The 72,089-nt window shown below is 44.2% G+C and overlaps 4 protein-coding genes and 1 pseudogene across 4 annotated transcripts; 1 reads left to right on the forward strand and 4 right to left on the reverse strand.

The window, feature by feature from the left end:
* Window positions 1-7,932: 7,932 nt before the first annotated feature.
* LOC137356282 (histone H2B 7-like) lies at window positions 7,933-11,615 on the reverse strand (annotated as a pseudogene).
* A 33,428-nt stretch (window positions 11,616-45,043) lies between these two features.
* Window positions 45,044-45,662, reverse strand: LOC137356217 (histone H2B 5-like). Its single transcript, XM_068022069.1, has one exon. The coding sequence runs from the start codon at window positions 45,660-45,662 to the stop codon at window positions 45,282-45,284; it is 381 nt and encodes a 126-aa protein (XP_067878170.1). The 3' UTR covers window positions 45,044-45,281.
* An 18,682-nt stretch (window positions 45,663-64,344) lies between these two features.
* LOC137356283 (histone H1-like) lies at window positions 64,345-65,016 on the forward strand. The gene has a single exon (XM_068022153.1). The coding sequence runs from the start codon at window positions 64,345-64,347 to the stop codon at window positions 65,014-65,016; it is 672 nt and encodes a 223-aa protein (XP_067878254.1).
* A 2,739-nt stretch (window positions 65,017-67,755) lies between these two features.
* On the reverse strand, window positions 67,756-68,196 carry LOC137356362 (histone H2A-like). The gene has a single exon (XM_068022249.1). The coding sequence runs from the start codon at window positions 68,194-68,196 to the stop codon at window positions 67,756-67,758; it is 441 nt and encodes a 146-aa protein (XP_067878350.1).
* Window positions 68,197-68,609: 413 nt separating this feature from the next.
* Window positions 68,610-69,040, reverse strand: LOC137356152 (histone H2B 7-like). Its single transcript, XM_068021967.1, has one exon. The coding sequence runs from the start codon at window positions 69,038-69,040 to the stop codon at window positions 68,660-68,662; it is 381 nt and encodes a 126-aa protein (XP_067878068.1). The 3' UTR covers window positions 68,610-68,659.
* Between the last annotated feature and the right edge of the window lie 3,049 nt (window positions 69,041-72,089).

The following is a 72,089-nucleotide window of genomic DNA, read 5'->3' on the forward strand; positions in this document are numbered from 1 at the left end:
GATCTCATAACCAACAGATCAGATCTAAGCTCTGCAATCCTGTCACATCCAGCCATGAATGGTGGTGGACAAGTAAAAGACTAACTGAAGGAGCAGGCTCCACAATTATCCCCATCTTCAATGATGAGGGAGCCCAACACATCAGTGCGAAAGAAAAGGTTGAAGCCTTTGCAACTATCTTCGCTCGAGGTGCCGAGTTGATGATTCATCTCGGACTCCTCCTGAACGCACCAGCATCACAGATGCCAGACTTCAGCCAATTCGATTCACTCCGTGTGACATCAAGTAACGACTAAAGGCACTGGATACTGCAAAGACTCTGGGCTCCGACAATGTTCTGGCAATAGTTCTGAAGACCTATTCTCCAGAACTTGATCTGCCCCTAGCCAAGTTGTTCCAGTACAGCTACAACATTGGCATGTACCTGACAATGTGGAATTTTCCCCAAGTATGTCTTTGACACCAAAAGCAGGTCATGTCCAAGCTGGACAATCAGCCTACTCTCAATCATCATAAAAGTGATGGAAGATGTCATCAACAGTGCCATCAAACGGCACTTGCTTTGTAATAACCTGCTCAGTGACGCTCAGTTGGGATTGCGCCAGTGCCACTCAGCTCCTGATCACATTACAGCCTTAGTTCAAACATGGACAAAAGAGCTGAATTCAAGAAGTGAAGAGAAAGTGACTGCCCTTGACATCAAGGCAGCATTTGACCGAGTATGGCATCAAAGAACCCTTGCAAAACTGGGGTCAATGGGAATCAGTGGGAAAACTCTCTGCTGGTTGGAGTCATACCTAGTGTAAAGGAAGATGGTTGTGGTTGTTCGAGGTCAATCATCTCAGCTCCAGGACATCACTGCAGGAGTTCCTCAGGGTAATGTCCTCGGCCCAACCATCTTCAGCTGATTCATCAATGACCTTCCTTCAATCATAACGTCAGAAGTGGGGATGTTCACTGATGATTCTCCAATGTTCAGCATGATTCGTGACTCCTCAACTGCTGAAGCAATCCGTGTCGAAAAGATGAAGCACTTGAGGAATATAAAGACAGTAGGAAGGAACTTAAGCAAGGAGTTAGGAGGGCTAAAAGGGGTCATGAAAAATCATTGGCAAGCAATGGGCGCAGTGGTTAGCACCGCAGCCTCACAGCTCCAGCGACCCGGGTTCAATTCTGGGTACTGCCTGTGTGGAGTTTGCAAGTTCTCCCTGTGTCTGGGTGGGTTTCCTCCCACATGCCAAAGACTTGCAGGTTGATCGGTAAATTGGCCATTATAAATTGTCCCTAGTATAGGTAGGTGGTAGGGAAATATAGGGACAGGTGGGGATGTGGTAGAAGTATGGAATTAGTGTAGGATTAGTATAAATGTGTGGTTGATGGTCGGCACAGACTTATGATTATTGTGAAACTGGACGTCTCTCCTTCTTGAGAATGGGATGTCTAGGACACCTAGAAAAAATATGGATGGAATGTAGGGACAGACAGGGCATAATTTGTATTTTCACCGTCAGGAATCATGTTTGTGTGTGATCAATATAATAACATCAAAGCCGACATTGGTTTGAACACATTCAAAGCTGTGATTTGCTCTTGCCGTCGAACCTGATAAACAGACAACATTCGCAGCGCCAGTCTCCGAGTGTTTAACACTTACTGAGTCTAGAAAATGCAAATACCCGCCGCGAATCCGCAGCACAGGCCGAGCGGAGGGGAAATCCTGTCCTGGGAACGCTAAATTGAGCGAACAGTTCGGCCTGAGATTGTGTGGATGTGAATATTGTGGAAGAGAGTGTATTAAAGGGGCGGGCGCGTTAGTCTAATGCCACTGTGTTTGTGGGTCTGGTCTCATCGCCGGATTTCCGAGTCCCTCTTGCGTAAAAAAACAAGATTTTCCAGTTAAAGAAGCACTTTGCTCCCCTTCTAATTCTCAATGTGGGAATTCAGTGTTGTTTGTTTGTTGATTTCAAGATTTTAATCGAAAAGTATGGAACATGTCAGCGATCGGCTGAGAGAGAGTCATCAGTGCAGCAATGAAACGGGTTTCAGTCGAAAATGGAGTCTTTACTTCAAGTGAAACCTTTGTGACAGCAAACATTCTGATGTCAGAGACAGGAAGGATCTAGCCTGGGACTCTGGAATACCCGAATTTCAGTGGAATTGGAGAGTTTAGGACCAGAGAGAAACACAGAGAGGCAGCAGGAGCCGGGAGCTGACAGCAGGTTGTCTCCGCCCCGTCCGCTCGCTGCCTTTAAGTTGCTCAGTGCCGCCACCACCAGCTTCATTTCTCACCCAGTTCTGACTGACAGAGAGACTTTGTGCAGAGTCCTGGACATGACCGATACTGCAGCCGCCGAAACGGCTCCTCCAGCCGCCGCCGCTCAAATCAAGACTCCCAAGAAGAAGAAGGCGGCTCCCCGGAAGGGGTCAGGCGGTCCCAAGTTGGGCGAGCTGATCCTCAAGACTGTGGCGGAATGCAGTGTCCGCAGTGGGATGTCACTGCAGGCAATAAAGAAGGCTCTGCGTGTTAAAGGTGTCGATGTGGAGAAGGGCAAGTTCCAAATCAAGCAAAGTATCAAGCGGCTTGTGGCGAAAGACTTCCTGGTGCAGACGAAGGGCACGGGGGCCTCCGGCACCTTCAAAATCGCGAAACAGGAAAAGAAGGGAAATGTGGTGAAGAAGATTAAGACAGGAGCAGCCAAGAGATCTCTAGTGAAGAAAACAGCTGCCAAGAAACTGATAACAAAGAAAACAGCCAAGAAATCCCCAGGGAAGAAAATAGTCGCCAAGAAAGTGAGCAGCAAGAAGACAGCAGCCAAGAAAGTGAGCAGCAAGAAGACGGCAACGCCAAAGAAGGCGGTGAAGAAAGCAACGCTTCCAAAAAAATCTCCAGCGAAGAATGCCAATAAAGCCAAGAGGGCCACGGGCGGAAAGCCGCCCAAGAAAGTCCAATCATCAAGGGGCGGGAAGAAGCCGAAAGCAGCAAAGGCTCAGAAAGCAGCCCCTGGAAAGAAGTGAAACAGCACGGGAAACTTGTAGACATCTGAACCCAAAGGCTCTTTTCAGAGCCACCCACGTCTCTCAGGAAAGAGCTGATCCCCCGATCAAATGATCCTTGTCCCGCAGTCGTGTGCACATTTCACCTAGAAATGATTTGAAGTAAATCCAAGTTCCCTGGTGACTCTCAACCCAGCCCTTCCTCACTCTCTGCAACAAATCAGGGATGTCCGGGCCTCACTGTACCCGCGTATATGTTCGGTGAAGTCTCAGTTCATGCTCGTTTCAGGGTGACAGCCTGTAACACAGTAACACGGGCGAGATACCCCGCGTCACATCTGAAACTCCAATACATGATTTTGTATAATTCAGCTGGGGTTCGGTTTCAGTAAACTGCTCAATCCGTCTGGGAGGAGAGGTGTGCGGAAACAGGTTGACTTGTGATCGGAAGCACTGCACTTAGGCGGTTGTATTACGAACTTTTAATTGTAACAGATCCTTATTTAAAGCGCTAATTTCTGTTATCAGTGACTATCAATGCCGAATCTCCATGTTTTATGCTGAGCTCTAATGTCGAGAACTGTTTTTTTTTGAATTGGCGGTTCGAGCAAGTGGGAGGCGGAGCGAGAGGATCAAAGACATTTCTCTGCTCTGTCTGTCACTCAGTTTCCTCCAGACCCGCCTCTGGCTCTCTGTCTCTTTCTCAGTCAGGTCCGGGCAGGCTGTATAAAACAAAAGGCTCTTATAAGAGCCACCCAAAACCTCATATAGAGATAAGTGACCTTGAAACTGCAGCGGGGATGTCTTGGGATGTGAAATTGTTGTAGCTCATCCAATGTTATGTGGACTTTATCAGATCAGTATTGCATTCTCTTATAGTCACTTTACGTCTCGCACATTTTTTCACTGTCTTCTTCTGTTCCATGTTTAATAACCGCGTCATGAATTAAAAGATTGCATTTGATAATGTCCATTGCCGACCTGAACTGCCGGTAAAGATGTAGAAAAGGATTTACTCCCGTTAGAGTAAGAAATGGCCGGAGCTTTATTCCCGCCAGAGACCGAACAGGGAATGAATCCCAATTCAAACCGTGTTGGAAGACACAGAGGGGGATCTAGGGCGGAAAAAAATCACGCTAAAAGCAATGAGATTTTATAATCGGTCCCGCCAAATTAGGTTTTCTTTCATCTTTGCGTCGTTTACTAATTTGAAAATGGCGGGCTTTTTGAAATTAATTCAATTTCAGTTGCAGTTCAACCGGATGTTGCCGGGACTGGAAAAAATGCAGCTCTGAGGAAAGATTGAATGGCCCGTGGTTGTTCTCTGTGGCACAGAGAATGCTGAGGAGAGATCTGATTGAATTGGATAACATTTTGAGAAGCCTGGATAGAGTGTCGGTGAAGGGCCAATTTACCTTAATACAGAGGTCACTGACTGGGGGTCAAAGACTTAAAGCGTTTGGTAGAATGATTAGAGGGAAGATGAGGACAAGGTTTTTTTCCCTCTCATCTACAGGATGGTGGGGGTCTGGAACTCAATGTCTGAAAGGGTAGTTGAGGCAGAAACCTTCAAATCATTTAAAAGAAGTCTGGATATGCACCTCAAGTGCATATTCTACAGGATTACAGACCAAATGCTGGCAGGTGGGATTAGAATGGGTGGAGAGCTTTCCGGCTGGCACAGACACGATGGTCCAAGTGGCTTCTTTCTGTGCCGTAAACTTTCCATGATTTTCAGAAAAGAGAAGGCTGAGGGGGGACATGATTGAGGGATCCAAAATTATGAAGGTCATTGATAGGTTAGACAGGAGGTAACTTTTTGTTTTTCCTTAGCGGAGGGATCAATAAGTAGGGGGAATAGATGGAAGGTAAGGGGCAGGAGGTTTAATGGAGATCTGAGGGGGAAAAAAACACTCATCATGTGGTTGGAATCTGGAACACACTGCCTGAATAGGTGGTAGAGGCAGGAACCCTCACAACATTTAAGAGGTATTTAGAAGAGCACTTGAAACGCCATCGCATACAAGAATACGGGCCAAGTGCTGGAAAATGGGATTAAAATAGTTAGATGCTTGAAGAAATACTTGCAGGTTTATAGGTAAATTGCCCCTAGTGTAGGTAGATGGTCGGAGAATGGTGGGGATGCCGGAGGGAATATGGGATTAATGTCGGATTAGGAGAAATGGGTGTTTGTTGGTCGGCCCAGACTCGGTGGGCCGAAGGGCCAATTTCTGTGCTGTGTAACTCCATGATTCTATATTTAGTTATCGCTTCATGAATTAAACGGTTGCATTTGATAATGTCCATTGACGACCTGAACTGCCGGTGAAGATGATGGATTTATTCCCGTTAGAGTAAGCAATGACCGGAGCTTTATTCCCGCCTGAGACCGAACAAGGAATGAACCCCAATTCAAACCGTATTGGAAGAAACGGAGGCGGAATCGAGGGCCGAAAAATGAACTCCGAGCAATGAGATTTTATAATTGTTCCCGCCGAATTCGGTTTTATTTAATCTTTGAGTAGTTTGCTAATTTGAAATTGGCGGGCTTTTTCAAATTGATGAAATTTCAGTTGCAGTTCAACCAATCAGGGAGCAGCAATTCCCACCGCCCTTTTTCCATCGTTTCAAATTGGATGATGGACGGGGCTTCATCCAATCACAACATTAGGGCGGTCCTTCGACTGTCTTAAATAGGCAGTCCCTGAGCAGCTTCAGCATTAAAGCCGACATTGTGTAAGGACACCGTAGATCATGGCGAGAACCAAGCAGACAGCGCGCAAATCGACCGGAGGGAAAGCTCCCCGCAAGCAGTTGGCTACCAAAGCGGCCCGCAAGAGCGCTCCAGCCACGGGCGGAGTGAAGAAGCCTCACCGTTACAGACCCGGCACTGTGGCTCTGAGGGAGATCCGCCGCTACCAGAAATCCACCGAGCTGCTCATCCGCAAACTGCCCTTCCAGCGCCTGGTGCGGGAGATCGCACAGGACTTCAAGACAGACCTGCGCTTCCAGAGCTCTGCCGTCATGGCCCTGCAGGAGGCCAGCGAGGCTTACCTGGTGGGGCTCTTTGAGGACACCAACCTGTGCGCCATCCACGCCAAGCGAGTCACCATCATGCCCAAAGACATCCAGCTGGCACGCCGCATCCGCGGGGAGCGAGCCTAAACTGACCCTGCCCGGAACTGAGTTCGGCATCAAATACCACAACGGCTCTTTTAAGAGCCACCAAATCGACCAAAGAAAGAGTTGTGATCTCTTGTTCATTCCAGCACATAAACGTCTCAGAAGGATTTGACCACTTATTTACTCAAAGCCCGGAGACACAATTTCTTTTGTCTGCATCCGGTAGCTGGAGATTTCATGACGTGTCAGTTGTAAGATCTACAGTAGCGATACCAATGTGCACAGCGCATTTTAATAAACCGGCGATCGTTTTAGAACTGAACAAATGTTTGTGGTACATAAAGGGTAGAATGGTAAAAGTGCCTTTCCAATAGGGTCTGAGGGAATTAGAATGCATTTCATCTGATGAGCAACTAAATGCCAAAATCCAGTACACTTCATTCCAACACAAAACAACGATAACAGTGTAATATTACAGTCTTTCAGACAGTAACCAGCCCTTTCACAGATAAAGTGGGTGGCTCTGAAAAGAGCCTTTGGGTTCACAGATTCAAGTCAGGTCGCTTCACTTGCCCTTCGTGCTCGGAGCGCTGGTTTTCTTGGGCAGCAGCACGGCCTGGATATTAGGCAGCACCCCGCCCTGAGCGATGGTCACCCCTCCCAACAGCTTGTTGAGCTCCTCGTCGTTGCGGACGGCCAGTTGCAGGTGTCTGGGGATGATGCGGCTCTTCTTGTTGTCCCGGGCCGCGTTGCCGGCCAGCTCGAGGATTTCAGCTGTCAGATATTCGAGCACAGCAGCCAGATAGACCGGGGCTCCGGCACCCACCCGCTCAGCATAGTTCCCCTTTCTGAGGTGGCGGTGAACACGGCCGACCGGGAACTGTAATCCAGCCCGGGAGGAGCGAGACTTGGGTTTGGCCCGAGATTTACCACCGGTCTTCCCTCTTCCAGACATTGCCACAATCTCACAAACACTTTCACGAAGAATGCTGAGATCCGCCCACATTCCTCCTCCTTGTACCTTCTGGAGGAATGGTGTTGGGGACACTGCTGATTGGTCAGTCAGCACTCGGTGTCATTGTGCTGTACATGTAACCAATCAGAGAGCTGCTCAATTCACCAATCACAAGATGACAGTGAGTTGAGAGCGGAAAATAAGAGCGCGAAATGGTCAGGCTCCCAACGATATTTCACATTTGAAAAGCCCGCCAATATATTTGTAAAACAAGGTGCGGCTTCAATATAGAATATCACATTTATAGGTTATATTGTTTTACAGAAAACATTGCAAAAACGTGTTCATTTTTTAATTCCACATTTTGTCCCAGATTCGCTTTTGTAATCCGCCATGTATTCTGCTTTATTCTTTTTCATGATACAGTCTAACCAGCGGCTGAAAGACTCATTCACAGCATTTTGTAACCGGACACATTTCAGGTTAATCTTCGTAATTATACTGTATCACTGATTCTAGATTGATCCCTTTTCGTGGGAGACAAAAGCGGAGTATAGATTTTCAGTGTCACGGGTTAGAGACTGAGGGTGCCTAAACCAACGGGGTTTCTTAACAATGTACTTATTCATAAAGATAGCCAAACTTCAACACGGCAACCAAGTAACTGAGAACATCTTTAAATCATGCGTTAAATCAGCTTTCATTTTCGAAATATAGCAAAGGGGCCAAAATGAATCTGCATTAACCTGACCGGATTTAAACAGAGAATACAACCGCCATCAAAAATTTGCAGAGTATTCGTATTAACATAAAAAGAAATCGATAATTATGATGTTGTAGCTATTTCAGAGAAATTGTGGGTGGCTCTTAAAAGAGCCTTTTTTGTATATTGTGTTTTTCAGTCCATGGTGGCGATTTACTTGGAGCTGGTGTACTTGGTGACCGCCTTTGTACCTTCCGACACGGCGTGTTTGGCCAGCTCCCCGGGCAGCAGCAGGCGCACGGCGGTCTGGATCTCCCGGGAGCTGATGGTGCTGCGTTTGTTGTAATGGGCCAGGCGGGAAGCCTCACCCGCGATTCGCTAGAAAATATCATTCACAAACGAATTCATGATACTCATGGCTTTGGAGGAGATGCCGGTGTCAGGGTGAACCTGCTTCATCACTTTGTACACGTAGATGGAGTAACTTTCTCTCCTGGATCTTCTACGTTTCTTGCTGCCCTTCGTTGGCGCCTTCTTCTGAGTTTTCTTGGCGCCCTTCTTGGAAGGTGCTGCAGTTTTCTTCTCGTCAACCATGATCACGATCAACTTCAGACGCAGAATAACCGAAATTTCGCTCGGAGCTTGAATTTTATAGACATCCCCAGAACCCTATGCAAATGAAGGATGGGAGATGACCATGTTCATGATTGGCTGGTTTACAATGATGTCACTGCCTGATGTTGAGTGGCGCAGCGGTTCGCACCGCAGCCTCACAGCTCCAGCGAACGGGGTTCAATTCTGGGTGCTGCCTGTGTGGAGTTTGCAAGTTCTCCTTGTGTCTGCGTGGGTTTGCTCCGGGTGCTCCGGTTTCCTCCCACATGCCAAAGACTTGCTGGTTTCTAGGTTAATTGCCCATGATAAAATTGCCCCTAGTATAGGTAGGTGGTCGGGAAATATAGGGACAGGTAGGAATATGGAATTCGTGTCGAGTTAGTATAAATGGGTGGTTGATGGTCGGCACAGACTCGGTGGGCCTGTTTCAGTGCTGCATCTCTAAAACTAAAACTAAAAGCTAAATCTGTCTGATTGGATATCTAAATTAATCAATCACACTTCATGCCTATCACAGCCACAAACTGACGCAGCAGTCAGATCGTCCAACCCCCTTTGCCCGAACTTCACCATGACTTTCTGAGTCCCTCTGTCTCTTCAAACATTTCCATTTTGCTGGTATGAACACATCTATTTTTTCACTCTGTACATATAATTTCTCGACACTTCCATTCCTTATCAGGATGTACCGCCCTGCTGCACTTCCCTCCATCACCAGGACGGAACCGTCCAGTATAGTTGGGGTCAGACATGGGCAAATGCAAGCATTGAAGTGCAAGTCTTTAAATCTATGTTGCGTGCCAAATAAGTTTGGTCAGCTGCAGCCACAAGTCACCACATGAAAGATTTATATAGTGGCAATTACATAATTCTGGCTGAAACTAGGTGAGGCATGGGAACTTATTATTACTGGCTACAAATATTCAGCAAGACAGGTCTGAAAAAATATGGAGGGTTGTGGAGTGGAAAGAGTTGATCAAATAGAATATGATAACACTGGCAGCGATGATGTTTTTGAGTTGTTAACAAAAGAATCTATTTGGTCATATATACGGAATATGGCAGGAGGAAATGCATGGACATTCTGGGTCGTGTCATGTTTGTCTTTCCCTGCAGGACATGTGAGTGTGGGTTTCATTCTGTGCCTGTCAGTATGTGATATTTAACTGTGGCTTTTACTCCGTATTGGTCAATGATTTTGTGATTTAATTCAGTAATTTCAATCTTCAATAGGTGATTCTGTTTTTTCTTTCCCTGGAACATTCAGTTTCTAAGTGGGTGATTATGGGTTTTGTTCTGTACCTATGAGCTTCTGCTGAGTGAGTGTGGGTTTTGCTATGTATCTGTTAATCTCTGCTTTTGGAGTCTGGGCATTTCTCTTTATCTGTCAATTTCTGAATTGTGAATTTGGATTTTAATCTGCACCTGTCAGTTTCTGGTATGAAAGGTTGTTTGGTTTTGTCTCTGTACCTGTTAGTAAGTGACATTTTTGTGTAGCTTTACACAGCACATGTTAATTGATGACACATCAGCGTTGTTTTCACTCTACATGTCAGTCTCTGGTTTGGAGGCCTCACCTGTGTTCTGTACCCATCAGACGTCTTCATATAAGGATGGGTTTTAACCTGTTCCTTTCAATCTGTTGTATGTAAGTACTGTTTATTATTTGTATCTGTAAGTTTCTGATGAATGAATGTGGTCTGTATCACGTCCCTATCAGTGGTTCATTAAGAGATATTTTACACTGTACCTGCCCGTTCTGATATGTGAGTGTGGGTTGTGATCTACGGCTGGCCGTTTCTGGTATGCGACATGAGCATTGTTTTTACTCTGTGCATGTTAGCCTCAAGTGTCAGAAGCTGGGTTTAATAGTACAGCTCACTCTCTGCTGTATGATTATGGATTTTCATCTGGACAAGTTAATTTCTGGCACGGGCATGTGAATTTTATTCTCTATGCCAATTTATGGTATGTGATTATGTGTTCTTTCTGTTCTGTCAGTTTCTGCTGAACTGTATGGTGGATTTGCTTTCAATCTGCCAAGTTCTGCGATGTGAATGTTGGTTTTACTTTGTATTTGTCATCGAGAGATAGAGTCATAGAGTTACACAGCACAGAAACAGGCCCTTGGACACATTGATGGCCGGCACAGGCACAATCAGTGATCTATTCTAATCCCATTTTCCAGCACTTGGCCCATCGCCTTGTATGCTATGGCCTTTCAAATGTATATCTAAATACTTCTTAAATGTTGTGTGGGGTCCTGCCTCTACCACCCCTTTCAGGTAATGTGTTCCAGATTCCAACCACCATCTGGGTGAAAATGGAAAATAAAACAATCCTCAAATCCCCTCTAAACTTCCTGCTTGTTACATTAAATTATGGCTGATCTGTTTCTGATTTGAATTCCACACTCCTATCAACTCCCAATAATCTTTGATTCCCTTGCCGAACAAGAATCTATCAAGACCTGACTGAAAAAATATATATTCATTGACACCGCCTCCACCACCTTCTAAAGCACTGAATTTCAAAGTCTCACAAACCTCAGAGGGATAAAAAAAAATCTCCTCATCTCGGTCTTAAAAGTGTGACCCATACTTTTAAAGCAGCGCCCCCGAGTTCTGAACTCATCCACAAGAGGAAACATCCTTTCCCCATCCACTTGTCAAGACCATTCAGGATCTTATACAATTCAATCAAGTCTCCCCTCACTCTTCTAAACTCCAGTGAAAACTAACCCAGTCTGTCCAACCTTTCCTCATAAGACATCCACTCATTCCAGGTATCAATCTAATAAACCTCCTCTGAAACACCTCCAACACATTTACTTCCTTCCTTAAATATGGAGACCAAAACTGCACACAGTATTCGAGCTGTGGTCTCACCAAAGCCCCGTATAACTGAAGCATAACATCCTTTGATTAATTTTCAATTCCTGTTTTAATAAAGGATAACTTTCCAATTGCCTTTGTGATTTGCCATACCTGCACAAGAACACCGAGATCCCTCTGCACCTCGGAACTCTGCAGTTATTCTCCATTTAAGTAATACTCTTTTTTTTGTCTTCCTGACAAAGTGAAAACTTCACAATATCTCACCTTGTACTCCATCTGCCTGATTTCTGCCCACTCACTCAACCTATCTATGTCAGTCTACAACCTCCTTTTGTCCTCTTCACTACATACTTTCACCAATCTTTGTTTCATCTGCACATTTAGCTGCCATGCTATCGCTCCCCACCCACCACCCCCCCCCCACCCCCATCCCCACCATCTAAGCCATTGATATAAAATGTAAAAAGTTGAGTCCCCAGTACAGACCCCTGCAAGTCTCCACTTGTCACATCCTGCCAATCAGAAAAGGAGCCCTTTATGCATTCTCTCTTTTTATCACCATCCAGCTAAAATTCTATCCATGCTGATATGTTACCCCCTACTTACTGCATGAGCCCTACTTTCCACAAAATTCCTTTATGTGGCATCTTGTCAAATGTATTCTGGATACCCAAGGACTGTATGTCAACAGGCTCCCCTTTATCCAGCGGGCATGATACTTCTTCAAAGAACTCCAATAAATTGGTTAAACATGATATCCCTTTGACAAAACCATGTTGACTATTCGTGATGACCTTGCATTTTTCTAAATGTCCAGCTTTCGCCTCCTTATTGATCAATTCTAACATATTCCTCATGACAGGGGTCAAGCTAACTGGCCTTTAGTTAGTCTTTCTCTGCCTCCCTGCCTTCTTTAATAGATGGGTAACATTTGCTACTTTCCAGTCCAATGGAACCTTTCCAGAATCTAGCGAATCTTGAAAAATTAACATGAACGAATCTACTGCATCAGTAGCCACCAATTTAAAAAGCCGAGGATGAAGCCCATCAGGATCCAGGGACTGTCAGCCAGCAGCTCCATCATTTTACTCAATACCACTTCCCTGGTGATTGTAATTTCACCAACTTCTTCTCTTGCTTCCAACTCCTGATTTAAAGCTCTTACTGGAATGTTTTTGCATCATCTACAGTCAAGAAAGAAGGGAAATATGAGTAGAAGTTCACACTTTGATTGTCTAGTATGCCAATTTAAGGTTTAATTTGTATCCTCAAATTTCTAAGGTGCAGGTGTGGTTTTTAATCTGTCTCTGTCATTGTCTTGTACAGGAGTAAGGGTTTCAGTCTGTTTTTTGAGTGTGGATTTTACACATCTCTCCATTGCCTCGGATGTGAATTTGATTTATAATCTGTACATGCCTGTTTCTGACATGTGGCTCTGAGTTTCAGTTTGTACATTGCCATTCTCTGATATGTGACTGCCAATTTTATTCTGAACCTGTCAGTTTCTTGTCTGTGTGTCTGAGTTTTGGTCTGTATCTGTCAGTATCTGGTATATGAGTCTTCTTAATTATGTTTGTGTTGCTCTGTATCTGTCAGTGTCTGAAGTGCAATTGTCAGGTTTTCTTTGTACCTGTCACTAACTGTTATGGATGAGAGACTTTCAAATCGAACTGTAAATTTCTTGCAATACACGATGGATTTGACTCTGTGTCTGTCAGTCTCTGGTAGTTAAGTGTGTCAAATTGCCCTGGGCACTCATCCAATCCTCTATTTCCCTTGACATCCAGGGTTTCCTGGACAAGTTCATCCTACCCTGTACCTTTATAGGAACATGTTGGCACTAAACTCTCATTATTTCCTTTTTGAATGACTCCCACTGGTCTGATGCAGACTTTCCTACAAGTAGCTCTTCCCAGTCCACTTTGGCCAGATCCTCTTTTATCATATTGAAATTGGCCTTCTCCCCCATTCAGTACTTTTATTTCCAGTCCCTCTTTGTCATTTTCCATAACTACCTGAAATATGTAGAGATATGGTCACTATCCCCGAAATGCTTCTCCACTGACACTTCGACCACTTGTCTGGCTTCATTCCCTAGGATTAGATCCAGCATGGCTCCTTCTCTTGCTGGACTTTCTACTTGCTGGCTCAAAAAGCTCTCCTGTATGCACTTTAAGAGTTCTGCCCCCTTAAAGCCTTTTGCACGAAGTCTGTCCCACTTGATATTGGGCAAGTTGAAATCCCCTACTATTATTACCCTATTATGTTTACACCTCTTTGAGATTTGCCTTCATATCTGCTCCACTATCTCTCCCTGACCGTTTGGAGGCCTGTCGTACACTCCCACCCCAGTGGTGCCCCCTTTTTGTTTTTAGGTTCTACCCATTTGGCCTCATTTGAGGAATCTTATAAGATATCATCCCTCCTGACTGCAGTAATTGACTCCTTGAACAACAGTGCACTGCCATCTTCTCTTTGACACCATCCCCTGTCACGCCTGAAGATTCTATACCGTGGAATATTGAGCTGCCAGTCCTGCCCCTCCCTTAATTATGTCTCTGTGATAGCAGTAATATCATATTCCCATGTGTTAATCAATGCCCTCAATTCATTTGCCTCACTAGAAAGATTCCTTGCATTAAAATAGACGCAAGCCAGCCTTGCATTCTTTGTTGTGCCTGAACAGGTCAATATTTGCTTTGCCTTCCAGACTGACACAATTTCTCTTCAATATTTGACTGTGCATCACCCCTTACTGTGCCTCCACTTCTTATCTCACCCTCCTGAAAATTATTTTACAACCCCTGCCCCCTCCCCCGCACAGCAGAAGCAAGCCTCATAGCAAGGATGTTGGTCCTGCTCCGTTTCAGGAAACCAGTCTAAATTGTACAGGTCCCACTTTCGTCAGAAACAGACCCAGTGATCCAGGAAACTAAAACACTTCATCCTGCACCATTTTTTCAGCCATACATTCATCTGCTCTATCCTCCTATTCTATTTTCACTAGCACGTGGCACTGGGGTAATCCAGAGATTACAACCTTTGAGGTCCTCCTTTTTAATCTGCTACCTAGCTGTCTAAAATCCTTTTACAGGACATCATTGCTCTTTGCACCTGTCAGTTTCTGGTCTGGAATAAATGTCTTTACTCTGTACCTGCTAGTTACTGGCAGGTGATTGTGACATCACTCCATATCTGTCAGAGTCTGATGTGACTTCAGATTTTATTCTTCAGCTGTCAGTTTCTGACACGTGAATATGGATTTTCCTGTGTTCCATTCACTTACTACAATCTACATCACTCCTTTATTCTGTGCCTGTCAGTTTCTGGTCTGGAAATAAGATTTTTTCATTACCTTTTATATTCTGGCAAATGAATGCGAGATCACCCTGTATCAGTCTGTTTGTGACCAGTTACTGTGGTTTTTACTCATCAACTGTCAATTTCTGATACGTGAATGTGGATTTTATTCATTAACCATCAGTCTCGACAATGCAAGTATGTATTTTATTCTTAACCTGTTGGTTTCTTTCAACTGATTGTAGCTTTTTACTCTTTATCTGTCAGTCTCTGGTATGTGAATGTGGCTATTACTCTCTGTGTCTGTCTGTGTTGGATTTGCCAGCAAGTGTTTTGCATTGCCTTTCTGTTCCTGATATGTGAATGTGAATGTTACTCTGTACCTCTCAGTTACTGGTATGTAATTGTGGGTTTTATTCTGTATCCATGAGCCTATGATTTGTGATTGTGTCTTGTGTCCTAGGCATGTCAGTATCTTGTTTGTATTTACCCATTATTATGTGCATGTTGCTTTATGGGAAATGATGATAGGATTAACTCTTCTTTTTTGCCATATTACCACTATGGCCTCAAGAGCTGCTCAGAGGCTGGGAATTATGTGATGGGTAACTCATGTCCTAACTCCCCAAAGTCTTTCCACCACCTACAAGCTAGAAATCAGAATTCTGATGGATTACTCTCCACTTGCCTGGATGAGTGCAGCTCAAACAACACTCAAGGAGCTCGATACCGTCCAAGACAAAGCAACGGGCTTGATTGGCTTACCATTCACCAGTTTAAGCATTTACTCCCTCCACCAGCAGTGCACAGTGTTTACAGGTGTGTATATGCATGATATTCGTTCTGTGTCTGTTCATCACTGGTACAGTATGAGTGTGGAAGTCATTCTGCATCTGTTACTCTGAAAGGTGGGATCTGTTTGTTTATAATTAAGGAACAATGAAGCGGCTCTTATACACCTCGATCTGTCAAAATACATGTCCCTCTTTGTATGGAATGTGAGTGAGGGATTCATTCTTTATCTCTGAATGTGGAATGTGACTGTTGGTATTACTATGTACCTGCCAGCTTATGATATGTAACTAGGGCTCTTTATCTGTATCTGTCACATACTGATAAGTGCATGTGTTCTTTCCATTCTACCTGCCAGCTTCTGATGTGAGTGTGGGTTTTATTAAGTACTGATCAGCCTCTGGTTTGCATGTGTTTCTTTTATAATGTACCTGCCAATTTCTGCTGAATTGAACGGGGGTTTTGATTTGAATCTGTTACCTTCTGTTATGTCAATGTGAGTGTTCCTTTGTACTTGTCAATTTCTTCTCCTGAAGAAAGGTGTTAAAACTGCAATTAATACAAAGCAACATACTGTGAATGCTGGAGATGTGAAATTAAAACAGAAAATGCTGCAAATACTCTGCAGGCCTGCCAGCATCTGTGGAGACAGAAACAGAGATAACCATTCAGGTCAATGGTCTTTCATCAGAAAGGTCCGTTCTGATCGAAGGTCATTGACCTGAAATGTTAACTCACTTTCTCTCTCTACAGGTGCTGCCAGATTTGCAGATTATTTCCAGCATTTTCTGTTTTCATTTCCACTGCACATCATATATTCTGGCAAATGAATGTGGGATTAATCTTTAACCTTTGGTTTCTGATATGTAAATGTGGATTTTACCTAGCATGTTGTCAGTTACTGCAATGCAAATATCTGTTTTATTCTGTAACATTTTGTTTGTGGTAATTGATTGTGGGTTTTACTCTGCATCTGCCAGTCTCTGTAATGTGAATGTGGCTTTTGTCTGTGCGTGATTTGTGAGTATGTGTTTTACTTCCCCTGTATGTTTCTGAATGTGGATTTTGCTATGTACCTCAGTTACTTTATGTGTATATGTTGTATTCTGTTTCTGTGCATCTATGGTGAGTGTAACATTTCCCCTGTATCTATCAGAATCACTCTTGTGAGGATGGTCATTATTCTGTACTTGTTCGTTTATGGTAGTGCTTGATTTACCACACTTGGAATATTGTGTTCAGTTCTGGTCGCCTCATTATAGGAAGGATGTGGAAGCTTTAGAGAGGGTGCAGAAGAGATTTACCAGGATGCTGCCTGGACTGGAGGGCATGTCTTATGAAGAAAGGTTGAGGGAGCTAGGGCTTTTCTCATTGGAGCAAAGAAGGATGAGAGGTGACTTGATAGAGGAGTACAAGATGAAGAGAGGCATAGATAGAGTGGATAGCCAGAGACTTTTTCCCAGGGTGGAAAGGGCTATCACCAGGGGGCATAATTTTAAGGTGATTGGAGGAAGGTTTCGTGGAGATGTCAGAGGTAGGTTCTACACACAGAGAGTGGTGGGTGCGTGGAATGCACTGCCAGTGGTGATAGTAGAAGCAGATACATTAGGAACAGTTAAGCGACTCTTGGATAGGTACATGGATGATAGTAGAAAGAAGGGGATGCAGGTAGTTTGATCTTAGAGTAGGTTAAAGGTTCGGCACAACATCGTGGGCCGAAGGGCCTGTACTGTTTAGTTTCGTTTAGAGATACAGCACTGAAACAGGCCCTTCGGCCCACCGAGTCTGTGCCGACCATCAACCACCCATTTGTACTAATCCTACACGAATCCCATATTCCTACCACATCCCCACCTGTCCCTATATTTCCCTACCACCTCCCTATACTAGGGGTAATTTATAATGGCCAATTAACCTATCAACCTGCAAGTCTTTGGCATGTGGGAGGAAACCAGAGCACCCGGAGGAAACCCACGCAGACACAGGGAGAACTTGCAAACTCCACATAGGCAGTAACCAGAATTGAACCCGGGTCACTGGAGCTGTGAGGCTGCAGTGCTAACCACTGCGCTGCACTGTTCTATACCCCGTATCCTGAGACTGTGACCCCTGGTTCTGGACTCCCCAGCCATCGGGAACATCCTCCCTGCATTCAGCATGAATCCTGTTAGAATTTTATTGGTTTCTATGAGATCCCTTCTCAACCTTCTAAACCAAAGTAAATGTAGGCCTACTTGACCCAATCTCTCCTCGTACATCAATCCTGCCATCCCAGGAAACAAGGCGAGAACAAAATTCCTAAGATAATTAGACCAAAACTGCACACAATACGGTGGCACAGTGGTTAGCACCACAGCCTCACAGCTCCAGCGACATGGGTTTGGTTCTGGGTACTGCTTGTGTGGAGTTTGCAAGTTCTTCCTGTGATCATGTGGGTTTCCGCTGGGTGCTCTGATTTTCTCCCACAGCCAAAGACTTGCAGGTTGATAGGTAAATTGCCCATTGTAAATTGCCCCTAGTATAGGTTGGTGGTCGGGAAGGTGGGTAGAGGTAGGGAATATGGGATAAATGTAGGATTAGTATAAATAGGTGATTGTTGGTCGGATGGGGTTAATGTAGGATTAGTATAAAAATGGGTGGTTGTTGGTCAGCACAGACTCGGTTGCCCAAAGGGCCTGGTTCAGTGCTGTATCACTCTATGACTATAAATACTCCAGATGAGTCTCACCAAGGCCTTGTATAACTGCAGTAAGACATTTGTGCTCCTGTACTCAAATCCGCTTGCAACGAAGGCCAACATACCATTTTCCTTCCTAATTGCTTGCTGCACCTGAATGCTTGCTTTCAGCGACTGGTGTACATGGACACCCAGGTCTCGTTGCACCTCCCCCTTTCCCTATCTATCACTATTCAGATAATAATCTGCTTTACTCTTTTAAAACCAAAGTGGATAACTTCACTTTTATCCAATTTATATTTCATCTGCCACGCAGTTGCCTACTCACCCGACTTGTCCAAATCACATTGGAGCCTTTTGCATCCTCCTCACAGCTCACAATCCCCACCCCTCCCAAACCCCAACCCCAGCTCTGTGTCATCTGCAAACCTGGAAAATGTTACATTTACTTCCCTCACCCAAGTCTGTAAGATATATTGTGAATAGCTGGGGCTCAAGCACAGTTTCCTGCAGTACCCCACTGGACCCTGCCTGCCACCCAGAAATATCCCCATTTATTCCTACTCTGTTTCCTGTCTGTCAACTAATTCCCAATCCCTGCCAGTATATTACCCCCAATCCCATGTGCTTTAATTTTGCACACTAACCTCTTATGTGGGACCTTGTCAAAAGCCTTCTGAAAATCCAAATGCACCACATCCACTAGTTCTCCATTATCGAGTCTGCTAGTTACATCCTCAAAAAACTCAAAAAATTATCACATCCTTTATAATAGACTCCAGCATTTTCCCCACGACTGATGTAAGGTTCTGTCTGTAATTCCTTTTTTTTTTCTCTCCCTCCTTGTTTTAAATAGTGAGGTTACATTTTCCACCCTCCAATCTGTACGAACTGCTCCAGAGTCTACAGAATTTTGGAATATCCAGTACTTCATATGTATCTCAGGCATTGTGGTGACAACTCTTTGTTTCACACGTTAATGTATCAATATGTGTTTACTTGTGTTTAATTTAAAATATGGATTAACAATGTTTTATTGCTGTACGTTTTATTCAATTCTTGTTTGTGAGTTGCAGCTTTTTATCCAATTTGTATCTCTGCAAAAGCAATTGTGAATGACAATCTTTCAATTTTAGAGTATGACCTGACATATAATGTCAAATTCCATCAGTTTGTAGTAAATGAACTAATCCTGTATGTTTTTGTCTGACCCTTAGCGACATGTTTACACTGGTGTGTAATTTGTAGCTCAGTTTATATTGTGGGGTATGTTATTGGGATTCATTCTGTAGCTTTCAATCAGGTACATTTTGTCTGTTCTGTTTAAGATTTGGTATTTGAATTGTAGCCAAGGTGACACAGTGTATTTAAATCAGATAATGTGTGTGTTTTTGGACTGTGATTCATGTATCTACCAGTCAGTTGGAGAAAAATAGAAACAAATACTATCTCGATGCTCTGTTTGACTATTGGATTGATAATGTGTCTCTTTGGGATCAGTCTGGGTCTGACTACTTCTTTTGTTTGTTACAGTGGAAATGATGACCTGACCGTGTCACTGTGCTTTGTGACTGATACTGTACCTAATATGTGTTGGAACGAGCTGGAGGTACTTTTCCATCTATTGATGAGTCATGACTTTCGTTCTGGTTCCTTCGAGTGTTTGCCTGGCAGAAAAAAAATGTAACTCTTACACTTGAAGAACAGGTGAGTGAGAAGACACAAAAGTAATCAATGTAATATTTTCAATAATAATTATTCTGAGCAATCACAAAAGGAAAGTTCACACATAAGCAGTGTCAGTGTCTGAGTCCACTGCAGTACTGCAGCACTCTGCTTCTGTTTCCCAGGTATTTGGAGCAGTTTTACAGCAGTTTTGTGACATTCAGAAACAACCCATGCCCCACACTGCTCAATGACCCGGACGACTCAATGGAGAAGTGAAATTTGCACAAGCCAGAGTTCTATTTCCATGTCCAATTGTTCAATGGACAAGAAGTAATAACTGTTTAAAAAAGTGTCCTTAATCTCCTCACCTGATCCTGCAATAGAGAGTCTTTGAAAATCTGCCATGTCTATATTATTCAGCCATTTTTATTCCGCCATTCATCGAGAGATACAATACCTAAACAGGCCCTTCAGCCCATCGAGTCCTTCCTGACCATCAACCACCCATTTATACCAATCTATATTAATCCCATTTTTCCCTCTAAAGTCCCCACTATTCTCCGACAACATACCTACACCAGGGGAATTTTTTCTTTACAATGGCTAATTTACCTATCAACTTGCAAGTCTTTGGCATGTGGAAGGAAACCAGAGCACCCAGCGGAAACCCATGCAGTCACAGGGAAAACTTGCAAAATCCACACAAGCAGGGTGAAGAACCGGACCAATGTCACTGGAGCTGTGAGGCTGCGGTACTAGTCACTGTGCCACTCTGCCACCCAATTCACTATCCAACAACAAACAGTGAGATATTGAATCCGAACCAGGAACATTCATTACAGTTTGGAGAGAGAAATCAGCAATGATCTTGAAAAGCGAGTTCATCATATTCTGTCTCTCTCTCCCTGTCTAGACACTGCCTGAGATAGACCTCTCCCTTTCCCCTGGCTCACTCCATGTTCCGGGACCAGTTCCTGCTTCACAGTGCATATTACAAACAGACCCCAGTCCTGCTGAATTAGCAGAAGTAGACCATTCAGCCGCTCGAGCTTGCTCCGCTATTCAATTTGTTCATGGCTGATCAATTTCTGAGTTGAATTCCACACTGCCATCTATGCCTGATAATCTTTGATTCCCTTGCCTAACAAGAATCTATCTACCCCTGCCTTAAAAATATTCAATTACCCCACCTCCACCACCTTCTGAGGCAGAGAATTCCAAAGTTGCACAACCCTCGGAGAGAAAAAAATCTCATCTCTGTCCTAAAATGGTGACCCCAAATTCGAAAACAGCACCCCCGAGTTCTGAACTCATCCACAAGAGGAAACATCCTTTCCCCATCCACTTGTCAAGACCATTCAGGATGTTATACACTTCAATCAAGTCTCCCCTCACTCTTCTAAACTCCAGTGAAGAAAAGCCCAGTCTGTCCAACCTTTCCTCATAAGACAACCCACTCATTCCAGGTATCAATCTAATAAACCTCCTGTGAAACGCCTCCAACACATTTACTTCCTTCCTGAAATATGGAGACTAAAACTGCACGCAGTATTCAAGATGTGGTCACACCAATGCCCTGTATAACTGAAGCATAACATTCTTCCATTTATTTTCAATTCCTCTCATGATAAAGGATAGTATTCCATTTTCCTTCTTGATGACTTGCTGTACCTGCATACTAACTTTTCATGACTCATGCACCAGAACACCTAGATCCCTCTGCACCTCGGAATTATGCAGTTGTTCTCCATTTAAGTAATACTTTGTTTTTTTAATCTTCCAGACAAAGTGAACAACTTCACATTTTTTCACATTATACTTTATCTGCCAGATTTCTGACCACTCACTCAACCATCTATCAAGGTCTGCAACCTCCTTATGTCCTCTCCACAACACACTTTCCTACCGATCTGTGTGTCATCTGCAAATTTAACTGCCATGCCATTGCTCCCCTCATCTAGGTTATGGATATAAATTGTAAAAAGTTGTGGGCCCAGCACAGACCCCTGTGTTACTCCACTTATCACACCCTCCCGATCAGAATGTTTTCTGTCAGCCAGCCAATCTTCTATCCATGCTAATTAAGTTACCCACTACACCATGAACTCCTGCTTTGCACAATAACCTTTCATGTGGCACCTTGACAAAGGCCTTCTTGAAAACCAAATACTGTATGTCAATGGGCTCCCCTTTATCCCCAGTGCATTTTCCTCCTTGAAAGAACTCTAATACTTTGGTTAACCATGATTTCCCTTTCACATAGCTATGCTGAATATTTCCAATGACCTTGTGTTTTTCTAAAGGCCCAGCTATAGCCTCCTTAATGATCAATTCTAACGCCTTCCCTGAATCAGGGGTCAAGCTAACTGGCCTATAGTTACCCAATTTCTGCCTCTCCACCTTCTTGAATAGAGGGGTTATATTTACTACTTTCCAGTCTGATGGAACCTTTCTAGAATCTAGCGAATCTTGAAAAAATAACGAATCAACTATTTCAGCAGCCATAACTTTAAGGACCCGAGGATGAAGCCCATCAGGACCCAGAGACTTGTCAGCCAGCAGCTCCATCAGTTTACTCAGTACCACTTCCCTGGTGATTGTAACTTCACCAAGTTCCTCTCTTCCTTCCACCTCCTGATTTACTGCTATTACTGAAATATTTTGTGTATCCTCCAGTGAAGACAGAAGCCAAATAATTGTTCATTTCAACCACCATTTCTTTATTATCTACTATTAACTCCCCATTCTCAGTCTCTAAAGGACCAACACTCACTTTACTTACACTTTTCCTTTTTAAAGATACCTCTTGCTATCCGTTTTTACATTTCTAGCGAGTTTGCTGTCATAATCTAATGTATTTTCCCCTGATTAACCTTTCAGTCATTCTCTGCCATTCATTACATTCTGACCAATCATCTGACCTGCCACTCGTCTTTGCACAATTATATGCTTTTTCCTTAAGGTTGTGGCTATCCTTAACTTCTTTAGTGAACAATGGATGGTGGGTCCTCCCCTTGGAATTTTACTTTCCTGTAGGTATATAATTCCTTTGAGTTTTCAGAAATATCACCTTAAATGTCTGCTACTGCATCTCTATTGATTTATCTCCTATTCTCGTAACCCAGTTCAATTCAGCTAGCTCAGCTTTCATGCCCACATAGTTGTCCTTATTTAAGTTTAAAATACTCGTCTTAGACCCACTCCTCTCAATTTCAAACTGGATGCAAAATTCAGTCATATTGTGGTTGCTGCTACCTCGAGGTGCCTTTACACTGAGGTCATTAATTAATCCTGTCAAATTACACAATACCAAATCTAATATAACCTGGTTCCAGAATGTACTGCTCAAAGAAACTATCTCAAAAGCATTCTATGAACTCCTCGTCCAGGCTGCTATAACCAATCTCATTTTTCCAGTTTATATGTTGAATAAAATCCCCATTATTATTTCCATCCCTTTATCACAAGCACCCAAAATTTGTTCTTGTATACTTCACCCTACATTGTCATTATTACTCGGTGGCCAGTACACAACTCCTACTAGTGACTTCTTTCCCCGACTATTCCTCATTGTCACCCAAACCGATTCAACATCCTGATCTCCGGAACCAAGGTCATCTCTAACTATTGCACCAATGCCATCCTTGATTAACAGTGCAACCCCTTCACCTTTATCTAACTTCCTATTCTTCTTGAATGCTGTATACCCCTCAATATTCAGGACCCAACCATTGTTATCTTGCAACCATGTCTCTGTAATGGCTATTATATCATATTGATTTACTTCAATGTGCACTATCTGTCCCTCTACCTTGTTATGAATGCTATGTGCATTCACATACAGAGCCTTATATTTTTGTTATCTTTGTAACACCTCATGTTGACTGTTGCTGTGTTCTTAGGTTTTTTTCTCTCTGTCCCTTCTGCCATTCACTGGTCTTCATTTCCCATATTACGATTCTGCTCTCTTACCTTGACTCTACCCCTTGATTTGTTGCACCTACCCAAGCTTGATCTCTCTCCCCCTTTGTTTCGTTCAAAACCTTCTCTGCTTCTCTAGTTATGCAGTTTGCCAGAAAACTGGTCCCAGCCCGTTTACCTCTCAATTCCCTGGTCTACAATTTAACTCTGTCAGTTTCTGATTTTGAGTGTGAGTAAATCTGTACCTGTTTTATGTGAGAACCGTCTTATTCTGGACCTTTCAGATTTTGATGTGTCTGTGTGTCTGGCTTGTACTTTGTCCATCAGTTTAGAGTATGTGAGTGTGGATTTGACTGTTAATATTCCATTCTTGGGAATATGAGTGGGGGTTCACTCTTCATCTTTGAGTGTCGAGTCGGCCAATTTAAGGTTTAACCTGTGCCCTTAAATTTCTAATATGTAGCTGTGGTTTTTATCCTGTCACTGTCACTATCTGTTATAAGATTAAGGGGTACATTCTGGCTTTTGATTGTGGATTTTTCACCACATCTCTACATTGTCTCGGATGTGAATGTGATTTTTAATCTCTACATGCCAGTTTCTGACATATGGCTCTGAGGTTTAATTTGTACATGTCATTCTCAGGTATGTGACTGCCAATTTTATTGTGAACCTCTCAGTTTCCTTTACCTGTGTGCGAGTTTTAGTTGGTATCTGTCAGTATCTGGTATATGAATCTTCTTCCTTATGCGTATGTTTTGCTCTGTATTTGTCAGTGTCTGAAGTGCCAATTGTCAGGTTTTCTTTGTACCTGTCACTCTCTGTTATGCATCACAGACTTTCCCTCTCTAACTGTAAATTTTTTACAATTCACTGTGGATTTCACTCTGTGTCTGTCAGTCTCTGGTAGTTAAGTGTGGTTTTTATACTTCATCTCCTAATTTCTGACATGTGAATGGAGATTTTAATCTGTACCTTTTGGCTTCTAGTGTGTGAGTCTGTGTTTCAATCTGTATCTACCAGTTTCTCATATGTGAGGGTGGCATTTATTCTGTACCAGTTACTTTCTGAAATGTGTGAAGGTTTCAATCTTTCCCTGTCAGTTTCTGGTATGTGAATGTGGGTTTATTCTGGATCTTTCAATCTTTGGAATTTGAGTACATTCTTTATCCTATACCTTTTTACTTCTGTTAAGTGAATGAAGGATTAGATCTGTACCTGTCCATTGATAGTAAATGAATATCTGTTTTAGTCTGTACCTGGCAGTTTATGGCAAAGTAAGGTGGTTTATTTCTCGACCTGCCAGATTCTGATCTGTGACTGTTGTTTTATTCTGTACCTGTTATTTTCTGTGATATGAATCTGGTTTTTGATCTGTATCTGTCAGTTACTGTTACTTGACTGAGTTTCACTTTGCACCAGTTGGTTTCTGGTATGTGAGTGTCAGTTTTAAGTTGTACCTGTAAAGTTAAGGTATGACAGTGTGGGTTTATTCTGTATCTTTCAAACACCAGTGTGTGATATGGGTTTTTTTTTCTCTGAATCTTTCGATTTCTGGTCTGTAAGTTTGTGTTCTTATCTGCATCTTACAGTTCCTTATAGGTGTCTGTGTGCACATTTCCTTTTTCTGCAGCTATCAACGTCTGCTGCGTGAGTATGTGGAATGTGTGAAGACCAAGGCAAAATATTGGTAAAAATTATTTGCCATTTCCCTGTTCCCCATTATCAGTTCTCCAGTTGCATCCTCTGAGGTCCCCTCACTCACTTTAGCTACTCTCGTTCTTTTCATACAGCCGGAGAATCTCTCGCTGTTTGTTTATATATTTCTTGCCAATTTACTGTCAGAATCAATGTTCCCCCTCTTTATTCACTTTTTAGTCATCCGTTGCTGATTCCTAAAATATTCCCAATCCCCTGGCCCACCACTAGTTTTTGCCTCTTTGTATGCCTTAGTTTTTGATTGGATATTCTCCTTGGCAGCATTTATTAACCACAGATGCTTCATCCTTCTCTTTTTGACTGGGATAAATTTTTGCTCAGCATTATGAAATATCTGTTTAAATATCTGCCACTGCTCATCCACTGACCTTCCTCTTAGTCTATTTTCCCAGCCCGCTTTAGACAACTCTTTCTTCATCCCACAGCAATTACCCTTGTTTCAGTTGAGGATACTGGTTTGAGACCCGAGTTGCTCGCCCTCAAACTGAATTTGAAATTCTACCATGTTGTGATCGCTACCCCATAGAGGATCCTTAACTACAATATCTCTTGTTAATCCTATCACATTACACATTACTAGATCCAAAATAGCCTGTTTCCCGGGTACGTTCTGCAATGTATTGATCGAAGTAACAGTCCCTGATGTACTCGACAAATTCACCTTCCATGTTACCTCTGCCAATCTGATTTGTCTGGTCAATATGCAGATTAAAATCACTCGTGACTATTGTAGCACCCTTCTTACACAGCTCCATTATTTCCTGATATTTTCTTTGTCCTTCTGTGAGACAACTCTTCGGGGGTCTATGGATGACTCCCACCCGTGACTTCTTCCCTTTGCTATTCCTTATTTCCACACAAACTGATTCCACATCATGATCTATTGCACCTATTTCACTACTCAACACCACACTGATACCTTCCTTTATTAACAAAGCTACCCCACCTCCTTTTCCTTTTTGCCTATTTTTCCAGAGCATTGTATATCCTTGAATATTGAGTTTCCAGTCTTGGTCACCCTGCAACTACGTCTCTGTAATAGCTATCAAGTCACATTCATTTATTTCTATTTGTGCCGCCAACTGATCTATCTTGTTACAAATGCTGTGTGCATTCAGATAAAGAGGCTTTGACTTTTTATCATTATTATTCATTCTGGTTCTAATTTCTGATGAACTCTGCTGCTTATATTAGCTGCACCTTCCTGTCATACTTTGATTACCGTTTGCCTCTTCACTACTCTGTACCTCTGTTCTCTCATTCCTTTTTGATTTTTTAAACTTCCCTTCAATTGAACGCCACCCCCCACCCCACACTAATAAATTTAAAGTCCTATCTACAACCCGAGTTATATGATTCGCCAGGACATTGGTCCCAGCATGGTCCAAATGAAGCCTGTCCCAGTGGAACAGCTCTCTCCTTTCCCAGTACTGGTGCCAGTGCCCCAGGAATTGGAACCCATTTCCCCCACACCAATCTTTGAGCCATACGTTTACCTCTATAATCTGATTTACCCTACACCAATTTGCACATTGCTCTGGTAGCATTCTGGAGAGTATTACCTTTCTGGTTCTGCTTTTTAATTTAGCCCCGAGCTGCTCATTGGCCCTCAGCAGAACCGGATTCCTTGTCCTACCGATGTGGACCAAGACAGCTGGATCCTTCCCCTCCCACTCCAAGTTACTCTCCAGTCAAGAGATGTCGTTAATCTCGGCACCAGGTAGGCAACACAGCCTTTGGGACTCCCTGTTATTGATGCCAGAGAATGGAATCTTTTCCCCTAAATCTGCAATCCTCTATTACTAATCCCCCCACTTGAATAGCACTCTGAACCACGGTGCTGTGGTCAGTTTGCTCATCCTCCCCTACAGCCTGTGCCCTCGTCCACACAGGGAGCAAGAAGCTCATACCTATTGGATAAGGGCTAATGATATGTATATGAATGTGGGCCACATTCTGGACTTTCAGTCTCTGATCCTGTGTGTGAATGTAGGGTTTATTCTGAATTTGAGAGTCTCTGATACTGAATGTGTGTTTGGAACGCATTCCTTATGTGTCTGTCTATGGGGGAGTTTGTAAGTGTGGCAGACATTCTGGATCTGCCAGTATCTCTACTGTGCACACAGGATAGACACATTCAATGTATGTAAGTTACTGATACTGTGTCTGTATATGTGATTCATTCCTGATCTGTGAGGCTCTGGCACCCTGTTTGACTGTAGGATTCACTCTGCATCTATGAGTCTTTGTGCTGTATGTGAGTTGAGATACTGCTGTATTCAGGACTTAATATATATTTCAGGCATTGTGTTGTCAATGCTTTGTTCAACACGTTAATTTATCAATATGTGTTTACTTGAAAATATGGATTAATGATATTTTATTGCTGTAGGTTTTATTCAATTCTTGTTTGAGAGTTGCAGCTTGGTATCCAATTTGTAGCTCTGCAAAAGCAATTGTGAATGACAATCTTTCAATTTTCGTGCATGACCTGATATGTAATGTCAAATTCCATCGATTTGTGGAGAATGAATTATTCCTGTATGTTTTTGTCTGACCCTTACTGACATGTCTGGACTGGTGTGTAATTTGTAGCTCAGTTTATATTGTTGGGTACGTTATTGGGATTCATTCTGTAGCTTTCAATTCGGTACATTTGTTCAGTTCTACTTGAGATTTGGTATTTGAATTGTAACCAAGGCAACACAATGTATTTAAATCTGATAATGTGTGTGTTTTTGGACTGTGATTGATATATCTACCAGTCAGTTGGAGTGAAATAGAAACAAATACTATCTCTAATGCTCTGTTTGACTATTGAATTGATAATGTGTCTCTTTGGGATCTGTGTTGGTCTGACTACTTCTTTTGTTTGTTGCAGTGGAAATGATGACCTGACCATGTCACTGTGCTTTGTGAGTTACACTGTACCTACTGTGTATTGGAACGAGCTGGATGCACGTTTCCTTCTGTCGAGGAGTCATGCCTTTCCTTCTGGTTCCTTCAAGTGTTTGCCTGCAGGAAAAGAAAGGCAACTCTTATACTTGAATAACAGCTGAGTGAGAAGACAGAAAAGTGATCAAAGTAATCTTTTCAACAATAATCATTCTGAACAATCACAAAAGGAAAGTCAACAGCACAAGCAGTGTCAGTGTCTGAGTCCACTGCAGTACTGCAGAACTCTGCTTCTGCTTGCCAGATATTTTATTTATTTTTTTATTTAGAGATACAGCACTGAAACAGGCCCTTCGGCCCACCGAGTCTGTGCCGACCATCAACCACCCATTTATACTAATCCTGCACGAATCCCATATTCCTACCACATCCTCACCTGTCCCTATATTTCCCTACAACCTACCTATACGAGGGGCAATTTGGAGCGGTTTTATAACAATTTTGTGAATTTCAAAAACACCCCAAGCCCCGCACTGCTCCATGAATTGGAACACCCGATCGAGTAGTGACATTTGTGTAAGCCAGATTTCTATTTCCATGTCCCATTGTTCAACGGACAACAAGTAAGCACTGTTTAAAAAAGTGTCTTTAATCTTCTCACCTGGTCCCTTCAAAGCTGCTGCATCTTTATTGTTCAGACATTTTTTTCTGCTGTTCACTATCCAATAACAATAAATAGTGAGATACTGGATCTGAACCAGGAACATTCATTACTGAAGAAGGGTCACTGACCTGAAACGTTAACTCTGCTTCTCTCTCCAAAGATGCAAACAGACCTGCTGAGTATTTCCAAGATTTCTTGTTTTTATTTCAGATTTCCAGCATCCGCAGTATTTTGCTTTTTATTATCACATTCATTACTGTTTGGAGAGAGAAATCAGCAATGATTTTCAATCGTGAGTTCATCATATTCTGTCTCTCTCTCCCTGTCCAGACACTGCCTGAGAAAGACCTCTCCCTTCCCCCCTGGCTCACTCCATGTTCCAGGACCAGTTCCTGCTCCACAATGCACATTACAAACTGTCCCCCACTCCCGCTGAATGTGCCCGGTAATCAATGCTAATCTATCAGCACATCGGCAGACGCGGGCCCAAATCTGTTGTACTGCTGTGAGCAGACACTGTTTGTTCACTTACCCCAGGCTTGTAATGTCTCCATTTGCAGTTGATTTAAACAATCACAGTGAATGGTGCTCAGAGACAGAGCTGGGGGATGGGGTGCACATGCGCTCTTCTCCGCATTATGACGTCATATTCGACAGGCCTATATCGCGCGTGAGCAGATCTCTGCAGCGAGAGCGGGAACAGGCGAGAGGAGCCGGGAGATAAAAGGAGCCGAAGCCAGAGACCAGAAGCAGCAGCGAGAGCCGCTCGGTTCTGTTCTGTGGACCTGCTTGACCAGCAAAAGGTGAAGTGTGATGTCACAGGAGAGCTGCTCAGTGATTGGTGGGTATTTCTTTCTTCCATTTGAGCAGCGGGAGTGGTGAGAGTGCGAGCCAGGGGGCAGCCGGGAAGGTAAGTTTCACTAGAAAGTACTTACCTCGTAATTGGGCGGACACGGACACGGGGACTGCTGGGTAAGTGAACTTCCATATTCAGGCAGTGGTTAAACCTGAAACGTGTAGTGTCTCCCACCCATCCTCCTCCTCTAACCAAAAAAAAAAAGGACTCTTGTGTGGAGGGTTCGGTGAGGTAAGTTTTTTCCTTTATTTTTTAAATCTCTTTTGTCAATTTAGAGCGGAGGGGATGGAAGCTCGGGCAGTTGCATGCTCCTCTTACAGGATGTGGGAGGTAAGGGTCACCACTTGTTTAATATAGGCAGGCATCAAGATCGGCGCAGGCCTGGAGGGCCGAATGGCCTGTTCCTGTGCTGTACTGTTCTTTGTTCTTTGAGGCAGTTCAGAGGATGTTCACGAGACTGATTCCAGATATGAAAGGTTTGTCTTATGAAGAGAGATTGAGCAGTTTAGGCCTTTGCTCTCTAGTGTTTAGAAGAATGAGGGGAGATCTAATTGAGGGATATATATGATGATTAAGGGGATTGACAAAGTAGACAGAGAGGATGTTTCCTCATGTGAGGCAATCTAGAATGAGAGGCCATCGTTTCAGAATAAGGGGGAGCAGATTTAAAACAGAGATGAGGAGAAATTACTTCTCTCAAAGGGTCATGAGACTGTGGAATTCACTACCCCACATTGTGCTGGATGACGGGACGTTGAGTAAAGTTAAGGAGGAGATGGTCAGATTTTCAATTAATAATGGGTTGAAGGGTTATGGAGAACGGGAAGGAAAGTGGAGTTGAGGACGAAATGAGATCAGCCATGGTTGTATTGAATGGCGGGGCAGGTTTGAGGGGCTGAATTGCTCCTCCATTTCTCACCATCTCTTGCTCTCTCACTCTCACCGATTTTCTCTCAGTCTCTCCATCTCTGTCCAATTGAGGAGATTCTCCCTCCATTTCTCACCATCTGTTGCTCTCTCACTCTCACCGATTTTCTCTCAGTCTCTCCATCTCTGTCCAATTGAGGAGATTCTCCCTCCATTTCTCACCATCTGTTGCTCTCTCACTCTCACCTATTTTCTCTCAGTCTCTTATGAAACCTAGTCAATACAGTCCTTATTAGATTACAGCGCAGTAGAGGCCCTTCGGCCCTCCATCTCTCTATCACTCTCTCTCCATTTCTGTCCAATTGAGGAAATTCTTCCACCATTTCTCTCCATCTCTTGCTCTCTCACTCTCTCCCTCTCACCTATTTTCTCTCAGTCTCTCCATCTCTCTATGATTCTTTCAAGCTCAGTTCTTCCTCTCTCTCTCCCCATCACTCTCTCTTTTCTATTTCCCTCTCTATTACTTGCTCTCCAACTGTCTTGCTCTGTCTGCACATGTTGGGTCCCTTTAAGAGTTTGGGACAGTTCTGGTGGTGCAGGGTCCCTTTAAGAGTCTGCTGCTGACCCCCCCTCCCCCACCCCAGGGGGGTGGGGTTCAAAGTCGCCCAAACCGCGGCTGCGCGGAAGCTGGGGGCAGCCTTTGACCCCCTGACCTCCAGACACGTGTGGCGCGGCAGCCAATGAGACCTCATTGACTCCATGGTGGGAGGGAGGTGTCATCAGCCGCCATGTTTGCGTGACGTCACCCGCCAGCCGCTTTTTTCCGCAAACAGCAGCTGAAAGGAAAAGGAGAAGCGGCTTCAGCTCTCGATCTCAATGGAGGAAAGTTGAACGTCTGAGCCGGGGGAGAATATAAAAAAGCGGCAGTTCACGCTCTTGTGGAGATGCGCATGTGCGGAGCATCCTACCAGAGTGCAGCGCGGCCTGTACCGCAGAAAGGGGCCGTTCCCAGTCGCGCGGCATTGTGGGAGCCGCAGGACGCCATTGCCCCCTCATTAACTCAGTCAAAATTAACTCATTCCCTCTCAGCTCTCTATCCCTCCTTTTCATATTGCAGGCTGAAATGGGCTTTGTTGGCATCCATTACACCATCCCGGGTGTGATCAGATACTCTGTCCCTTCGTAAACGATTTCCTGTCCCTCCAACAGATTGTGCTTGTTATTGGCTTTTCTCCTACTGAAATGGTTGCTGAATTTGTTGGTCTTTTTCTCCTGGCTTCAAAGCTAACCCTCTCTCCCTCTGTCTCTCTCCTAGTGTCAGAGATTGCAGGAGGGAGAGAGAGAGGAAGACGGAGAAAGACACAGAGAACAACCCCAGCTTCTCCAATCTATCCACGTAACTGAAGTCCCTCATCCCTGGAACCTTGCTCGTGAATCTTTTATGCATCCTCTCTAAAGCCCCCACATCCTTCCTAAAGTATGGTGTCCAGAATTGGACACAATACTAGATGAGGATGAAGCAGTGTTTTAGAAAGCTTCATCATAACCTCCTTTCTTTTACACTCTCAGCCTCTATTTACAAAGCTTGGATCCTAAATGCCTTTTAACCACTTTCTCAACTAGCCCTGCCACCTTCAATTTGTGCACACACATCCCCAGGTCTCTCTGTTCCTGCACCCACTTCCTTCTCTTCTTCGGTTCTCATAACACAGAGGGACAGGAGGACAGGGAGGTCGAGAAATAAGGAGGGGGAGAGAGAGCAAACAAACAGGAAACACGTATGGGAACACCACCACCTGCAAGTTTCCCTTCCAGTCTCACACCATCCCGACTTGGAACTACATCACTTCACTGTCACTAGGTCAAAATCCTGGACCTCACTTCCTAACAGCACTGTGGGTCTATCTACCCCACATGGACTGCAGCGGTTCAAGAAGGTTGAACGGCAATTCGTGATGGGCAATAAAATGCTGGCATAGCCAATAATGCACACATCAAACAAATGAATAAAAATAACAACAATTTGGCACCAAGTCACTAAAAAGGAGACCAATGGAGGGACAGAGAGAGAGGCAGAGACAGAGAGAGAAGGAGAGAGGGAGTGTCAGGGAGGGAAAGACAGATGGAGGGACAGAGTGAGAGACAGAGAGAGAAGGAGACAGATGGAGTGACAGAGGGAAGGACAGACGGAGGGATGGACAGAGAGACAGTGATAGAAGGACAGAGAGGGAGTGTCAGGGAGGGAAAGACAGATGGAGAGACAGAGAGAGAGAGACAGAGATAGAAGGAGAGAGAGGGAGAGGCAAAGAGGGAAAGACAGATAGACGGACAGAGAGGGAGACAGAGAGAGAGGCAGAGACAATGATAGAAGGAGAAAGAACAATGGAGGGACAGAGAGAGAGACAGAGAGAGAGGCAGAGAAGGAGAGAGATGGAGTGACAGGGAGGGAAGGACAGATGGAGGTATAGAGAGAGAGACAGAGATAGAAGGAGAGGGAGGGAGTGACAGAGAGGGAAAGACAAATGGAGGGACAGAAAGAGAGACAGAGAGAGAGGCAGAGACAATGATAGAAGGAGAAAGACCAATGGAGGGACAGAGAGAGAGGCAGAGAAGGAGAGAGATGGAGTGACAGGGAGGGAAGGACAGATGGATGGATAGAGAGAGAGAGTGACAGAGACAGATAGAAGGAGAAAGACGGAGAGACAGACAGGGAAAGACAGATGGAGGGACAGAGAGAGTGGCAGAGACAGAGATAGAAGAGGAGAGAGGGAGTCAGGAAAGGAAAGACAGATGGAGGGACACAGAGAGAGAGAGAGAGAAGGAGAGAAATGGAGTGACGGGGGGAAGGACAGATGGAGAGATAGAGAGAGAGAGAGATAGAAGGAGAGAGAGGGAGAGGCAGAGAGGGAAAGACAGATGGAGGGATAGAGAGAGAGAGAGACAGAGATAGAAGGAGAGACAGAGAGGGAAAGACAGATGGAGGGACAGAGAGAGAGAGAGGCAGAGATGGAAGGAGAGAAAGGGAGAAACAGACAGGGAAAGACAGATGGAGGGACAGAGAGAGATACAGAGATAGAAGGAGAGAGGGAGTGTCAGGGAGGGAAAGACAGATGGAGGGACAGAGTGAGAGACAGAGAGAGAGAAAGAGACAGATGGAGTGACGGAGGGAAGGACAGACGGAGGGATAGACAGAGAGACAGTGATAGAAGGACAGAGAGGGAGTGTCAGGGAGGGAAAGACAGATGGAGAGACAGAGAGAGAGAGAGGCAGAGATGGAAGGAGAGAGAGGGAGTGACAGGGAGGGAAAGACAGCTGGAGAGACAGAGAGAGCGAGAGGCAGAGATGGAAGGAGAGAGAGGGAGTGACAGAAAGGGAAAGACAGATGGAGGGAAAGAGACAGAGACAGAAGGAGAGGGAGGGAGAGACAGAGAGGGAAAGACAGATGGAGAGACAGAGAGAGAGAGGCAGAGATGGAATGAGAGAGAGAGTGACAGGGAGGGAAAGACAGATGGAGAGATAGAGAGAGACAGAGATAGAAGGAGAGACAGAGAGGGAAAGACAGATGGAGGGACAGAGAGAGAGAGAGGCAGAGATGGAAGGAGAGAAAGGGAGAAACAGACAGGGAAAGACAGATGGAGGGACAGAGAGAGATACAGAGATAGAAGGAGAGAGGGAGTGTCAGGGAGGGAAAGACAGATGGAGGGACAGAGTGAGAGACAGAGAGAGAGAAGGAGACAGATGGAGTGACGGAGGGAAGGACAGACGGAGGGATAGACAGAGAGACAGTGATAGAAGGACAGAGAGGGAGTGTCAGGGAGGGAAAGACAGATGGAGAGACAGAGAGAGAGAGAGGCAGAGATGGAAGGAGAGAGAGGGAGTGACAGAAAGGGAAAGACAGATGGAGGGAAAGAGACAGAGACAGAAGGAGAGGGAGGGAGAGACAGAGAGGGAAAGACAGATGGAGAGACAGAGAGAGAGAGGCAGAGATGGAACGAGAGAGAGAGTGACAGGGAGGGAAAGACAGATGGAGAGATAGAGAGAGACAGAGATAGAAGGAGAGAGAGGGAGAGGCAGAGAGGGAAAGACAGATGGAGGGATAGAGAGAGAGAGAGAGAGAGAGAGACAGAGATAGAAGGAGAGACAGAGAGGGAAAGACAGATGGAGGGACAGAGAGAGAGAGAGGCAGAGATGGAAGGAGAGAAAGGGAGTGACATAAAGGGAAAGACAGATGGAGGGAAAGAGACAGAGACAGAGACAGAAGGAGAGGGAGGGAGAGACAGAGAGGGAAAGACAGATGGAGAGACAGAGAGAGTGAGAGGCAGAGATGGAAGGAGAGAGAGGGAGTGACATAAAGGGAAAGACAGATGGAGGGAAAGAGACAGAGACAGAGACAGAAGGAGAGGGAGGGAGAGACAGAGAGGGAAAGACAGATGGAGAGACAGAGAGAGAGGCAGAGATGGAACGAGAGAGAGAGTGACAGGGAGGGAAAGACAGATGGAGGGACAGAGAGAGAGACAGAGATAAAAGGAGAGAGAGGTAGTGACAGAGAGACAGAGGGAGAGGCAGAGACAGAGAGAGAAGGAGAGAGTGGGAGAGAAACAGAGGCAAAGGAAGTTGGAGAGACAGACAGAGAGAGAAGCAGAGATGGAAGGAGAGAGAGGGAGTGACAAGGTGGGAAAGACAGATGGAAAGGCAGAGATAGAGATTCAGAGAAAGGAGAGAGAGGGAGAGACAGAGAGGGAAAGACAGAGGGAAAGACAGATGGAGAGACAGAGATAAAAGGAGAGAGATGGAGTGACAGGGAGGGAAGGACAGATGGAGGGATAGAAGAAGAGAGAGAGAGACAGAAATAGAAGGAGAGAGAGGGAGAGGCAGAGAGGGAAAGACAGAGAGAGGAGAGAGTGGAAGAGACAGAGAGAGAAGGAGAGAGTGGAAGAGACAGAGAGAGAGAGAGACAGAGAGAGAGGGAGTGACAGAGAGGGAAAGACAGATGGAGGGACAGAGAGAGAGAGAGAGAGAGAGAGAGACAGAGAGAGAGGCAGAGAGGGAAAAACAGAAGGAGGGACAAAGTGAGAGACAGAGAGAGAAGGAGAGAGATGGAGTGACAGGGAGGGAAGGACAGATGGATGGATGGATAGAGAGAGAGAGAGGCGCAGAGAGTGAGAGAAAAGGAGAGTGGGAGAGACAGAGAGGGAAAGGAAGTTGGAGAGACAGAGAGAGAGAGAAAGAGAGATAGAAGGAGAGAGAGGGAGAGACAGGGAGGGAAGGACAGACGGAGGGATAGAGAGAGAGACAGAGATCGAAGGAGAGAGACAGGGAGACAGAGAGGGAAAGACAAATGGAGGGACAGAGAGAGAGACAGAGAGAGTGGCAGAGAGGGATAGAAGGAGAGCGAGGGAGTGTCAGGAAGGGAAAGACGGATGGAGGGACAGAGTGAGAGACAGAGAGAGAAGAAGAGAGATGGAGTGACAGGGAGGGAAGGACAGATGGAGGGATAGAGAGAGTGAGAGAGAGACAGAGAGAGGCAGAGTCAGAGAGAGAAGGAGAGACAGACAGCGAAAGGCAGTTGGAGTAACAGGGAGCGAGTATGTAAGTGTGGGAGACATTCTGTATCTGCCAGTATCTCTACTGTGCACACAGGATAGACACATTCAATATATGAAAGTTACTGATACTGTGTCTGTATATGTAATTCATTCCTGATCTGTGAGGCTCTGGCACCCTGTTTGACTGCAGCATTCACTCCACATCGATGTGCCTTTGTGCTGTATGTGAGTTGAGATTCTGCTGTATTCAGGACTTAATGTGTATCTCAGGCACTGTGTTGGCAATGCTTTGTTTAACTCATTAATGTATCAATATGTATTTACTTGTGTTTAATTTAAAATATGGATTAACGATATTTTATTGCTGTAGGTTTTATTCAATTCTTGTTTGTGAGTTGCAGCTTGGTATCCAATTTGTAGCTTTGCAAAAGCAATTATGAATGACGATCTTTCAAATTTAGAGCATGACCTGATTTGGTGCGGCACAGTGGCGCAGTGGTTAGCACCGCAGCCTCACAGCTCCAGCGACCCGGGTTCAATTCTGGGTACTGCCTGTGTGGAGCTTGCAAGTTCTCCCTGTGTCTGTGTGGGTTTTCTCCGGGTGCTCCGGTTTCCTCCCACAGCCAAAAGACTTGCAGGTTGATAGGTAAATTGGCCATTATAAATTGCCCCTAGTATAGGTAGGTGGTAGGGGAATATGGGATGTGGTAGAAATATGGGATTAGTGTAGGATTAATATAAATGGGTGGTTAATGGTCGGCACAGACTCGGTGGGCCGAAGGGCCTGTTTCAGTGCTGTATCTCTAACTAACTAACTAACTATGTAATGTCAAATTCCATCGGTTTGTAGAGAATGAATTAATCGTGTATGTTGTTGTCTGATCCTTAGTGACATGTTTGGACTGCTGTGTAATTTGTAGCTCAGTTTATATTGTGGGGTACGTTATTGGGATTCATTCTGTAGCTTTCAATCAGATACATTTTGTCTGTTCTTTTTAAGATTTGATATTTGAATTGTAGCCAAGGTGACACAGTGTATTCAAATCTGATAATGTGTATGTTTTTGATGTATCTACCAGTCAGCTGGAGTGAAATAGAAACAACTCCTATCTCTACTGCTCTATTTGACTATTGGATTGATAGTGTGTCTCTCGACCTTGGAATCAGTGTGGGTCTGACTACTTATTTTGTTTGTTACAGTGGAAATGACCACCTGACCATGTCAGTGTGCTTTGTGAGTGATACTGTACCTACTGTGTATTGGAACGAGCTGGATGCACGTTTTCTTCTGTCGAGGAATCACAACTTTCCTTCTGGTTCCTTCAAGTGTTTGCCTGCAGGAAAAGAAAGGTAACTCTTATACTTGAATAACAGCTGAGTGAGAAGACAGAAAAGTGATCAAAGTAATCTTTTCAACAATAATCATTCTGAACAATCACAAAAGGAAAGTCAATGACACAAGTAGTGTCAGTGTCTGAGTCCACTGCAGTACTGCAGAACTCTGCTTCTACTTGCCAGGTATTTGGAGCGGTTTTATAACAATTTTGTGACATTCAGAAACACCCCAAGCCCCGCAATGTTCCATGAATTGGAATACCCGATCGAGTAGCGACATTTGTGTAAGCCAGATTTCTATTTCCATGTCTCATTGTTCAACGGACAACAAGTAAGCACTGTTTAAAAAAGTGTCTTTAATCTTCTCACCTGGTCCCTTCAAATCTGCCGCATCTTTATTGTTCAGACATTTTTTTCTGCTGTTCAATATCCAATAACAATAAATAGTGAGATACTGGATCTGAACCAGGAACATTCATTACTGAAGAAGGGTCACTGACCTGAAACGTTAACTCTGCTTCTCTCTCCACAGATACAGCCAGACCTGCTGAGTATTTACATGATTTCTTGTTCTTATTTCAAATTTCCAGCATCCGCAGTATTTTGCTTTTTATTATAACATTCATTACTGTTTGGAGAGAGAAATCAGCAATGATTTTCAATAGTGAGTTCATCATATTCTGTCTCTCTCTCCCTGTCCAGACACTGCCTGAGAAAGACCTCTCCCTTCCCCCCTGGCTCACTCCATGTTCCAGGACCAGTTCCTGCTCCACAATGTACATTACAAACTGTCCCCCACTCCCGCTGAATGGACCCGGTAATCAATGCTAATCTATCAGCACATCGGCAGACACGGGCCCAAATCTGTTGTACTGCTGTGAGCAGATACTGTTTGTTCACTTACCCCAGGCTTGTAATGTCTCCATTTGCAGCTGATTTAAACAATCGTCCGCTCACTCAGTGAATGACGCTCAGAGGCAGTGCTGGGGGAAGGGGTGCGCATGCGCTCTTCTCATTTTGCCATCCAATTAGACTGGCCTATATCGCATATCGCGCGTGCGCAGATCTCTGCAGCAATTCAGCATTCAAAATTCAATGGGAACTTTCCCCATTTCACATTCATCAATGTCCGATTTGAAAAGCCGAACATGGGGTTAGGGTGGAGGGAGGGAGGGAGGGGAGGTGTGGGGCAACATGGAACATATAAAACTGGCAGCTAGTCCAATGTAGATGTTCAAATTGTGATCTGTCTCTGCAGAGTGTTTGTTATTATTGAGCCTCTCCTCTCAAAACAATCCGACAGAAACATGGGAAGACTGAGGGATCCGGTGTGTTTGCTGGGACTTTGCAGAGTTAATTTCAGCCAGTAAAATGTTGTTTTACCCGGGTAAAACCCGAGGTCAATGAGAGTAATGTCGGAGGGCGCTCTTCCTTATTTTATTCGAAACAAGAGACACAGGCACGGATGTACCGCGATTACACCGGACACACAATTACAGTGACAATAGAGTTCCAGCTCCTGATTAGATTACCGAGTCTGTGCCGAACATCAACCACCCATTAAACGAATCCTACACTAATCCCATATTCCTACCAAACATCCCCACCTGTTTCTATATTTCCCTACCACCTACCTATACTAGTGACAATTTATAATGGCCAATTTACCTATCAACCTGCAAGTCTTTTGGCTTGTGGGAGGAAACCGGAGCACCCGGAGAAAACCCACGCAGACACAGGGAGAACTTGCAAACTCCACACAGGCAGTACCCGGAATCGAACCCGGGTCCCTGGAGCTGTGAGGCTGCGGTGCTAACCACTGCGCCACTGTGCCGCCCATGTTGACAGTCTTTGCTATGATTCTCAGGGGGTTAATTCCCGATGCCTAGGTCTGCATCCCTTAAACACTCTGAGCCAGGAGATCCTCGCAGTCCCTGTTGAAATATTGATGGACAGGAATTTTTCCAATCTTTGGCCAAGTCGATCATAACCTGCTGTTCAATCATAGTCTTAGTCAAAGAATTAATGAGACATTCTGTTCACTACTCAGGCCATGAACTCGGTTTGAGCAGAGCAAAAACTGAAAGGTTCAGCACTTTTGCAGATAGAGCAGGTAAAGCTGGATGGAGGGACTCAGGGTGAATCCTACACACACAGGATAGAAGCAGTGACAGGTACTCAGGGAGGGGAACTGGTGTCTTTTCTGTTACCTATGTGTGTTCAGACCATCAGTATTAGTCTGTCACTTAGTCTGAACAGGTGTCTCCAAGAACCTGCAAATGCAGAATCCGGAAGCAGCTGTTTTGCTCAGAAATTGGTCGGAGCAGGAGAACCCCTGGCTGAGTGTGGAAACATTTTAGATATGTCCTCAAATCATCTCTCATTTGGGAAGATAGTTTACAGTTCAGGGAAATTTGTCGGTAACATGTGAAGTCGAGGCTCGAAGGCAGCATCCATACCTCCAAACGGGTCATTTACCTGAACCCTTCTAAACCCACCTAACCCTCATGTGGCAGAGTCTGCAGATCATGCATCGGATTTATCAGCTATTTCAGAACCCATCAAACTGGAGTGTAAAAAGTCATCCATAATCGCAGGGGACTGTCTGAGATGGAGGAGAATAAATAGGTCAATATGACCATCATCAATAATAATAAAGTGCAGAGGGAGGAGAGCGAGAGGAGGGAGATAGAATAGAGAGGGGAAGTGGCGACAGAAAATGTCCCTGTGATTATTGGCCAAAATAGACCTACAAGGTACAAACTCAAGTTCTGTGATCAAGTCTGAGAGTTTATTAGTCTTAACTAAGATAGATAAAGTGAATGTTTAACAACAGCAATAGGTTTGCAGCATCACTCAGCACCGGTTCTTGCTTCTGTGCTTGCTGGGGCGTGGACCTCTCTCTTTCTGCTTCCCTTGCTGTTTTCTTGACCGGACTCTATCTTCTCCTTCTAAGTGTGATAACGATGTTCCGTGGACCCCTCTCTAAGTGCCGACAATGTCCTGTAACACCCTTTCTTTTACCCTTCTTTGGGTGCAAGGATGTCACCATATTAGCTTTAAATTGTTCGAAGTATCCTAATTGGACCAAGTTGACATCATTGTTTGACCCTAGTTAGTTAATGGTTCAATCTACACACATTACAGATACTTCCTGTTCCTTTCTATTTTAACAAGGATACTAAAGGTCACATTCTTGCTGATAGAAGCCATTTTTTTTGTTGCAATTCTGCAGTTTCTTATTTATCTCATCTCACCCCCTGTCAGGATGCTGTGGTCTTCAACCTATCTCTTCCATTGCTCTTACATAGAGGTTTTAACAGAATATAGCCTTGCAAAACCATTTCAGAATGAAGCAAGCATTAGCTCAAACAGACTGAAATATATTGAAGCATCGAGCAGAAATTAGTCCTATTATTTTAGCTGTCCTCATTCATAAAGGCAAAATATGTCACGGTCGATCACCCCCACATTGTGGGCCCCCTCCTGCTGCATGACTTCTCCTTTTTGTCGTGACTCAGTGCATCATCCACACAGACACATCTCTCAACATGGCATTTTGACATATTCCTGTGAAGATGACCGTCACTGCTTTGCCTTCCAGCCTTGACATAGCAGTTCTTGCATAAATGTAAACCATGGAAATGCTCTAACCTTTACACAGAGTATAGCAATGTTCAGGTGATACAGAAAATCCAGTGAATTGGGCAGAGACAATCAGTTGATCGATCAAAGTCTCTTAGTTTTATGCTCCTATCTATACTACTTAATGCACAACTATTCTTTTGCAACTGAAAAGCTTGGATAGATGACTCTGGATTGTGTTCTGTAAGTAAAGGATTGTTCTCCTTTGAGAAATGGAGATTGAGAGGAGTTTTGTTAAATGTGTATATAAGTTAGACAAGGATAACCTGTTCCCATTAGCTGATGGTACAAGGACTAGGAGACACAGACTGAAGGTTTATAGCAAGAGATGGAAGGCAATGTGAGGAAGAACTTTTTCTGTTTTACCTGCTGGAACTCGCTGTCCACAAGTGTGGTGGAAGGAGAGACAATCAATGATTTCAATAAGAAACTGGATAAACACTTGAAGGAAACAAACTTGCTGCAGGACGACACTGATCAAGCAAGGAAGTGAATCTGATTGGATGTTGAGAATATTTTGTCAGCTTTCTTTCTGAATTTGCATTGACATTTTTAAGCTGCAATTTTCCACAGCACACTTGACCATCAACTTTAAGTGAGAAGAACATAATGTTGAGAATATTTGTCGACTTCAATTCAGTCATAGCTTTTCATTTGTCACATTCTTTGGCAAGGTTGCAGAAATATATTTGACTGCGAGTGGGCATTGCGATGACCGGGAATCTAATCTGGGTCAATTGTTTGGAAGGCAGATATACTCACCACTATACCAGCATCGCTGGCATACATGTAGCTCGTCATTTATACAGTATACACACCAGAGCTCATTGGAACTCAAATGTCATTTCAACCATTTCAATCTACACCTTAACACCACGTTCATGTTCCCATTGGAGGATAGAATCATGGAATGGTTACAACATCTCCTAGAAACCGACAAAATTCTAACAGGACTGGACAGACTAGATGTAGGAAGCATGTTCCTGATGGCGGGGGAGTCCAGGACCAGGGATGACAGTCTAAAGATAAGGGGTAAGACATTTAGGACTGAGATGAGGAGGGATTTCTTCACCCAGGGAGTGGTGAACCTGTGGAATTCTCTACCACAGAAATGAGTTGAGGCCAAATTATTAAATAAATTCATAAAAGAGTTTGTACTACTGGATTCGGGCATTTAGATGCTCATCAGATGAAATGCATTTTAATTTCCTCTTATATTTGTAAGGCTTTTTTTTTAAACAGTACTACCTTTTAGGGCCAAACAGTGATGAACACCGCAAACTCACAGCCCCAGCGACCCGGGTTCAGTTCTGGGGACTGCCTGTGCGGAGTTTGCAAGTTCTCCCTGTGACCGCGTGGGTTTCCGCCAGGTGCTCCGGTTTGCTCCCACAGCCAAACACTTGCAGGTTGATAGGTAAATTGGCCATTGTAAATTGCCCCCAGTGCAGGTAAGAGAATTGAGGGAAGAATTGAGGGAATGTTGCAGGCAATATGGGATTAATATAGGAAGAGTATTAATGGGTGGTTGATGATCGGTACACACTCGGTGGGCCGAAGGACCTGTTTCAGTGCTGGATCTCCCTGTGTACTACTAAAGCGTGACTTTAGTTCTAAAATGATCGCCGCTTATTTCAAAAGGGATCAAGGAAGACGCGGACAAAGCGAGAACAGGGTACTGAGTTTGGATGATCAGCCATGATCGTATTGACTGGCGGTGCAGGGTGGAAGCGCCGAATGCTCCTGTTCCTATCTTTCGATATTTCTATTAAGTTGGTCATTCGGCCCGTCGTGTCGTGGCCGGATCTCAGCAAGACCAGCTCACCTCGTCCCACCGACCCGCCTTTTCTCCATTGCTCTGCAGTTTTGTTTTATTCTTGATATAATTATCCAATTTTGTTTACAGAGTCTCGATTGAATCTGCCCCCAACACACTCGATGTTATTCCTCTCCAATTTCAGATATTTCTGAAGGAATGGGAATATTCTTGCATGACTCACTTTTAGCCAGTAGATGGCATCAGTCTACAATCATTTGGATCTTGTGATTTGTGTACACACATATCGACCGCAATGGGTCTGCTGCTGCCCGGGGAGTTCTCCAAGCACGCCGCCTTGGCAGGGACAAAAACACTGACGAATTATCCCAGTTCCTTGTAAATCTCCACAATGTACAGAAATAAAACACGAAACGCAACATCTCTTTTAAAATCCGCCTTCAGCTTCTTTGAAACAACTGCCCAGAAAAAATAAACTAACCCTGCCCGGAACTGAGTTTGGCATCAGATAACACAACGGCTCTTCAAAGAGACATCAAATTGGCAAAAGATAGAGCTGTTATCTCTTGTTGATTCCAGCACATAAATGTCTCAGAAGGATTTGACCACCCTCTTTACTATCCACTGATAACTCTCGAAGCAATGACCCAGATTCCTGTCTCCATATTGTAGCTGGGAATTTCAGGACCTTGCAGTTCTCAGTGTGAGAGCAGTGACACCATTGTATACAAGTCATTTTATAAGAGTAGCTCATTTTAGAACTCAAGACACGCCTTAGTGGTATATAAACGGTAGAATTGTTTAAAAAAAGTCTTGCAAATATGGCAAGAGAAAATTAAAATGCATTCCATCTGATGAGCAGATAAATGCTTGACTCCAGTACAATTCATACCAACACAAAATAACGCGAACAGTATAACATTACCGTCTCTCAGACAGTAACCAGCCCTTTCACAGATGAAGTGGGTGGCTCTGAAAAGAGCCTTTGGGTTGTCAAATTCAGGTCTGGCAGCTTCACTTGCCCTTCGTGCTCTGAGCGCTGGTTTTCTTGGGCAGCAGCACGGCCTGGATATTAAGCAGCACACCGCCTTGTGCGATGGTCACCCCTCCCAGCAGCCTGTTGAGCTCCTCGTCGTTGCGGACGGCCAGCTGCAGGTGTCTGGGGATGATACGGGTCTTCTTGTTGTCCCGGGCCGCGTTGCCGGCCAGCTCGAGGATTTCAGCTGTCAGATACTCGAGCACAGCAGCCAGATAGACCGGGGCTCCGGCACCCACCCGCTCAGCATAGTTGCCCTTTTTAAGGAACCTGTGAACACGGCCCACCGGGAACTGTAGTCCAGCTCGGGAGGAGCGGGACTTGGCCTTGGACCGAGCTTTACCACTGGTCTTCCCTCTTCCAGACATTGCCACAATCTCACAAACACTTTCACGAAGAATGTTGAGATCCGCCCACATTCCTCCTCCTTGTACCTTCTGGAGGAATGGAGTGGTGGGCACTGCTGATTGGTCACTCTGCTCTGTGCTCTTCATGTAACCAATCAGAGAGCTGCTGAATTCACCAATCAGGAGACGCCAAGGAGATGAGGGCGGAAAATAACGGCGCCAAATTGTCAGACTGCAACCGATTTTTCAAATTTGAAAAGCCCGCCAATATGGGCGGCTTCAATATGGAATATCATATTTATAGTTCTTTTTTTACGGTTAAATAAATAAAACCTTTTTCATATTGTGTTATTCTACATTTGGTAACAAGTTCCAGATTGGCTTTTACATTCTGACATCTATTCGGGTTTACTCTCTGTCCTTTTTGAAACCAGCGGGCAGAAAGTCTCTTTCACAGCATTCTCCAACCGGGCACATTTCATGTCAATTTTCATAATAATACCGCATCACTGATGAACGATTGTTTGTTATTCGTGGGAGACAACAGCGGAGTGTAGATTTTCAGTGTCAGGTGTCAGCGTGTGAGACGGAGGGTTCCGACACCACCCGGGGATTCTAGATAATGTAATTATTAATTTTTGAGGTCAAACTTGAACGAGGGAAATAAGTGACTGCGAACTGATGTATGTGCGTTAAATCAGCTTTTATTGTCGAAATACAAATAAGGGGCCGAATATGAACACGTCCGAGAACAAACCTCACAAATGGTCAGTGGTCAGTAACTTATGTCCGGGACATTATTAGTTAGAAACAGAAAGATCGCACGGGCAGTGAAACTGCATTAACCAGAATCTATGGGAGTAAAACAGAGATCACAAAGGCAAGGACACTTGATATATAAATCAATATAAGTCGATACTATACAGACAATGTTGTAGCTTTTTCAGAGAAGTTGTGGGTGGCTCTTAAAAGAGCCTTTTTGTGTTTTGGGTGTGTTTCAGTACATTGCGGATATTTACTTGGAGCTGGTGTACTTGGTGACCGCCTTTGTACCTTCCGACACGGCGTGTTTGGCCAGCTCCCCGGGCAGCAGCAGGCGCACGGCGGTCTGGATCTCCCGGGAGCTGATGGTGCTGCGTTTGTTGTAATGGGCCAGGCGGGAAGCCTCACCCGCGATTCGCTCGAAAATATCATTCACAAACGAATTCATGATGCTCATGGCCTTGGAGGAGATGCCGGTGTCAGGGTGAACCTGCTTCATCACTTTGTACACGTAGATGGAGTAACTTTCTTTCCTGGATTTTCTCCGTTTCTTGGTGCCCTTTGTTGGCTCCTTCTTCAGAACTTTCTTGGCGCCCTTCTTGGAAGGTGCTGCAGTTTTCTTCTCGTCAACCATGATCACGATCAACTTCAGACACAGAATAACCGAAATCTCGCTCCAGGCTCGCATTTTATAGACATCCCCAGAACCCTATGCTAATGAAGGATGGGAGAAGGCCATGTTCATGATTGGCTGGTTTACAATGATGTCACTGCCTGATGTTCTGTATCTATCTGATTGGGTATCTAAAGTAACCAATCACATTTTGCGCTTCTCACAGCCACAAACTGTCGCAGCAGTCAGATCGTCCAAACCCCTTTGCCGGCCCTTATCCATCTGCATCAGTGACTTTCTGAGTCCCTCTTCCTCATCAACCATTTCTATTTTGCTAGTACGAACTCGTCTCTTTTTTCACTCTACGTATAATTTCTCTATAGTTCCCTTCCTTTTCAGGATGTAGCGCCTCTCTGCACTTCCGTCCATCAACAGGACCGAATCGTCCAGTATCGTGAGGGTCAGAGTGGGACAAATGCGAGCATTGAAGTGCAAGTCCTTATCTCCATGTAGCGTGCCAAATAAGGTTGGTCAGCTGCAGTCACAAGTAACCACATGAAAGATTTATATGACAGCGCTACTGATATGTCTTCCTTTTTCCTCAACCGAGGATACCCTTGTCCTCACTTTCCACCCCATCAGCCTCCACATCCAAAGAATCATCCTCCGCCATTTCTGCCACCTCCAGCGTGATGCCACTACCAAATACATCTTCCCCTCCCTTCCCCTGTCAGCATTCCGAAGGGATCATTCCCTCTGCAACACCCTGGTCCACTCCACCATTACCCCCACCACCTTGTCCCCTTCCCACGTCACCTTCCCCTGCAAACACAGGAGGTGTAATACCTGCCCCTTTACCTCCTCTCTTCTCACAATCCCAGGTCCCAAACACTCCTTTCGAGTGAAGCAGCGATTTACTTGGACTTCTTTCAATTTAGTATACTGTATTCGCTGCTCACAAAGTGGTCTCCGCTACATTGGGGAGACCAAACGCATACTGGGTGACCGCTTTGCACAACACTTCTGCTCAGTCTGAACGCATGACCCCGAGCTTCCGGTTGCTTGTCATTTCAACACTCCCCCCTGCTCTCATGCTCATATCTCTGTCCTGGGATTGCTGCAGTGTTCCAGGGAACATCAACGCTAGCTCGAGGAACAGGATCTCATTTACTGATTAGGCACAATGCAGCCTGCCGAACTGAACATTGAGTTCAATAATTTCAGAGCATGACTGGCCCCCCATTTTACTTTTATTTTTAGTTATTCTTTCTTATTTATATTTATTTTTCTTGTTATTTTATTTTATATCATCTTAGTTGGTACAGTTTGCTTACCCACTTTTTTTTCCATGTTGGTACTTGTGGCTATTCAATTTTCATCCATTAACACCCTATCTGTACTAATGCTTTGTCTTTCAACACGCTATTAACATAATGTTTGCCTTTGCTCCATGACCTTCTGGTCAGATATTCTGTGATGTTGTCCTTTCTGCACCTTCCCCTGTGTTATCTCGTGCCCCACCCCCACTTTACTAGCTTAAAACCTTTCACATTTCTAATATTTACCATTTCTGAAGAAGGGTCACTGATCTGAAACGTTAACTCTGCTTCTCTCTCCACAGATGCTGCCAAACCAGCTGAGTATATACAGCATTTCTTGTTTTTATGAAAGATTGAGATCGTGACCATTACATATTTCTGGCTGAAACTAGGCGAGGCAAGGGAACTTATTATTACTGGCGACAAATATTCAGGAAAGATAGGACTGAAATATATGGAGGGTTGTGGAGTGGAAAGAATTGATCAAATATAATATGATAACACTGGCAGGGATGATGTTTCTGAGGTGTTAACAAAAGAATCTATTTGGTCATATATGCGGAATATGGCAGGAGGAAATGCATGGACATTCTGGGTCGCGAAATATTTGTCCTTCCCTGCAGGGCATATGAGTGTGGGATTCATTCTGTGCCCATCAGTATGTGATATTTACCTGTGGCCTTTACTCTATATCTGTCAATCTATGGTCAATGCTTTGGTCATTTCATTCAATAATTTCAATCTTCAATAGGTGATTCTGTTTTTTTTCCTCCGTAACATTCAGTTTCTAAATGGGTGATTATGGGTTTTGTTCTCTACCAATGAGGTTCTCCTGAGTGAATGTGGGTTTTGCTATGTATCTGTTACTCTCCGCTTTTGGAGTCTGGGCATTTCTCTTTATCTGTTAATTTCTGAATTGTGAATTTGGATTTTAATCTGCACCTGTCAGTTTCTGGTATGAAAGGTTGTTTGATTTTGTCTCTGTACCTGTTAGTAAGTGACATTTTTGTGCAGCTTTACACTGCACATGTTAATTGATGACACGCCAACGTTGTTTTCACTCGACATGTCAGTCTCTGGTTTGGAGGCCTCACCTGTGTTCTGTATCCATCAGATGTCTACATATGAGGGTGGGTTTTAACCTGTTTCTTTCAATCTGTTGTATGTAAGTACTGTTTATTATCTGCATCATTAAGTTTCTGATGAATGAATGTGGACTGTATCATGTCCCTGTCAGTGGTTCATTAAGAGATATTTTACAAGGTACCTGCCAGTTCTGATATGTGACTGTGGGTTGTGATCTACATCTGGCCATTTCTGGTATGAGACGTGAGCATTGCTTTCACTCTGTGCACATTAGCCTCAAGTGTCAGAAGCCGGGTTTAGTCGTACATCTCACTCTCTGCTGTATGATTGTGGATTTACATCTGTACAAGTTAGTTTCTGGTATGGGCGTGTGAATTTTATTCTGTCTGCCAATTTCTGGTATGTGAGTGTATGTTTTTTTTGCCCTGTCATTTTTTTATTTTTTTTTATTTGGAGATACAGCACTGCAACAGGCCCTTTGGCCCTCTGAGTCTGTGCTGACCAACAACCACCCATTTATTCTAATCCGACATCAACCCCATATTCCCTGCCACATCCCCACCATTCTCCTACCACCTACCGACATTGGGCGCAATTTACAATGGCCAATTTACCGATCAACCTGCAAGTCGTTGGCTGTGGAAACCAGTGCACCCGGCTGAAAACCACGCAGTCACAGGGAGAAGCTGCAAACTCTGCACAGGCAGTACCCAGAACTAAACCTGGGACGCTGGAGCTGTGAGGCTGCACTGCTAACCACTGCACCTCACTTTCTGCTGAACTGTATAGAGGATTTGCTTTGGATCTGTCAATTTCTGCGATGTGAATGTTGGCTTTCCTTTCCATTTGTCATAAAGTTTTACAGCACAGAAACAGTTCCTTTGGCCCATTGTGTCTCTGCCTCCCATCAAGCACGAATCTATTCTAATCACATTTTCCAGCACTTGGTCCATAGTCTTGTATGCTATGGCATTTCAAGTGCTCATCTTAATACTTCTTAAATGTTGTGAGGGTTCCTGCCTCCACCAACCCTTCAGGTAGTGTGTTCCAGATTCCAACCACACTCTGGGTGAATCAGTTTTTCCTCAAGTCCCTTCTAAACATCCTGCCCATTACCTTCAATCTATGTCCCCTGGTTATTGATCCCTCTGCTGAGGGAAAAGGTTTCTTCCTATCTATATTATCAACGCCCCTGAAAATTTAGTATACCTCAATCAGTTCCCCCTCAGCCTTCTCTGCTCCAAGAAAAACAACCCTTGCCCATTCAGTCTCTCTTCATAGCTGAAATGCTCCAGCCCAGACAACATCCTCGTGAATATCCTCTGCACCCTCTCCATTGCAATCAGATCCTTCCTTTGGTGAGTTGACCAGAACTGTACACAGTACTCCAGCTGTGGCCTTACTAGTATTTTATGCAGCTCCATCATAACCTCCCTGTTCTTATATTCTATGCTTCGACTAATAAAGGGAAGTATCCCATATGCCTTCCTAACAACCTTATCTACCTGTGCTGCTGCCGTCAGTGATGTATGGACAAGTACACCAATGTCCCTCGGACCCTCTGTACTTCCTAGGGTCTGACCATTTATTGTTTATTCCCTTGCATTGTTCGTCCTCCCAAAATGCATCACCTCACACTTTCACACTTCTCTAGATTAAATTCCATTTGCCACAGCTCCGCCCATCTTACCAGCCCATCTACATCATCCTGTAATCTAAGGCTTTCCTCCTCACTAATTATGACACCAATTTTTGTGTCATCTGTGAACTTACTGATCACATCTACTATATTCCATCAAAATCATTCATGTACACTCCAAACAGCAATGGTCCCAGCACCGATCCCTGTGGTACACCACTAGTCACAGGCTAAACTCATAAAAACAACCTCCACCTTCACTCTCTGCCTCCTGTCACTAAGCCAATTTTGAATCCAATTTGCCAAATTGTCCTGGATCCCATGGGCTCTTACCTTCTTAACCAATCTCCCAGGCGGGACCTTATCTAAAGCCTTACTGAACTCCATGTAGACAACATCAACTGCCTTACCCTCATCTACACATCTTGTCACCTCCTCAAAAAATTCAATCAAGTTTGTTAGACCCGATCTCCCCATGAGAAAGCCAGGCTGACTATTCCTGATTAATCCCTGCCTCTCCAAGTGCAGATTAATCCTGTCCCTCAGAATTTTGTCCACTAGTTTTCCAACCACTGATGTTCGACTCACTGGCCTGTAATTACCTGTTTTTTTTTTCTTTTTCCCTTGTTAACCTTCTTGAATAATGGTACTGCATCAACCTGAGGAAGTGCCGTACAACAGCACCTTCCAAACCTGTGACATCTGCTCCTTAGTAGAACATGGGCAGCAAGCGTATGAGAACATTACCACCTGCAGTTTCATCTCCAGTTTGCACATCATCCTGCCTTCAAAATATAACACCATCCCTTCATCATCGCTCAGCCCAAATTATGTAACTCCCTAGCTAACATCACTTTTGGTGTACCTACACTACAAAGACCAGAGGGTGCAAGATGTCTGCTCGACACCAACTTCTAAAAAGTAATGAGGGATGGACAACAATTACTGGCCTTTCTAGAGATGCTCACATCCCATGAACATGTACTACAAATAATCATAACGGTGTGTATATGAATGACATTCATTCTGTAGCTGCTCATCGCTGGTCCAGTCTGAGTGTAGAAGTCATTCTGCATCTGCCACTCTGAAAGACAGGATCTGTTTGTTTATATTTAAGGAACAATGAAGGAGCTCTTACACACCTAGATCTGTCCAAATATCTGTCCCTCTTTGTATGGTATGTGTGTGAGGGATTCATTCTTTATCTCAGAATGTGGAATGTGACTATATTTTTCTCTGTCACTTACTGATCTGTGCATGTGCACTTTTCACTCTATCTGCCAGCTTCTGATGTGAGTGGATTGTTTTATGTACCTGTCATTTACTGATGAATTGAACGGTGGTTTTGGTTTGAATCGCTCACTTTCTGTTTACATGAATATGAGTATTCCTTCGTACTTGTCAATTACTGGTATTGAAGTAAGATCTTTAAACTGCACCTAATACAAAGCAAAATACTGTTAATGCTGGAAATTGGAAAAAAAAGCAGAAAATTCTGTAAATACACAGCAGGACTGCCAGCATCTGTGGAGACAGAAACAGAGTTAGCCTTTCAGGTCAATGACCTTTCATCAGAAAGGTCTGTCCTGATCAAAGGTCATTGACCTGAAATGTGAACTGAATTTCTCTCTCCACAGGTGCTGCCAGACTTGCAGAGTATTTCCAGAATTTTCCATTTTCATTTACACTGTACATGGAGATGTACATGTTCTGGCAAGTGAATGTGGGATCAATATTTAACCTTTCAGTTCTGATACGCAAATGAGGGTTTTACCCAGCATGTTGTCAGTTCCTGCAGTGCAATTACCTGATTTATTCTGTAACTTTATGATTGTGGTAATTGATTGTGGGTTTGACCCTACATCTACCAGTCTCTGTAATGTGAATGTGGCTATTACTCTGTATATATCTGTGTACAATTTGTGAGTGTTTGTTTTCCTCTCTGTGTCTGTTTCTGACATGCAAATGTGGATTTTGCTATGTACCTCAGTTACTTTATGTGTATGTGATTTATTCTGTTTCTGTGCATCTGTGGTGAGCTTCACATTTTCCCTGTACCTATCAGCATCACACTTCTTTGTATGGCCATTATTCTGCACTTGTTGGTTTATGGTACTGCTTGAATTACTCTTTCCCTCTCATTCCCTGATATGCTACTGTAAATTTTCTTCTTCACTTGTCAGATTCCACTCTGTGATAATGTTGTTTCTCTGTCTGTCTGTGTCTGGTATGCTATTGTAAGATTTACTGTGTGCCCATCAGGTTCTGGTATTTAAATATGAAGTTCACATTGTAACATTCAATTTGATCTGTGTGAATCTGCTTCTACCTTGAACTGACAGTTTCTATTCTGTAAGTGTACATTTACAAGTGTGCTTGTTAATTTCTGCTAAATAACTGTTTGTTTTACTCTGTGCATGTCAGTTGCTGCAATGGGAAGATGGGAAAGATTTTTAATTCTGAAAATGGCTATTACTGATAAGTGAGTGTGGGTTTTACTCTGTAACCCTCATTCTCTGGTATTTGAGTTTGTGTCTTTTTCTTCCGGTTAGCTGTTACGCTCACTTCTCTGAAGTAAACCTTCTTTGAACCGCCTCCAACACATTTACTTCCTTCCTTAAAGAAGGAGACCAAAACTGCACACAGTATTCTGGATGTAGTCTCACCAATGACCTGTATAACTGAAGTATAACAGGCTTATTGTCATTTTCAATTCCTCTCATAATAATGGATAGCATTCCATTTGCCTTCTTTATGTCTTGCTGTAAATGCACACTAACTTTTTTGACTCATGCACTAGAACACCTAGATCCCTCTGCACCCCAGAATTCTGCAGTCACGCTACACTGATGTATCTTTTGATCTTCCTGACAAAGTGAACAACTTCACATTTTCTCACATTGTACATCATCTGCCAGATTTCTGCCCTGTCACTCAACCTATCTAGATCAATCTGCAACCTCCTTATGTCCTCTTCACAACATACTTTCCTCCCTATCTTTGTTTCATCTGCAAATTTAGCTGCCATGCCATCGCTCCCCTCATCTAAATCATTGATATAAATTGTAAAAAGTGGAGATCCCAGCACACGTCACATCCTGCCAATCAGAAAAGGACCCATTTATGCATTCTCTGTTTTCTGCCAGCCAGTCAATCTTCTATCCATGCCAATATGTTACCCACTACGCCATGAGCTCATACATTGCACAATAACCTTTGTCGTGGCACCTTGTCAAATACCTTCTGGAAATCCAAGTACTTTATGTCAAAGGGTACCCCTTTATCCACACCGCATGTTAGTCCTTTGGTCAGAATATATAGAATGACAGAGAATGACTCAATCATCTGACCTGCCATTCTTCTTTGCACAATTCTCTGCCTTTTCATTCAGGTTGATGCCTTCCTTAACTTCTTTAATCAACCATGGAAGGGGGATCCTCCCCTTGGAATTATTTTTTGTAGTAGGGATATACTTATTTTAAATATTCTGAAATATCCACTTAAATGTCTGCCACTGCTTCTCAATTGAACTATCTCCTGGCCCAGTAACCCAGTTCACGTCAGCTAGCTCAGCTTTTATGCCCACATAGTTGCCCTTATTTAATTTACAATACCAATCTTTGACACACTCCCCTCACTTTTAAACTGGATGCAAACTTCAGTCACATTGTGTTCATTGCTACCAAGAGGTGCCTTTATCTGAGGTCATTAATTAATCCTGTCAAATTGCACAATACCCAGTCGAAAATAACCTGCTCGGCGGATGGTTCTGGAACATGCTGCTCGAAGAAACGATCTCGAAAGCACTCTATGAACTCCTCATACAGGCTTCGATTACCAATCTGATTTTTTCCAGTTTATATGTTTATTAAAATCACCCATGATTATTTCCATCCCTTTATCACAAGCACCCATTAGTTATTCTTGAAGACTTCATCCTACATTGTGATTACTGTCTGGGGGCCTGTCGACGACTCCCACGAGTGCCTTTTCCTCCGACTATTCCTCATCTCCAGCCAAACCGATTCTACATCCTGATCTCCTGAACCAAGGTCAGGTCTAACTATTGCAACAATACGATCCTTGATTAACAGTGTCACCCCTCCACCTTTACCTCGCTTCCTATTCTTCTTGAATGTTATATATAGCTGCAGGGACCCGGGTTCGATTCTGGGTACTGCCTGTGTGGAGTTTGCAAGTTCTCCCTGTGTCTGCGTGGGTTTTCTCCGGGTGCTCCGGTTTCCTCCCACAAGCCAAAAGACTTGCAGGTTGGTAGGTAAAATGGCCATTATAAATTGTCACTAGTATAGGTAGGTGGTAGGGAAATATAGGGACAGGTGGGGTTGTTTGGTAGGAATATGGGATTAGTGTAGGATTAGTATAAATGGGTGGTTGATGGTCGGCACAGACTCGGTGGGCCGAAGGGCCTGTTTCAGTGCTGTATCTCTAATCTAAAAAAAATATCCATCAATATTGAGGACCCAATCCTTGTCATCCTGCAACCATGTCTCCATAATGGCTATGAGATCATATTTATTTACTTCAACATGTGCTATCAGTTCCTCTACTTTGTTATGAATGCTACGTGCATTCAGATAAAGAGCCTTTGGTTTAACCTTTTTGTTATCTTTGTCACATCTAGTGTTGACTGTCGGTCTGCTCTTCGTTTTTTTTTTCTCTTTGCCCCTTCCTGCCATTCACTGGCCTTCATTTCCCCTGTTACTATTGTGTTCTCCTGCCCTGACTCTAACCCTTGATTTGTTACATCTACTAAAGCTTGATCCCTCTACCCCTTTGTTTAGATCAAGTACCTCTCTACATCCCGAGTTATATGGTTTTCTCGAACACTGGTCCCAGCTCAGTTCAGGTATAGACTGTCCGAACGGTACAGCCTCCACTTTCCCTGGTACTTGTGCCAGTGCCCCACAAACTGAACCTGACTTCTCCCACACCAGTCTTGGTGGGTGTAAGTTTCTCTGTATATCTCTCAATCCCTAGTCTAAAATTTACCTCCGTCAGTTTTGGATTTTGAGTGTGGCTTTATCTGCACCTGTCAGTTTGTTTTATGTGAGAAATGTCTTATTCTGTACCTTTCAGCTTCTTGTGTGTAAAAGTATCTGGGTTGTACTTTGGCCCCATCAGTATATGGTATGTGAGTGTGGATTTGAAAGTTAATATTGCATTCTTGTGTACATGAGTGGGAGTTCACACTTTATCTTTGATTGTCTAGTAGCCAATTTAAGGTTTGACTTGTGCCCTTAAATGTCTCATGTGTAGCTGAGGCTTTTAACCTCTCTCTGTCACTGTCTGGTATAAGAGTAAGAGTTTCAGTCTGGTTTTTGAGTGTGGATTTTACACCACATCTCTCCATGCTCTCGGATGTGAATGTGATATTTAATCTGTGATGCCAGTTTCTGACATGTAGCTGTGTGGTTTACTTTGTACATTGTCATTCTCTGATATGTGACTGCCAATTTTATACTGAACCTGTCTGTTTTTTATTTCTGTTTGTGTGAGTTTTAACCTGTATCTGTCAGTATCTGGTATATGAATCTTCTTAAGTTATGTGCGTGTTGATCTGTATCTGTGAGGGTCTGAAGTGCAATTGTTAGGTTTTCTTTGTACCTGTCAGTGTCTCTCATGGATGAGAGACTTTCACTCTCTAACTGTTAATTCTTGCAATTCATTATGGATTTCACACTGTGTCAGTCTCTGGTTGGTAAATGTGGCATTTATACTGTATCTGCTAATTTCTGATATGTGAATGTAGATTTTAATGTGTACCTTTTGGTTTCTCCTATGTGAGTCTTTTTACAATCTGTTTCTGCCAGTTTCTCATATGTGAGGGTGGCATTTATTCTGTACCTGTTACTTTCCGAAATGTGGGAAGAATTTACTCTTTCCCTGTCAGTTGCTGATATGTGAATGTCAGTTTATTCTGGATCTTTCAATCTTTGGAAGTTGAGTCCATGCTTTGCCCTATATCTGTTTGCTTCTGTTAAGTGAATGAGGGATTAAATCTGTTCCATTGTATATGAATGTAGTATGTGAGTGTCAATTTTAAGCTGCACCGGTAAAGTTAAGGTAATATAGTGTGGATTTATTCTGTATCTTTCAAACTCTAACGTGTGACATGGGACCTTTCTCTGAATCTGTCAATTTCTGCTCTGTAACTGTACGTTTTAAACTGCAACATACAGTTCCTGATAGGTGTGTGAGCACATTTTCTTTTTTCTGCAGCTATCTATGTCTACTACAATGTCTATGTGTGTTATTCCTAGATTTCAATTTCTGTTATTGAAGAATTGATTTTCCTTTGTGCTTCTCAGTCTCTGCAATGTGTCCATGTCTGTTCCTGGTAACTGTCTGTCTCTGTTAGGTGACTGGTGTTATTCTCTATCTGACAGTCTCTTTCCTGTGAGTGGCTTCATTTTCTTCTCTGTATCTGTCAGTTTCCTTTCTGTGGCTGAATGTTTTAATCTTTACTTAAACTTTTTAATAATTTGTAAATGTGAATTTCACTTTGTGCCTGTCTGTTTACATTATATGAATGTGTTTATTTTTATTTTGTCAACATCAGTTTCAGGCATGTGAGGGTGAGATTCACTGTCTCCAGGATGCACCCTCTTGTGAGATTGACAGAGTGCCTTTTACTCTGATAGTGGGTTCTGCTTTTCAACTTTACCTAATTTTCAGCAGTATTGATTTGGAATGGATTGGATACAATGTCTGTCTCTTCTGATTTGTTTGATTGCTGGATTGGAAATGTGTCTCTAAACTTAGGATCAGTGAAACTTTGACTACATCTGCTTCTTGTGACAATGCCATGAACTGAAGGCCTATGGGAGTGGTACTGTACCTTGTCTGTGATGGAAGGAGCCGACTGCACTTGCCCTTGTGCCTGGGAATCATCACATTCATTGTGCTCCCTTGAACTATTTGCCTACAGAAAGGAAGAAAACTATGTCTTGTAAGTCACGATCAGTTGAGTTGGAAGCTAGAAAAGAGATTAATGTAACATTTCAATTAATAATATTTATGACTAATCACAAAGGCGAACCAAAAATACAAAGAATATCACTGTCTGATTCCACTGCAGCTCTCAGCATCTGCTGACGAGGTGTCTTGGCAGTTTCACAGCAATTTTGGGACATCCAGAAACAAGCCAACATCTACACTGCTCCAAGGTTGGAACAACCTGATGGAGCAGGGATATTTGTGCAGGTCAGGTTTCTATTTCCATCTGGCATTATAATGTAATAACCTAAGAACTAGGAGCAGGAGTCAGCCATTCAGCCTCTCCAGCCTGATCCACCATTCAATAAAATCATGTCTGATTTGATCTTGGCTTCAGCTCCATTATCCTGCCTGGCTAAAAACCCATTACTCCCTTGTAGATAAAAAAAAACTCATCCTGGAATATATTTAATCATCAGCATCCACTGCTCTCCTAGGTATAGAATTCCTTAGATTAATGACGCTTTGAGAGATGAAATTCTTCCTTACCTCCGTCTAAAATGGGAGACTCCTTCTGAAACTGTGCGGCGTGGTTCTTGATTCCCTCAAGAGGGGAGATATCTTTGCAGCATCTACTCTGTCAAGACCCCTCAGAATCTTACATTTTTTTCTATAAGATTAGATCTGATTATTTCAAACTCCAATGTGTGTAACACAACCTGCTCAACCTTTTCCTCATAACGCAACCTATTCATCGCAGGAAGCAACCGAACGAACCTTGCCTGAACTGCATCCAATGCACGTATACATCCCTCATGAGCGAAGGAGACCACAACTGTATCCAATACTCCAGGTGAGGTCTCAACAACACCCTGCAGAGTTGTAGAAAGACTTTCCTACACTTATATTCCATCCCCCTTGCAATAAATATCAACAGTCAGGCTCTGTTTTCACTATTCACTTTTCAATAACAACAAACAGCGTGAAATAGGAGCTAAACCAGGGACAAGTATTACAGGATGAGGAGAGAAAACAGCCATGAATTTCAACAGCAGCTTCTTCACCTTTTGTCTCACTTACGCAGTGCACACGCAGCCCGAGAAATGCCTCTGCCTTCCGCCGCTCACTCCATGTTACAGGATCACTTCCTGCCTCACTCTGTCTCTTGCAAACAAATGACATTCAGCAGCCGAGCTGGCGCAAGGGAGCGCATGCGCTCTAAAGGTTCGCAACAATCAGCGGTGTGGGCGGGGCTATGCCGCGCATGCGCTTCTTTAGGCAACGTTGTGAAATTCAATAAAATCAATTGGAACTTTATCCAGTTGAGTTTTTTTCACATTTTGAGCAATGAAACCGGGGCTGTGGGTAAGATAGTGATGTTTCCCTTCTGGGAGATTACCCCTTTGTGAAGTTCAATTTGAGATTATTCTCTGCAGTATGCTTGCTGTCCTTCAGCCCGGCTTCTCAAAGCAATCCTCTGAGGGAGTCGGTGTGTTTGCTGGGATCGCGCAGGAGTTAATATCTGACAATAACAGTCCTACATTCATGTCAGCAGATTTAAACTGTCGGTCACTGAGAGTCATAGCGAACGGTTTGAGCTGAAAGATTGCAGAGAGCTCAACAGGGCAGAAACAAGTTAAAATTGGGACATTGTGTGCCTCACTTTCGGACACGTCCTCGGAATGTGAGATTAATAATGTGGCTGCCTGTTGCACCATATCAGTGAGAGATGAGTTTGTATCGTCGCTCTCCCCTGGCGGAACTTTCGAGATGAAACAAATCTTACAGTTCAGCCTACAACTCAATAATTACAGGCTCAGTCGTGGGCAAAATATTGGAATCCATTCAGAGAGACAGGATAAACTGTCAATTAGAAAGACAAAGATTAATCAAGCATAGTCAGCGTGGATTTGTGAAGGGAAGATCTCGTCTGACCAACTTGATCCAATTTCTTGAAGAAGTAACAAGGAAGTTGGATGATGGCACTGTAGTTGCTGCGGTCTAGATGGATTTTAGCAAGGATTTTGACAAGGTCCCACATGGCAGACTGGTTAAAAAAAATAAAATCCCGCGTGATCCGGGAAAATGCAGTAAGCTGGATGCAAATTAGGTTTAGTGGCAGGCAATACATGGTAATTGTTAACGGGTGTTTTTGCGATTGGAGGGCTGTTTCCATTGGCGTTCCGCTTGGCTCAGGACTGGGTCACCTGCTCATTGTGGTATATATTAATGATTTGAACGTAAATGTACGGAACATGAATAAGAAGCTTACAAATGACATAAAAATTGGTCGTGTGATAGAAAATGAGGAGGATTGCTGTAGGTTGCAGGAAGATGTTGATGGTCTGGACAGATGAGCAAAAAATGGCAAATGGAATTCAACCCAGATAAGTGTGAGGCGATGCATTTTGGGAGGTCAAACAAGGCAAAGGAATACACGATCAATGGGAATATACTGAGTTGTGTAGAGAATGTGAGGGACCTTGGAGTAAATGTCCACTGACCCAGAAGGTAGCAGGACAGGTCGACAAGTTGGTTAAGAAGACATATGGAATCCTTCCCTTTATTAGCTGAGGTATAGAATATAATAGCAGGAAGGTTATCCTGGAAATATATCAACCATTGGTTAGGCTACAAATTGAGTACTGTGTGCAGTTCTCGTCACCTCATTATAGAAGTGATGTAATTGCATTATAGAGGGTCCAGAGGAGATTTACGAGGACATTTTCGGGACCTAAAAATGCAGCTATGAGGAAAGATTGGGTGGGCTGGGATGTTCTCCTTGGAACAGAGAAGGGTAGATCTGATTGAAATATATCACATTTTGAGGCCTGGATCGAGTGGAGGTCAATGGCCCATTTACCTTCATAGAGAATGACTCGGGGGTAAAGACTTAAAGTGCTTGGGAGAAAGATTAGAGGGGAAATAAGGGAAAGTTTTCCTCACCTAGCAATGCAAAACTGGGCATCCATGAGGGTCTGTGGGCCATTCGGATTAATGTATACAGTACTGGTCTCCTTATTTAAGGAAGGGTGTAAATGCGTTGGAGGCAGTCCAGAGAAGGTTTACTAGGCTAATGCCTGGAGTGGACGGGCTGTCTTAAGAGGAAATATTGGACAAGCAAAGCTTGTATTCACTGGAACTTAGAGTAAGATGTGACTTGATTGAAACATATAATATCCTGAGGGGTCTTGACAGGGTGGATGTGGAAAGGATGTTTCCCCTTGTGGGAGAATCTATAACAAGGGGTCACTGTTTAGAAATAAGGGGTCGCACATTTAAGACAGAGATGAGGAGATTTTTTTTCTCAGAGGGTCGTGAGACTTGGGAATTCTCTTCCTCAGAAGGCGAAGGAAGCAGAGACTTTGAATATTTTTCAGGTCCAGGTAAATAGATTCTTGACAAGAAAGGGAGTGTAGAAAACCGGGTCGAGCTGGAAATGTGGAGTAATCAGTTCAGAAATAAACTTATTGAATGGCAGAGCAGGCTCGAAGGGCCGAGTGGCCTACTCCTGCTCCTAATTCGTATGTTTGTATAAGATGAGCGAGGTACCAACAGCAGCAGAATTGTACTCAACCCCAATCTTTAAGCTCATGGCCTGGCATATCCCTCACTCTACAATTAACATCATACCAGGAGACCAAACGTGATTCAATGAAGAGTGCAGCAGGGCATGCCAGAAGCAGCACCAGGCATACCTCAAAATGAGGTCTCAACCTGGTGAAGCTACAACACAGGATTACTTACATGTCAAACTGCGTATGCAGCATCCGATAGACAGAGCCAAGCGATTTCATAACCAATGGATCAGATCTAAGTGCTGCAGTCCTGTCACATCCAGCCGTGAATGGTGGTAGACAACTAAACAACTAACTGGAGGAGGTGGCTCCACAAATATCCCCATCTTCAATGATGAGTGAGCCCAGCACATCAGTGCAAAAGATAAGGTTGAAGCCTTTACAACAATCTTCACTAGAAGTGCCGAGTTGATGATTCATCTCAGACTATTCCTGGAGGCCCCAGCATCACAGATGCCAGACTTCAGCCAATTCGAATCACTCCGTGTGACATCAAGTAACGACTAAAGGTGCTGGATACTGCCAAGGCTCTGGGTTCTGACAATGTTCTCCAATAGTACTGAAGACCTGTGCTCCAGAACTTGCTGCGCCCATAGCCAATCTGTTCCAGTACAGCTACAACACTGGCATGTACCTAGCAATGTGAAATATTCCCCAGGTATGTCTTGGACACCAAAAGCAGGACAAGTCCAAGCTGGCTAATTAGACCCCATCAGTCTACTCTCAATCATCAATAAAGTGATGGAACGTGTCATCAACAGTGCCATCAAACAGCAGTTCCTCAGTAATAACCTGGTCAGTGACGCTCAGTTTGTGTTCCACCAGTGCCACTCAGCTCCTGACCACATTACAGCCTTGGTTCAAACATGGGCAAAAGAGCTGAACTCAAGAGTGAGAAGAAAGTGACTGCCCTTGACATCAAGGCAGCATTTGACTGAGTATGGCATCAAGGAACCCGAGCAAAACTGAGGTCAATGGGAATCACGGGGAAAATTCTCTGCTGGTTGGAGTCATACCTAGTGCAAAGGAAGATGGTTGTGGTTGTTCGAAGTCAATCATCTGAACTCCAGGACATCACTGCAAGAGTTCCTTAGGGTATTGTCCTATGTCCAACCATCTTCAGCTGCTTCATCAATGACTTTCCTTCAATCATAAGGTCAGAAGTGGGATGTTCACTGATGATTGCACATATTCTAATGTTCTAATGTTCTGCAGGATTTGTGACTCCTCAGCAACTGACGCAGTCTGTGTAGAAATGCAGCAAGACTTGGACAATATCCAGGCTTGTGCTGATAAACGGCAAGTAACATTCACGCCACACAAGTGCCAGGCAACTACCATCTCCAACAAGAGAGAATCTAACCATCTCCCCTTAACATTCAATGGCAATTACCATCGCTGAATCCCCCACTATCAATATCCTAGGGTCTACCATTGACCAGAAACTGAACTGGAGTAGCCATATAAATACCGTGGCTACAAGAGCAGATCAGAGGATAGGAATCCTGCGACGAGCAAATAACCTGCTGACTCCCCAAAGCTTGTCCACCATTTACAAGGCGGGAGTCAGGAGTGTGATGGAATACTCTCCACTTGCCTGGATGCGTTCAGATCCAACAACACTCAAGAAGCTCGACACCATCCTGGACAAAGCAGCCCACTTGATTGCCACCCCATGTACAAACATTCACTCCCTCCACCACGGACACACAGTAGCAGCAATGCGTACCATCCACATGATGCACTGCAGCAACACACCAAGGCTTTTTAGACAGCACCTTGCAAACCCGTGAACACTACCAACTAGAAGCACAAGGGTACTAGATGCATGGGACCACCATCACCTGCCAGTTCCCCTCCAAATCACACATCATCCTGACTTCGAACTATATTGCCATTCCTTCACTGTCGCTATGTCAAAATCCTGGAACTCCCTTCCTAACAACACTATGATTGTACCTACCTCACATGGAGTGTAGCGGTTCAAGAAGCCATCTCACCACAACCTCCTCAAGGGCAGTTATGGATGGGCAATAAATGCTGGCCAAGCCAGCAACACCCACATCATATGAATGAATAAATCAAACAGGGTGGTGGTGGTCTGGAACTCACTGCCTGAAAGGGTAGTTGAAGTATAAACCTTCAAATCACTCAAAAGAAGTCTGGATATGCATCTCAAGTGCCGTAATCTGCCGGGTTACGGACCAAATGTTGGCAGGTGGGATTAGAATGGGTGGAAATTTTTTCGGCTGGCACAGATACGATGGGTCAAGTGGTTCCTTTCTGTGCCATAAACGTTCAATGTTTCTATGATTCTGAGTGAATGCATATCTCTCCTTCTCACCATCACCCAAGCCTCTCGCCCACTCCAGATCTTTCTCTCTCTCTGCCTTTTTTTCGCTATTGATGCTGTCTCTCTCCCACTGCCTTTGGTGCTGTATCTATGTTGGCGATACAGTTACTGAGTGTTATGTGTATGCATTCTATTGTAGTACTGATGGTCTCTCTCTCTCTCTCTCTCTCTCTGATGATACAGGTGAAGGTGAAATACTGTTGTTCAGTGTGATATGGACACACAGTTGGAAATTATAATAATAAAAGCAAAATACTGCGGATGCTGGAAATCTGAAATAAAAACAAGAAATGCTGAAAATACTCAGCATGTCTGGTAGCATCTGTGGAGAGAGAAGCAGAGTTAACGTTTCGTGTCAGTGACCTTTCTTCGAACCCCTTCACCCCTATGTCACCTTCACCTGTATCATCAGAGAGAGACAGACAGACAGACAGACATAGAGCGAGTGAGAGACTATCAGTACTACAATAGAATACATACATATAACACTCACTAACTGTATCGCGAACATAGATACAGCACCAAAGGCAGAGGGAGAGACACAATTCCGAAGAAAGAATCACTGACCCGAAACGTTAACACTGTTTCTCTCTCCACAGATGCTGCCAGACCTTTTGGAAATGTAAGACTGATACACTCTCTCTCTCCCTCTCTCACCCCTCTCTCTCTTTCACTCTCCCTCTCTCTGTCCCTCTGTTGTTGTATATTAAAGGGTAATGGTGTTATTGAGTGTGTTATGGACACGCTAACAGACGGTGTCTTCAGTCCTGCATCGAAGGACGGAGAGAACCAGCCTGTCACTGCCTGGAATAAAAAAAAAACACAGCGTCTGAATGTGGGATTATTCTGTAACTGGACATCTCTCCTTGTTGACAATGGGATGTCTGGGACACCTGGAAAAATATGGATAGACTATAGGAAGAGACAGTCGATAATTTGTATTTTCACCGTCAGGAAACATGTTTATATGTGCGATCAATAACATCAAACCGGACAGTAGTTTGAACACATTCAAAGCTGTGATTTGCTCTTGCCGTCGAACCTAATAAACAGACAACATTCGCAGCGCCAGTCTCAGAGTGTTTAACACTTACTGAGTCTAGAAAATACAAATACCCACCGTGAATCCGCAGCACAGGCCGAGCGGAGGGGAAATCCTGTCCTGGGAACGCTAAATTGAGCGAAAAGTTCGGCCTGAGATTGTGTGGATGTGAATATTGTGGAAGAGAGTGTATTAAAGGGGCGGGCGCGTTAGTCTAATGCCACTGTGTTTGTGGGTCTGGTCTCATCGCCGGATTTCCGAGTCCCTCTTGTGTAAAATAACAAGATTTTCCAGTCAAAGAAGCACTTTGCTCCCCTTCTAATCCTCAATGTGGGAATTCAGTGTTGTTTGTTTGTTGATTTCAAGATTTTAATCGAAAAGTATGGAACATGTCAGCGATCGGCTGAGAGAGAGTCATCAGTGCAGCAATGAAACGGGTTTCAGTCGAAAATGGAGTCTTTACTTCAAGTGAAACCTTTGTGACAGCAAACATTCTGATGTCAGAGACAGGAAGGATCTAGCCTGGGACTCTGGAATACCCGAATTTCAGTGGAATTGGAGAGTTTAGGACCAGAGAGAAACACAGAGAGGCAGCAGGAGCCGGGAGCTGACAGCAGGTTGTCTCCGCCCCGTCCGCTCGCTGCCTTTAAATTGCTCAGTGCCGCCACCACCAGCTTCATTTCTGACCCAGTTCTGACTGACAGAGAGACTTTGTGCAGAGTCCTGGACATGACCGACACTGCAGCCGCCGAAACGGCTCCTCCAGCCGCCGCCGCTCAAGTCAAGACTCCCAAGAAGAAGAAAGCGGCTCCCCGGGAGGGTTCAGGCGGTCCCAAGTTGGGCGAGCTGATCCTCAAGACTGTGGCGGAATGCAGTGTCCGCAGTGGGATGTCACTGCAGGCAATAAAGAAGGCTCTGCGTGTTAAAGGTGTCGATGTGGAGAAGGGCAAGTTCCAAATCAAGCAAAGTATCAAGCGGCTTGTGACGAAAGACTTCCTGGTGCAGACGAAGGGCACGGGGGCCTCCGGCACCTTCAAAATCGCGAAACAGGAAAAGAAGGGAAATGTGGTGAAGAAGATTAAGACAGGAGCAGCCAAGAGATCTTTAGTGAAGAAAACAGCTGCCAAGAAACAGATCACAAAGAAAACAGCCAAGAAATCCCCAGGGAAGAAAATAGTCGCCAAGAAAGTGAGCAGCAAGAAGACAGCAGCCAAGAAAGTGAGCACCAAGAAGGCGGCAACACCAAAGAAAGCAACGCTTCCAAAAAAATCTCCAGCGAAGAATGCCAATAAAGCCAAGAGGGCCACGGGCGGAAAGCCGCCCAAGAAAGTTCAATCATCAAGGGGCGGGAAGAAGCCGAAAGCAGCAAAGGCTCAGAAAGCAGCCCCTGGAAAGAAGTGAAACAGCACGGGAAACTTGTAGACATCTGAACCCAAAGGCTCTTTTCAGAGCCACCCACGTCTCTCAGGAAAGAGCTGATCCCCCGATCAAATGATCCCTGTCCCGCAGTCGTGTGCACATTTCACCTAGAAATGATTTGAATTAAATCCAGGTTCCCTGGTGACTCTCAACCCAGCCCTTCCTCACTCTCTGTAACCAATCAGGGATGTCCGGGCCTCACTGTACCCGGGTATATGTTCGGTGAAGTCTCAGTTCATGCTCGTTTCAGGGCGACAGCCTGTAACACAGTAACACGGGCGAGAAACCCCGCGTCACATCTCAAACCCCAATACATGATTTTGTATAATTCAGCTGGGGTTCGGTTTCAGTAAACTGCTCAATCCGTCTGGGAGGAGAGGTGTGCCGAAACAGGTTGACTTGTGATCGGAAGCACTGCACTTAGGCGGGTGTATTGCGAACTTTTAATTGTAACAGATCCTTATTTAAAGCGCTAATTTCTGTTATCAGTGATTAAAAATGCCGAATCTCCATGTTTTATGCTGAGCTCTAATGTCGAGAACTGTTTTTTCTTGAATTGGCGGTTCGAGCAAGTGGGAGGCGGAGCGAGAGGATCAAAGACATTTCTCTGCTCTGTCTGTCACTCAGTTTCCTCCAGACCCGCCTCTGGCTCTCTGTCTCTTTCTCAGTCAGGTCGGGGCAGACTGTATAAAAAGGCAGCAGAAACTACTCGTTTCTCATTCAGAATCGGTTTGTCTGAAGAAACATCATGACAGGAAGAGGTAAAGGAGGCAAAGGACTGGGCAAAGGCGGAGCAAAGCGGCACCGCAAAGTGCTTCGTGATAACATCCAGGGCATCACCAAGCCAGCAATTCGCCGCCTGGCTCGCCGTGGCGGAGTGAAGCGCATCTCGGGTTTGATCTATGAGGAGACCCGCGGGGTGCTGAAGGTTTTCCTGGAGAATGTGATCAGAGATGCGGTCACCTACACTGAGCACGCCAAGCGCAAGACGGTCACCGCCATGGATGTGGTGTACGCTCTGAAACGCCAGGGCCGCACTCTCTATGGATTCGGCGGCTAAACAATTCGACCTTGTCCAACAAAAACAAAAGGCTCTTATAAGAGCCACCCAAAACCTCATATAGAGATAAGTGACCTTGAAACTGCAGCGGGGATGTCTTGGGATGTGAAATTGTTGTAACTCATCCAATGTTATGTGGACTTTATCAGATCAGTATTGCATTCTCTTATAGTCACTTTACGTCTCGCACATTTTTTCACTATCTTCTTCTGTTCCATGTTTAATAACCGCGTTATGAATTAAAAGGTTGCATTTGATAATGTCCATTGCCGACCTGAACTGCCGGTAAAGATGTAGAAAAGGATTTACTCCCGTTAGAGTAAGAAATGGCCGGAGCTTTATTCACGCCAGAGACCGAACAGGGAATGAATCCCAATTCAAACCGTGTTGGAAGAAACAGAGGGGGATCTAGGGCGGAAAAAAATGACGCTAAAAGCCATGAGACATTATAATTGTTCCCGCCGAATTCGGTTTTATTTAATCTTTGAGTAGTTTGCTAATTTGAAATTGGGGGGCTTTTTGAAATTGATGAAATTTCTGTTGCAGTTCAACCAATCAGGGAGCAGCAATTCCCACCGCCCTTTTCCATCCCAGACATCGTTTCAAATTGGATGATGGACGGTGCTTCATCCATTCACAACATTAGGGCGGTCCTTCGACTGTCTTAAATAGGCAGTCCCTGAGCAGCTTCAGCATTAAACGCGACATTGTGTAAGGTCTCCGTAGATAATGGCCAGAACCAAGCAGACAGCGCGCAAATCGACCGGAGGGAAAGCTCCCCGCAAGCAGCTGGCTACCAAAGCGGCCCGCAAGAGCGCTCCAGCCACGGGCGGAGTGAAGAAGCCTCACCGTTACAGACCCGGCACTGTGGCTCTGAGGGAGATCCGCCGCTACCAGAAATCCACCGAGCTGCTCATCCGCAAACTGCCCTTCCAGCGCCTGGTGCGGGAGATCGCACAGGACTTCAAGACAGACCTGCGCTTCCAGAGCTCTGCCGTCATGGCCCTGCAGGAGGCCAGCGAGGCTTACCTGGTGGGGCTCTTTGAGGACACCAACCTGTGCGCCATCCACGCCAAGCGAGTCACCATCATGCCCAAAGACATCCAGCTGGCACGCCGCATCCGCGGGGAGCGAGCCTAAACTGACCCTGCCCTGAACTGAGTTCGGCATCAAATACCACAACGGCTCTTTTAAGAGCCACCAAATCGACAAAAGAAAGAGTTGTGATCTCTTGTTCATTCCAGCTCATGAACGTCTCTGAAATTTGACCACTTATTTACTCAAAGCCGGGAGACACACATTATATTGTCCGTCTCCGGCAGCTGGAGATTTCATGACGTGGCAGTTGGAAGATCTAGAGTAGCGAAACCAATGTGCACAGCGCATTTTAATAGACCGGCGATCGTTTTAGAACTGAACAAATGTTTGTGGTACATAAAGGGTAGAATGGTAAAAGTGCCTTTCCAATAGGGTCTGAGGGAATTAGAATGTATTTCATCTGATGAGCAACTAAATGCCAAAATCCAGTACACTTCATTCCAACACAAAACAATGATAACAGTGTAATATTACAGTCTTTCAGACAGTAACCAGCCCTTTCACAGATAAAGTGGGTGGCTCTGAAAAGAGCCTTTGGGTTCACAGATTCAAGTCAGGCCGCTTCACTTGCCCTTCGTGCTCGGAGCGCTGGTTTTCTTGGGCAGCAGCACGGCCTGGATATTAGGCAGCACCCCGCCCTGAGCGATGGTCACCCCTCCCAGCAGCTTGTTCAGCTCCTCGTCGTTGCGGACGGCCAGCTGCAGGTGTCTGGGGATGATACGGCTCTTCTTGTTGTCCCGGGCCGCGTTGCCGGCCAGCTCGAGGATTTCAGCTGTCAGATACTCGAGCACAGCAGCCAGATAGACCGGGGCTCCGGCACCCACCCGCTCAGCATAGTTCCCCTTTCTGAGGTGGCGGTGAACACGGCCGACCGGGAACTGTAATCCTGCTCGGGAGGAGCGAGACTTGGGTTTGGCCCGAGATTTCCCACCGGTCTTCCCTCTTCCAGACATTGCCACAATCTCACAAACACTTTCACGAAGAATGCTGAGATCCGCCCACATTCCTCCTCCTTGTACCTTCTGGAGGAATGGTGTTGGGGACACTGCTGATTGGTCAGTCAGCACTCGGTGTCATTGTGCTGTACATGTAACCAATCAGAGAGCTGCTCAATTCACCAATCACAAGAAGACAGTGAGTTTCGAGCGGAAAATAAGAGCGCGAAATGGTCAGGCTCCCAACGATATTTCACATTTGAAAAGCCCGCCAATATATTTGTAAAACAAATGTACTTATTCGTAAATATAGTCAAACTTCAACACGGCAACCAAGTAACTGAGAACATCTTTAAATTGACCGGATTTAAACAGAGATTCACAACCGCCATCAAATATTTGCAGAGTATTCGTATTAACATAAAAAGAATTCGATAATCATGATGATCTTGTAGCTATTTTAGAGAAGTTGTGGTTGGCTCTTAAAAGAGCCTTTTTGTGTTTTGGGTGTGTTTCAGTACATTGCGGATATTTACTTGGAGCTGGTGTACTTGGTGACTGCCTTTGTCCCTTCCGACACGGCGTGTTTGGCCAGCTCCCCGGGCAGCAGCAGGCGCACGGCGGTCTGGATCTCCCGGGAGCTGATGGTGCTGCGTTTGTTGTAATGGGCCAGGCGGGAAGCCTCACCCGCGATTCGCTCGAAAATATCATTCACAAACGAATTCATGATACTCATGGCCTTGGAGGAGATGCCGGTGTCAGGGTGAACCTGCTTCATCACTTTGTACACGTAGATGGAGTAACTTTCTCTCCTGGATCTTCTACGTTTCTTGCTGCCCTTCGTTGGCGCCTTCTTCAGAACTTTCTTTGCGCCCTTCTTGGAAGGTGCTGCAGTTTTCTTCTCGTCAACCATGATCACGATCAACTTCAGACACAGAATAACAGAAATTTCGCTCCAAGCTCGCATTTTATAGACATCCCCAGAGCCCTATGCTAATGCAGGATGGGAGAAGACCATGCTCATGATTGGCTGGTTTACAATGATGTCACTGCCTGATGTTGGGCGGCACAGTGGCGCAGCGGTTCGCACCGCAGCCTCACAGCTCCAGTGACCCGAGTTCAATTCCAGGCACTGCCTGTGTGGAGTTTGCAAGTTCTCCCTGTGTCTGCGTGGTTTTCCTCCAGGTGCTCCGGTTTCCTCCCACATGCTGGTTGATCGGTTAATTGGCCATTATAAAAATAGGTGGGGATGTGGTAGGAATATGGGATTAGTGTAGGATTAGTATAAATGGGTGGTTGATGGTCGGCACAGACTCGGTGGGCCGAAGGGCCTGTTTCAGTGCTGTATCTCTAAAACTAAAACTAAAACTAAAAGCTAAATCTGTCTGATTGGATATCTAAAGTAACCAATCACACGTCATGCCTATCACAGCCACAAACTGACGCAGCAGTCAGATCGTCCAAACCCCTTTGCCCGCCCTTAACCATGACTTTCTGAGTCCCTCTGTCTCTTCAACCATTTCCATTTTGCTGGTACGAACACGTCTATTTTTTCACTCTGTACATATAATTTCTCGACCCTTCCATTCCTTATCAGGATGTACCGTCCCTGCTGCACTTCCGTCCATCACCAGGACGGAACCGTCCAGTATAGTTGGGGTCAGACATGGGCAAATGCAAGCATTGAAGTGCAAGTCTTTAAATCTATGTTGCGTGCCAAATAAGGTTGGTCAGCTGCAGCCACAAGTAACCACATGAAAGATTTATATAGTGGCAATTACATAATTCTGGCTGAAACTAGGCGAGCATGGGAACTTATTATTACTGGCTACAAATATTCAGCAAGACAGGTCTGAAAAAATATGGAGGGTTGTGGAGTGGAAAGAGTTGATCAAATATAATATGATAACACTGGCAGCGATGATGTTTTTGAGCAGTTAACAAAAGAATCTATTTGGTCATATATACGGAATATGGCAGGAGGAAATGCATGGACATTCTGGGTCGTGTCATGTTTGTCTTTCCCTGCAGGACATGTGAGTGTGGGTTTCATTCTGTGCCTAACAGTATGTGATATTTAACTGTGACTTTTACTCCGTATTGGTCAATCTATGGTCAATGATTTTGTGATTTAATTCAGTAATTTCAATCTTCAATAGGTGATTCTGTTTTTTTTTTCTTTCTCTGTAACATTCAGTTTCTAAGTGGATGATTATGGGTTTTGTTCTGTCCCTATGAGCTTCTACTGAGTGAGTGTGGGTTTTGTTATGTATCTGTTAATATCTGATTTTGGAGTCTGGGCGTTTCTCTTTATCTGTTAATTTCTGAATTGTGAATTTGGATTTTAATCTGCACCTGTCAGTTTCTGGTATGAAAGGTTGTTTGATTTTGTCTCTGTATCTGTTAGTAAGTGGCATTTTTGTGTAGCTTTACACTGCACATGTTAATTGATGACATGCCAGCGTTGTTTTCACTCGACATGTCAGTCTCTGGTTTGGAGGCCTCACCTGTGTTCTGTACCCATCAGACGTCTTCAGATAAGGATGGGTTTTAACCTGTTCCTTTCAATCTGTTGTATGTAAGTACTGTTTATTATCTGTATCTGTAAGTTTCTGATGAATGAATGTGGTCTGTATCACATCCCTGTCAGTGGTTCATTAAGAGATATTTTACACTGTACCTGCCCGTTCTGATATGTGAGTGTGGGTTGTGATCTACGGCTGGCCGTTTCTGGTATGAGACATGAGCATTGTTTTTACTCTGTGCATGTTAGCCTCAAGTGCAGAAGCTGGGTTTAATAGTACAGCTCACTCTCTGCTGTATGATTATGGATTTTCATCTGGACAAGTTAATTTCTGGTACGGGCATGTGAATTTTATTCTCTATGCCAATTTATAGTATGTGATTATGTGTTCTTTCTGTTCTGTTAGTTTCTGCTGAACTGTTTGGTGGATTTTGCTTTCAATCTGCCAAGTTCTGCAAGTGTTGGTTTTACTTTGTATTTGTCATCGAGAGATAGAGTCATAGAGTTATACAGCACAGAAACAGGCCCTTAGACACATTGTGCCTGTGCCGGCCATCAATCAGTGATCTATTCTATTCCCATTTTTCAGCACTTGGCCCATAGCCTTGTATGCTATGGCGTTTCAAGTGCTCATCTAAATACTTCTTAAATGTTGTGTGGGGTCCTGCCTCTACCACCCCTTTCAGGTAATGTGTTCCAGACTCCAACCACCATCTGAGTGAAAATGAAAATTTAAAAAAATCCTCAAATCCCCTCTAAACCTCCTGCTTCTTACATTAAATCATGGCTGATCTGTTTCTGACTTGAATTCCACACTCCGATCTCCTCCCAATAATCTTTGATTCCCTTGCCTAATCTATCAATACCTGACTGAAAAAAAAAATATTCATTGACACCGCCTCCACCACATTCTAAGGCACTGATTTCCAAAGTCTCACAAACCTCAGAGGGAACAAAAAATCTCCTCATCTCGGTCCTAAAAGTGTGACCCATACTTTTAAAGCAGCGCCCCCCGATTTCTAAACTCATCCACAAGAGGAAACATCCTTTCCCCATCCACCTTGTCAAGACCATTCAGGATCTTATACACTACAATCAAGTCTCCCCTCACTCTTCTAAACTCCAGTGAAAACTAACCCAGTCTGTCCAACCTTTCCTCATAAGACATCCACTCATTCCAGGTATCAATCTAATAAACCTCCTCTGAAACACCTCCAACACATTTACTTCCTTCCTTAAATATGGAGACCAAAACTGCACACAGTATTCGAGCTGTGGTCTCACCAAAGCCCCGTATAACTGAAGCATAACATCCTTAGATTAATTTTCAATTCCTGTTGTAATAAAGGATAACATTCCAATTCCCTTTGTGATTTGCCATACCTGCATACTAACGTTTTGTGACTCAAGCACAAGAACACCTGGATCCCTCTGCACC

Source organism: Heterodontus francisci, chromosome 45 (assembly GCF_036365525.1).
Source record: "Heterodontus francisci isolate sHetFra1 chromosome 45, sHetFra1.hap1, whole genome shotgun sequence".
In the NCBI taxonomy this organism is placed as follows: Eukaryota; Metazoa; Chordata; class Chondrichthyes; order Heterodontiformes; family Heterodontidae; genus Heterodontus; species Heterodontus francisci.

What these genes read in the sequence shown, in the direction of transcription:
- LOC137356217 (XM_068022069.1), bottom strand. Translation starts at nt 45,662, where the DNA reads ATGGTTGACGAGAAGAAAACTGCAGCACCTTCCAAGAAGGGCGCCAAG.
- LOC137356283 (XM_068022153.1), top strand. Translation starts at nt 64,345, where the DNA reads ATGACCGACACTGCAGCCGCCGAAACGGCTCCTCCAGCCGCCGCCGCT.
- LOC137356362 (XM_068022249.1), bottom strand. Translation starts at nt 68,196, where the DNA reads ATGTGGGCGGATCTCAGCATTCTTCGTGAAAGTGTTTGTGAGATTGTG.
- LOC137356152 (XM_068021967.1), bottom strand. Translation starts at nt 69,040, where the DNA reads ATGGTTGACGAGAAGAAAACTGCAGCACCTTCCAAGAAGGGCGCAAAG.